Source organism: Pituophis catenifer, unplaced genomic scaffold, assembly GCF_029215685.1.
Source record: "Pituophis catenifer annectens isolate HBS135680 unplaced genomic scaffold, rPitCat1.0.hap2 SCAF_2, whole genome shotgun sequence".
Lineage (NCBI taxonomy): Eukaryota > Metazoa > Chordata > Lepidosauria > Squamata > Colubridae > Pituophis > Pituophis catenifer.
The window spans coordinates 134,537,477-134,598,424 of NW_027256882.1; the positions used below are offsets into that span (position 1 = coordinate 134,537,477).

Consider the following 60,948-nt stretch of genomic DNA (forward strand, 5'->3'; position numbering starts at 1 on the left):
GCCCTTTGAAGCCCCGGGCAAGAGTTTAAACAGTTTTTTTTTCTTCTAGCCATCAGCTGGGGCTCAAGAAAAATCGGGACTTTTTTGAAACGCCGCGGGACGCGGGACAAATTGCTCAAAAGCGGGACTGTCCCGCCAAAAGCGGTACGTCTGGTCACCTTACACTTGAACTACTATGTACTTCCAATTTTCAGTGACCACTTTAGGTACCCTACCTACAGTTGTTCAGAATTCAGAAGTTTACAGAAAGTTTACAGAATAACAGAGTTGGAAATGACCTTGTAGGTCATCTAGTCCAACCTCCTGCTCCAACAGGAGAGCCTGTGCCATTTCTGACAAGTGGCTGTCCAGTCTCTTCTTGAAGCTTCCAGTGATGAAGTACCCACAATTTCTGAAGGCAAGCTGTTCCATTGGTTGATTGCTCTCACTGTCAGGAAATTCCTCCTTATTTCTAGGTCGAATCTCCCCTTGATCAGTTTCCATCCATTGTTCCTTGTCTGGCCTTCGGGTGCTTTGGAAAATAGGTTGTCCCCCCTACTCTCTGTGACAGCCACCTCAAATATTGGAACTCTGCTATCATGTCTCCCCTGGTCCTTCTCTTCACTGGACTAGCCATTCCCAGTTCTTCAGCATAGCATAAGCTTATTCACATCCCAAAGAGCAGAGGCTAGCTGGAATGGTATCTCAGCAGGGTCTATGACAATTCACTGTGTCCACCTCACTACAGCCAACTTTCCATGGCCAACTCACTGCAGGACAAGAGTTATACTGATATCAAAGAAATGGTGGAATAGAATCATTAAAGAAAAGAGGGGAAAAGGAGGGACAAAATTAAAACAATTTTTAAATTTATTTTAAATAATTAAATTGAATTGATAAATTGTCCTGTGACAAGTTGTCCATGGAGAGGTGGCCACAGTGAATTGGCTCTGGCAAGTTGTCCCATTCTGACCTCCAGCATTGGTCTCTTTTTCCACAAAGACTGCAAACCACCTCCAATGACAAGAAAATGAGACCGGTTTTGCTAGCATTTAATCATAGCTGCTCATACCTTAGCCTTTAGTTTCATCTCAAGATACAGGACTAATGACAAACATGTCTCAGGGCCTAATGCATTGATCTTAAAAATGCAGCCTGAACACCTTCTAGGGATTTGACATTCGAGAAGGATCCTAATTCCCCTTAGAGCATCCATGCCAATATGTTGACTTGAAATAGCCCAAGAGCTGGTAGGAGATAATTGCTACCTTTTGATCTTTGAAATGGAAGGATAGTATTTGTAGGGAGAGTAGTTGCTTGTGCCTTCCTGCCACCGGAAGAATGATATATCCTCTGCTTGCAATACTTGAAGCATGTTATCTATCTATATGAGCTGGTAAAGTTCATACTTTTGTTTTTACATATAATTAATATCCAACTTCTCATTGTAGAACAGCACCAGGGTTCTCAAGGTTCTTCTAAATCCAATAGAGATTCTGGAAAAAATAACTGCTTCATCTGCGTACAGCAAGATGTCTAAATTATTTAAATAATTAATAACATTATGTGTATGTGTGTGTATATAGATAGATAGATAGATACATAGATAGATATAGATATAGATACAGATATATAGATATATATATAGATATAGATATAGATATAGATATTTTCTTTTCTTTTCATAGGCCTTTATGTGTATTTCTCTTTAGCCAGGTTCTTCCTACGTAAACCAAGATTTTTATGCAGCCCTATTTCATTGGGATTGGGATTTCACTGAACTAGGGTGCATAAAAATCTTGGTTTACATAGGAAGAACCTGGCTAAAGAGAAATACACACACACACACACACACACACACACACACACACACACACACACACACATATATATATATATATATATATATATATATATATATCCATAAAATAACACTCCTTCTGTATTTTTTTTATCTTTTATCCTTGCTTTTATCTGCTTGTCATTTGGTTTTAATTCTGTGTTAACTATATCTTTTATACAATTGTATTACTTTTTATCTATAAACCACCCAGAGTCACTTAGATCACTGGTTTCCAACCTTTGCAGCTTTAAGACTTGTGGACTTCAACTCCCAGAATTCCTCAACCAGCTGGCTGAGGAATTCTGGGAGTTGGAGTCCACAAGTCTTAAAGTTGCCAAGGTCGGAGATCCCTGATTTAGTGAGATGGGTGGTGTCTAAATTTGATAAATAAATGAAATAAAACAGTTAAATAATAATTGAGCCAGAATGCAGCCCTGGTTCACTCTCTTTGAGGTGCTAACAGCAATTGTTAAGTGTCCCTGAGAGTTGTTTCTATACCTTCAATAAGATATCTGCATATAAAGTTCAGGAATAGCAGGTGTCAGTTAAGCTCAAACCTTATTGCAATATATAGAATTCAATGCTGCCTTAAAATATATAAAGGCTGCCTACATAAGATAATATTCCTCTGCCAGGTCCAGTCCTTCAGTTTCCAGAATAGGCGACAAGGAAGGTAATGTGTCAGGTTCCAAGTAATAATCCCATAGCAAATAAAACTCTGAGGCCAGTAGATTCCTCAAAGAATAGTTTTACTGGATATATCATATTGGCACAGTTCTAGTGAAAACCGATTCTGAAGGTTCCTGCGGTTTTCACCTAATGAAAAGTGAAAGTTTTTCCCCTTCCCCAATCAATCAGTCACATCGTTCAATCAGGTTGCTACCCTGTTGCCTGGTAACATCACTTCTCTTCTTTCCATGTGTGAGAATGTCCTTGGTTCCCAGGAGAAAGTATTTTGTTTTGGCTACAAAACCCGTTATCTCTATTCCCCCCCCCCCCCCATCCCTCAGCTCCAGTGTGGCAACACTGAAGCTTCAAAAGGGCTTCGGTCAAGACAGCTTCAGGGTTGACACAATGTTTACTAGTAGACTTAATCATGGTATTAAGAAATTTATATTTAGTAGAATTACTCCTCTATTTTTTTTTAAAGACAGGGATTACAATCCTCCATGACCATACTGATTGACAGTAATTAAGAAAAAAAACAACACCGTACATTTTTCCATAGTTTTCTCAAGGGATATTAAGTCATTTCCTGGAGCTTTTCTCAAACTCAATTGAGCAATTACATTTTTTATCTCTACAATCATTACTAGGACCGGTCTGGAAGCAATTTTTGGAATCCAAGCAGAATACCTTTCAAATTCTTTGTATGCTTAACAAGCATTCCTACATTTTTTTCTCAGATGAGCCATTTCATACAAGAGTCTTCAACTTATGACCACAGGTGAGCCCCAAATTCCATTGCTAAGCAAGACAGTTGTTTAAGTGAATTTTGCTCCATTTTACAACCTTTCTTGCCACAGCTGTTAAGTGAATCACTGCAGTTAGTAACACAGTTAAGTTAGTAACACGGTTGCTATGTGAATCTGACTTCCCCATCGACTTTGCTTGTCAGAAGGTCAAAAAAGTTGATCACATAATCTTAGGACACTGGAACCGTCATAAATACATAGCAGTTGCCAAGTGTCTGAATTTTGATGACGTCAACATGGGGATGCTGCAATGGTCGTAAGTATGAAACACAATAACTTTTTTCAGTGCCATTGTAACTTTGAATGGTCACTAAACAAATGGCTGAACGTCGAGGACTACCTGTACTGGATTTAGTTGTATTGCAGATCATATTTCAATATGTTTTTGTAGTATCAATGTACAAAAGGAGTAAAAAAGAGAAGTCTTGGAATGACTTACTGACTATAAAGGGGATCCTGAGTACAAAAATAATATTAAGTTCTCTTGATTGGTGGGCAAAGGGATGGGAAGCAAGAACTCTGAAATGCTCCCTAGAATAGAGAAACTGACAATATTCACATACCATTCACAAAATCTTCTGACATTTTGCATTACCTGTAGCTCAGCTTCATAGATCACCATGTGTGTTGAGAGGCCCTTTCCCATCAGATGTATTGCCTTCCTCAAAAATTCTCTCTTATTTCTCTTTTGAGGAATATATTATAATATGTAAAAATCACAACTTTATGTTTATTACATTTCCACAGGTTTATCCGATTCATAAGGGCCTCTTCTCAATTTCAGATAAACGTATGTTTGATCATATGAATTCGCACACACAAAAACAACAACAAAATAACATCTGGATTTTATATATGTTTGCTCATTTTTGCTCTTTATAGACTATTGCACTGTACAAATGGAACAAGGATAGAGGTGTTTTGTGGGGGGTTTTTTGTTGTTTTTGTTTTTGTTTCCTTCTGTAATCTTGATTGTAACATTGTAGAAATCTGGTGTTTACAAGCCTGAAAACCTAGAGAAGTTTGTAATTGGATATGCCTGACAATTTTCTAAGTGTGGTTTAGTCTTCACTAAGACATGAGGCTGGACAATTCATGGCTCCAGTTATGAGTTTAACAGCAGATAACCTCAGCAGAAAAACTTCCTCCCTCCCTTCCTCTTGTACCTTGCTAAGGACAAGAAAATAACTTTTTTTCTGTGCTCTAAGTGAGAACAGCATCACAGCCAGGATGGCGCTTTGGGAAAGGGCCTCTATCTGAGCCTTGGAAGATTAGATAAAAGGCCTCCTGGGTTTTATTCCGCCTCCACATCCCTGCTTTAAGTGAAATTTGTGTATGTGTGTGTGCATGTGCATGCATGGATGTATAGATCACACATACACACATATTTGTATTAGTAGCCAGATATGGCAAAGCCATATTTTGAGGACTGTTTCTATTATAATACAGTTGTCAAATTTCCTTCTGCCACAACCATGCTTGAGGATTAAAAATGATGTCCAGCTATGAAAAATGGAGTACAACATTCCCTAAAACCACTTTATATCTGAGATTAATTTTAAAGAAGAGCATAGAGAACAAGGACGTCCTGACCCTGAAGAAGAGGAAGCCATCAAAATCTCTTTGTTTGTCAAAAAAAAAAATAGAAGAGAGGCTCACGTCGTCTTATCGTTTGTCATCTTTAAGATAGCTGCCACTATTCCTTGCTGCAGTGAGATGTTCACTTAAATCTGATAATAATGTGGGATGTAGATGTTAAAATTCAGTACAGTATAGGACTGTATCCTCTACAGCAGTTATGAGTTATGTGCGCCTCTCTTGTTAGTTTGACAGCAGCATTCCAGAAGAATAGATTCCAAATTGAAAACTGCACAGAAAACCTACTGACAATACAAGTTACAGGAAGGCAATTTAATATATACTAAGTACGCATTGCATTTAAATTTGCTGGAGGCAAACACTATACTCACAACTACTTGCCAGTAAAAAAAATCATGATGTACAGCTGGACACAGGAAGTTGTTTTTAAGAGAAGTGGAAGTATCCTTCTATGAGGATGAACATAAGGACATAACAGAAGTAGTTCTCCTTCCTTCAAGCCACCTTTCAATCCTCTAGATGTCCTGGGCTAAGGTGAGTATCTGTCTCCAGCCAGCCTGACTACTGATGCTCCTGATACATGGCACCTAATAATAGTCTGGCCACCCATTGTTCACATGCATCTGATGCTAGTGTCAGCAGTTGACAAAGAACTGGAACAATGGAGCCTGTTTTAATAAGGGATGAATGATTTAAAGGAACAGTTGCCTTCTAGAGTTGGTGTACAATCTAGGCCAACCTTCTTCAACCAGGATGCTTCTTGATGTGGTTGACTCCAGCCTTACATTTTCAGGCACATTTCCCATTTTCTCACACATTTCAAGGGCAGCAATTTGAGGAAAGTTTCTTGATGCTCAAACCCAGCCAACCGATTTACAATGAGCAAGATGATGAGGATGTATGTATTTTAAGCCTGAATCATATCATGGCAATTATAATTTAAAACATCTGGAGGGTATATTGTTGAAAAACATAAATCTAGGCCTTTTTCATAAAACAACAGAGAAAGAATTCACTCTATGTTTTCCTTGCTATTCTGTGCAACTGGATCATGGCCTCCAATCTTCTTGATGATTATCACTTGTATTGTGCTGCGAATCTTTGAAGCAATTTTGTAATCTTGCAATAATGTTGTAAGTAGGTCCACATTAGACAAAGCATGTAACTTACTCTATGATTTTATGTTATTTATCTGGAAAAAAGTCAGTGCATTCAGATAATTTATGACAGATAACAACACTGAATTACAGATTTCCTGATTCAGATCTTAGTATCATTATCTCTTCCATCTCTACAGTATTTGCAGCTAGTGTTTTATTCCTAAATTCTTCCTCTGTGACGTGAAATTTTGGTTAAAAAAAAGATTGTAAAGAATCTGTATCCAAATCATGGCAAATCCTAGATTACAACTGAATTACCATCAAAACACTGAACTCAACAGAACATTTCAACATTGCTGGTCAAAAGTGAGCACTCATTTCCTCAGAGAGTTCTTAAAGGCTTCAGATCATTCCCTCTGAAAACCTTAGTGAACTGTGACTGACATTAAGAAACCTTGTTAATTCATAATCCACAGTTCATTAATTCATAATGTGTAATTAATTAATTATTGACTTCTCAATTCATAATGTGTCATTTGTAAGAAGACTTACAATTTGCACATTTATGGCATTTATTTAACAAGACACAGTTCAAGATGAGGTATTTCTTACCCAGTCCACCAAGTACATCCATTTGGTCTGCAATTTTACAAACCTCTTCAAATGTATAGAGTCTATTCTTGTGACATGTGGAGCTTGTGTCTGTAACAGATACCTTTAATCTGCAAGACAAGGCTGATGTGATTGAATGTTGTTCCATTAAAGAAAGGCTGCATTTCTATGAAATTTGATGGGAAAGTTTTAATTTATTTTTTCTCCCTGACAAATACCCATTTGTGTACACAAGTTTGTGCGAGGAATATAGTGGGTTGGTCAGTATAGAGGAGCAATTCAGTAATGTGAGCCTCTATCTGGCATCTGAAGTGGTAAACTTCAAATATGCATTTACAGCTTGATTAGGCCACCATCAGTATCCAACATCATATGATACATATCAACTGATACCTACCTGCATCTTAGACTTGTAGTTTATTCAGCAGCTATTTCTGAGAGTTACTTCTCCTGGAATCCCTTACAGACAAACCGGTTTCCTTCAGCAGTGCTATTACAATAGTAGGAAAATCAAGAAGGAATCCAGTTTAACTTTGTCAGAGGAAAATTTAAAGCCCAAAGAAGATTTGCACATAATGTTACCCTTGTTCAAGGGTACAGCAAAGCCATTCTAAGAAAAGAAAAGTCTGTCACAGCAAGCATGTGGGAGCTCTAGGATCTCATTTGGTAGCCAAATACACGAAGCCATGAAGCTCTTGGAATCTTGTGGTCAGAACTTTTTGGATTTTCAGATCCTTTTTCTTTCCTATCCTGTAGCTTGCTGGCCCTTTTGAAAAGAGAGTGAGAAATGCAAATGAGAAAATCAAAGGACTATCATTCTTCTTGCTGGAAGCCCCAGAAATAATTTATTATTCTCCCAAAGCAGGAAGTCCAATAAAACTAAATTAGAGGAACATAACTAGCATCTTCTTGTGTTTGAAGAAATAGATAACCAGTCAATCCAAGAATTTGTGTTAGGGTGTTTTTTTTTTATCTCCTCCGTGTTGCTAAATTAACTTCATCTTGGGGAAAGTTTGAGGGACCATTTAAGTGGGGAGGGAAGAGTAAGCCTTTAAGGAGAAACTAGGACAAGAGATACTGTAACACAGAGATAGAAGAAAATGTGAGAAAGATAAAATCAAAATAACCTCATATTGACTTTGTTTAGTATAAGATGGGACAGAGAGAAACTTTGACAGGCTTTCAAGGTTATATGATTGTATCCTACGACGATCAAGTACCATTGCTGAAATCCCCGCACTGTCTGTTTTTTGACCTAGCTTATCTGAAGGACTGACAGAAAAGAGAGATGAGAAGTCTGGTGAAAAAATGTAATGTATGAATTGGTGGAAATAAATATGGTTTGCAAAATTTGGAAGACATAGAAAAGCATGGTATTCATGCAAACTAGCGTAAGCTGTCTCTTCTTTTCCTTATTTCCGGTAATTAACTTTTTTCTTACTCCTTTTCTGTTCTCTCTACCACATTGCAAACTCCAAAAATAAATAGCACAATGGGTATGCATGTAACTGGTTAAGGATGGTTGGCATAAATTATGCTTCTATTGCAATATATCATGAAGTTCTAGCAAACACTTCTGCATGATAAACTTAATACATATCTTTTATTTTATGTACACTGAGAGCATATGCACCAAGACAAATTCCTTGTGTGTCCAATCACACTTGGCCAATAAAAATTCTATTCTATTCTATATAATCAGGAATTAATCATCTGAGTTTAGAAAAAAAAAAGAGGATTAGAACCTAGATCCGTGATGGCGAACCTATGGCACGTGTCAGTGGTAGGTTTCTATCGGTTTGCCCCGGTTCGGGTGAACCAGTAGTAGCGGCAGCAGGAAGCTCTGCCCACCCACCCGGACATCATCCAAACATGCTCTGTGCATATTTGCATGCGCAGAAGTGGCGCGTGTGAGTGAAGCAAGCGCGTGCGCACGAGCGAACCAGTAGCAAAGGTAAGTGAAACCCACAGGTGGCACGCAGAGCCCTCTCTGTGGGCACGCAAGCAGTCATCCCAGTTCAGCTCTGCTACGCATGCACATGTGCCTCCCACCAGCCAGCTGGTCATCGGGTCTCTGCTGCGTATGCGCGGAGGGATGCATGCGGGGGGTGCATATGCATGCATGGGGGACGGTGCATATGCGGGGCGGCCACACCAACATGTGTAGGAGGGCACGTGCAGGGGGATACACACATGTGCGGGAAGGCAGGGGGCATGAGGGGGGCATGCACGCTTTGGGCACTCAGTCCAGAAAAGGTTAGCCATCACTGACCTAGATCATTACACAGCATTATACAAACATTTATACAAACATGTTTTATCATCTCCCAAATAAAAAATGTTCAAACAAGGCAAAGGAAGCCCTTCCTCCTTTACACCTAACCATGAGACAAGCATTCCCTGGTAACATTTCTTTTCTACCATGGACACCTGATGTTGCCTTCATCTTGACCCCAGCCAATGGGTAAGACAATCTCAAGTCATCCTTAGTGTACTGGCACTAAAGTACATGTAATCCTTGATTTATGACTGGCTGCTCAGTGACTGTCAGAAGCTATGATGGACTCAAAACAAAATACTTAGAACCCCCACTCACAGTCACGTGATCGCATTTCAAGTCCTTGGCAACTGGTCTGCATTTGCATCTGTTTGTAGTGTCCCACAGTCATGCAACTGAAATTTATGATGCTTTTTGCTGGAAACTAATATTTACTTCTGCTTTCCAAAAAAAAAAAAAAAATCCATTGTGGATTATGGATTTGTTTAACGATTGCAGATTTGCTTAATGACCACCATTGAAAAGTTGTAAAATCAGGTTGGTCATGTGATGACCCATTTTTTTTTTAAATTTGATTTATATGCCACCCTTCTCCGGAGACTCAGGGCGGCTTACAATGCGTTAAGCAATAGCCTTCATACTTTTGTATATTTATACAAAGTCAGCTTATTGCCCCCACAAACTGGGTCCTCATTTAACCTACCTTAGAAAGGATGGAAGGCTGAGTCAACCTTGAGCCTTGGAGAGATTCGAACCAGCAGTAAATTGCAGGCAGCTGTGTTAATAACAGGGTGCTTAGACCACTGTACTATCAAGGCTCTTTAATAACTGGCATGATTTACAACTGTAATTCTGGGCTCAATTACAGTAATACGTGGAGGACTATCCATAGTAGTTTCCCTCTTATTCAGACATAGTCCAAAGGTAGCCCCAACATACATAAAATCTATTATAATGGGACCTGGTATCTTGGAGGAAAATGAAGAGACAATCAGTGACTAAGAACAAAGACGACAGAGGTCAGCTCCCAGGAAGTCTGGCATGAGGGGCATGTTGTGGGTTCCATCAATCCTTTGTTTGGCTGGATCCAGGAGAGGAACCTTCTCTGCAGTGGCACTTGCCCTCTGCGACATCATCCCCCACAAAGTGAGATTCCATTAGCCTTCCGAGCAGGGGTGAAATCCAGCAGGTTCTAACAGGTTCTGAAGAACCAGTAGTGGAAATTTTGAGTAGTTCGGAGAACTGGCAAATACCATCTCTGGCTGGCCCCAAAGTGGGGTGGGAATGGAGATTTTGCAATATCCTTCCCCTGCCACGCCCACCAAGCCACGCCCACAGAACTGGTAGTGAAAAATTTTGAATTTTACCTCTGCTTCCGAGAAGTTTGTAATACTTAGTTCTGCCATCAGGCCTAGGGATCCCATCGAAGTATGGAGTCTGTTACATGGCTGTATTGAGCTGAGAATGGACTCTCTCCCCTGTCTTTTTGTTATTGTAGTTTTTAACTGTTTAAACTGTTTATGGACTTAATTATCTTATTTGGCTTTGCTTTTAATTGTGTGAGATCCAATAAAATCATTGGAGGGAAAAGAATCAGATGGAAACGGTTCACATGTAATAATTAAATAAAAATCAATATGTTGATAAGAAATTATTTATGACGCTACTAGAAACAAAGTGCAAAAATGTGGCCTGCCAGGTTTCCTGTTATGGCCCCATAGTAATTTTGGAGTTTGGGGAAATTTTACAAGGCAAGAGGAGTGTCTTAACTCTTGCCAATGACTAGAGTCAATTGGATTGAGATGAGCAGCTATAGAAATGGAATATATAAATAAAAATGCATCAGTTTCACCAGGATGGATCCTACATGTTAAATGTTAAATTTAATTGATGACTTTTTCCTCTTTTTTTGTACACTATTTTTTCTTTTGTTGTTGTTAGGGTTGAATGTTTGCTTTTGTTTTAATTTTGTTTGTTTCACTGTTTTGTATTTTATTTTCTATGATAAAACAATAAATACATAAAAATGCACCAATTTCACCCTAGGAAACTTCTGAAATTCTTTCCCTAAAGGGCCTGGTCCCTGTCATTTTTGGAATAAGGCCCTTCATAGACCACACAAAAACTTGTGGGGACCCTGACACTCCTAATTTGAATCCTGCCTCTAGGATGCAAAGCAGTTGACATGCTGTTTGCCCTGTCACCATTTTCTTCCTTCTAGTTTCGTTTTTACAATTAAAACAAAGATACATGGACTTTGTAGGAGACTGGTGGCAAATCTAAGGTGGCAAAAAATAAAATAAAAAGAAATCTAGTGGCTGCAGGTAGGTTTGAGTGACTGATACAAAGTTCCAATGGAAGAGAATATCTATAGCTCAGGGTTTAACTGTGGGGTCCTTGATGTTTTCTGAGCATTGTTATTGGCTTGTAGATGTTTCATTACCTAATTAGGTAATAACATCAGTGCAAGCTGAGTGTGGGGTTTGCTCCCTGTTTATATACAGTAGCTTGCCCATAGAGTAGCATACCCTGAGTGGGGGGGTATGGTTTTCTCCTTGATAGTTTCTTGGTTAGGATATAGTTTTCTGCTTTGTTGTTTGCCTGGTGTTAATCCCTGTTTATCTGGTTGTTGGCTGCTGGAAATGTGTTCTGCTCTTTTTCTTATCTTTTGTATTGTCTCTTTTGAATGGTGTGTAAATATGATTTATTTCTATGTGGCTATTGATGACTGATTTGTCTAAATGCCAAGCTTCCAGGAATTGGAACAGGGAGCAAACTCCACACTCACTCATACCGAAGACAATCCAAAATTATTGAGGGAGATTGTTGTCTAAGTAGATATTTAAACCTACATTTTTTTTCAGTGCATGTTCAGTGTGTTCTTTTATACACCCAACAAAAATAAATTGCAAGAGGGTGGATAAACCCACATTGCAAAGCTCTGGAATACAAAGAACCACCTTGTAACAATGGTTAGAGAACATTAAATTTTAATCTTACAGCAGCAGATCTCCGAATCACGCCATACAGACATTTCCACAAACGTGAATATCAGAACTCTTGTACCTATTCTACTCACGTAGTGCGTGTGTGTGTGTGAGCAGTTGAGAACTGGTATTGTCAAAACAACAACAAAAGAGAAAATATATTGGTCCAAACAGCTTTACAACTAAAAAAAAAAACAAAAAAGCTCACGCGTTTAAAAAAGTGACCCCTTCCTTTAATATTATCCTATTCCCATTCTTCTTTTTTCTTCAAAAGATGTCAGAACGGCATGTTGCAAACCATTCGTGTAGATTTTAAGTCGTGAAAAGAGTTCCCGCCAAGGTCACCCAGTGGCTTCTCTCGCCCCGATTCGGCCGGAACAAAAGTTACTCGCTACTCATAAACTACTACAAATGCCCGTTTCCTAGTTTTCATCCTGCCTCCAATGCTGTCCCCGTCGCTGATTCCTTTTGAATCCCACCTCACGTATAGAAGAAAAAAAGGCTGCTGCGGGATGTGGGCGACCTACCGCCGGCACGAAGCGCCAAGCGAGGGGAGGGGGCGGGGAAAAAAACAAAACCTTCTTTGCAAATTAAAGGGGAGAAGGGCAAGAGCTCTCCCCCCCCCACACACACACCTCATGCAAACCCTCTTGTAAAAAGCTTTGAGCAGCCCTATTGGCAAGGATAAAAGGGGAGGAGGAGGAAGAGGGGGCAGGAGCTCGTCAGACATTCAAGCAACGAGTTCTTTTCTTCTCCAGGCTGCATAGGACCCCTCCGTCTCCCTTCCTCTATTTTTCCCCAATCCTGGGATTTTACAAAGCTGGCCGAAAAGAAGACGCCCGCCTCGCCTCGCCTCGCCTCCTCGCAACTTGTTCGCAGCCAGCCGGGGTGGCCATAGCCGGGCCCCGCCCCTTCTCTCTCTCCCCCCCCCACCCCACTCTCTCGCCCCGCGCGTGCTCGCCAGCGTCCGCGCCGTGCGTGCTCGCGCCCGCGGGTCTTGCAGGGTTCTCAACTCTGCCGCCCTCTTCCAGCGGGCTCTTTCCTTCGCTCTCCCTCCCACGCCCTCCCCTCCCTCCCTCCCTCTCTCTCTCTTTGCCCGCCGCCTGGAATGAAGATGGTGGCGAGCGTCCGAGTGCAGAAGCTGGTTCGCCGGTACAAGCTGGCGATCGCCACGGCTCTGGCTATTCTGCTCATCCAGGGCCTGGTGGTGTGGAGTTTCAGCAGCCTGGAGGAGGACGATCAGGGAGAGGTAAGGAAAGCGGGGAAAGGCAAAAAAGGGAACCTGCATCGCGCGGGAGAGCTGCTATCCCCCGGCGGAGGACGGAGGGGGTGGGGGGGGAGAGGAAGAGGCTGGCGCCCCCCGGGAAAGTGGGGGCGCTGGAGGGTCGGGGTGGGATCGGTGCCAAGAGCAACCTGGATGGACTTTCCAATTCTCTGGGGCTGGGTGAGCTGGATTTAGTGGCGGTGCATCGGGTCAGCCAGCCAGTCTTTTTGTACGGGGGTAATGGTGCTCTCCGGATTGGAAAGGCGTCGGTCCGCTCTTTGGAGGCGTGAGAGTGTTGATGCCTTCGGGGTCAGGCGGTCGCTAGTGCGTGAAGAACTGAACAGGGTAGAGGTGATGGACGGGAGCGGACTACTTTGCCACTGGAGAATCGCACTGGGGAATTTGGGAGAGTGACCGAAAAGCAAGGGACCGCCTGGACGATCGAGTTATGGGGTGGGTGGGTGGGAGATATGGATGGCCGGGGGGACAATCTATGTAGTTTTGGGAGTGTGGTAAAAGCAGGGCTGAATCTTGGCATTGCATTGGCCTTTGGGAAAAGAACAAAAAGAAAAAAAAAACAAGGATGGTCATACAGCGAACGAAACGGCGAGGATTCGCGTACTGTCGCTGTTTCTCCGAAGGACGACCGGGAGCTGTTTCCCAAAAACCTCGGAGTCTTGTTGGTGAAGTTAACTGCAAATTGGAGCCTGGAATTGGAATGCAAACGGAGACGTTGGCTTGGTCTTGCGGATGGGAGACCGCGCTTCTTTGTGCTCCCTCCGAGAAAACTTGGCTGTAGCGATCTAGACTAGAGGCACGTTTAATACCGAGCAGTTTGGCAGATTTCCCTACGGATCCTTCTGCAATTAAAGAACGTGGGGATTTGAAGTCCGGCTTCATTTTAATAAGAGTGCCCATAGGAAGAGCTCCCCGGGTTTCTTTCCGAACTAGAGATCTGAAGATTTGCATGTGTTTGCTAAACCAAATGAAATGCAGGAGCGTGGAATGTGAGATGGTGTTGCATCAGGAGGGAATAAAAGGGATGCTAAGTGGTGTTAAATGAGCATTAAATACAGTACAGGAAAAAAATGGAAAATATCTGGAAAATTGACAGCCTCTTCTAATTTCAAGGCTGGGTTGCATTTCAAAATTGCTCTGTGATGCTACTATATTGTGAGTTATGTCTTTATATGGATTTTATTTTTGTCACCCTGTAGGATACAAAGAATCTCTTTTGGCTTGGTTATATCCACTGGGCATGGCAAAAATAATCTCACCCCAGGAGGTGAGCTGCTGCTAGATCTAGGCAGTAATCAAGCTACTGAGAGAGAGCAGGGCCTGCGTGGGGGAGGGTGGGAGTATCCTGAGCTTCAGGACAGACACTAACAACTTAGCTCTACTATTCACCATGTAGAATTATAGTAGTCTAGGGGAAATATCTCAAGCAGGAGGAAAGTAAAATGGAATGCAATTCATGCTAGGCCCTGGATAAAAGATTGTGGCTTGTTCTATCTACATTATACCATGTTTATTGTTCTTCACTAAGTTTTAAGGCTAAAGTTGGTTTGGCATTTTTCTTTCAATCGCACTCAGGATATATGTACTCATGGTGAGTCCTGAACGTACATTGAAAAATTCACAGCAAAGGTCAACATAGCCACCTCAAGTTTACAGAAGTAAAAACAAAAATAGTAATAATGTATGCCAATTTCTTTTTTGTTTCATTCATGATTTAATAAATGTTTATGAGGGAAAAACATCCTTGGACGTGAATTGAGAAGCATCAACTTGGATTAATATAGAAATGTTCATTTTGTTACATACCAGAATTTGGAAATTTGGCCGCGCTAAATCATTTCACGATTTTCAACATGCCTTAATCTGAACAGATGTGTGCCTGTATGTATGTGCATATGTGTGCCTGTATAATTAAAATAGAGTAATTATGGTTGGAGTTTAATCCTTGTAAAGACATTCAAGCACCTGAAAAATTTGAACTACTTGGTGCTGTGAAGTTCTCTATTATTCGTTCATAATTTGTGTTCTTCAGAATTTGCACTTTCCCCCTGATTTTCTTACTATAGTTGGGCTTAACATAGTATAGCTTTTTCAAAACCATATTGGTTACGGACTATCCAAGTTATATATTGAGATACATGTATTGTTTTTTTGCAGACATATAAAATAGCCTGGTTGTTTGAGATGGACTTGATCCTTCTTATGCCTACCACAAAAATCGTTAACATGCCTCTGACATCACATGTAGCACCCTAATTATAAAGAGATATATGTTTTGCTTTTCTGTTTGGGAAGTCAAAGGTTATGGGTGTCTTAAAAATGCATCCTCTAAAAGCCAAGGGAAAAGTCTCCAAACCTTCTTATCTGCTTTCCTGCTGGAGGTAGTCCTTGACTTACGACCATAACTGAAACTAGAATTTCTGTTGATAAGCAAGTCACACCTGATTTTATGACTTTTTCACCCATTGACTTCACTTGTTGGAAGCCGGCTGGGAAGGTTGCAAATACCATCACGTGACCCCAGGATGCTGCAACAGTTTTAAATACATGACAGTTGCCAAGCACCTGAATTTTGTTCACATGACAGCGGGGATGCTGCCATGGTCGTAAGTGCGAGGACCAGTTATAAGCCACTTTTTTTTCACTGCCTTTGTAACTTGGAATAGTCGCTAAAGGAATGGTTGTACATTGAGGACTACCTATACTTGTCTTCAGATTCTGTGACCTTCAGAAGCACAATGTTTACCCAAAGTATTGCTTGGTAGTTAAATTATAACTGTCGTATAAAAAGAAGGAACAAGTATTGTTTCTTAATTAAATACAACCGAACAAGGCATAGAAAATCAAACTTCTTGACATGAATTTCTGCCATTGTGACAGCCACCATCTCTATGGATGCAATCCCGTAGCAATCAACAAAACTCTTGCCTTTTGCTGCATTGGCAGCTTTGCCCTCCCTGGCACTTTTCATATGTTTTTACTACAAATTGCATGTCAACGGGCCAATCGCTGGGGATTGGCGTTGAAGTCTAGCACAACTGGAGAGCAAAAGCTGGACAAGGATCTTCCAATTAGAGAACATGTTAAGTAGATTATGCAAAAGATAAATCAGTCATATTGGTCGGGGCCTGAAAAAGCAGTCTTGGGGAATATATGCTTCACGCTCTGGGTTTAATTAATTGACTTCGGACTAAATAATCATACAGTAAAGCTCCCCTAAGACTGTTATTGAAGAAGAACACGATAAAAAGGGACATTAAGCCTGGAAACCTTTGGGCTAAAGTTTCATCAAAGCTAGCAAGTGTGGGTAAGAGCTATATCCGTAATATGCTAGCTTTCTCAATTCAATTCATCTAGTCTGCCTGAACCTTGGTGCTACCCAAATATTAGAGAGCTTTTTTAGAAGTCCAATTTGATGTCTTGCCATCTGCTGCGCTAGAGGGCACTTTCAGTGTTCTACCAAATAAGGAACACCTTTGCCCTATGGAACTGTTAAAATGGATTGGACAAATCCCTCTGTGGGAATCTTTTTATGGAACTTCTTTCACGGCTGCTACCTCTCCTTCTTAGATGCTCAGGAGCTTTCTGAGTTTTTTTTTTTTTTTAGTGGACCCTAATATCAACAACAAAATTACTTACTGTTGTGATTCATCTTGTAGAACCCTTCAGAATATTCTAAAGCAGCATTTCTCAGACTTGGTAACTAAAAGTTCTGTGGACTTAAAAGTGCTGGCTTAGATACCGGGAGATTGTGAGTTCTAGTGCCACCTTAGGTCTGAAAGCTCGCTGGATGACTGGCCTATGAGGAGGCCAGCCTACCTCACATGGTTGTTGTGGAAAAATAGGAGGAGGAAGAAGTATTGTGTGTGTGTTCACTGCCTTAAGTTACTTATAAAGGCAGGAAACACATAAATAAAAAGTAAATAAACATTTACATAAACAAGCGCTCCATGGCATAGGGCCTAGCTATCTTCGAGACCGCCTGCTGCTACCAACGACCTCCCATCGACCCGTGCGCTCCCACAGAGAGGGCCTCCTCAGGGTGCCATCAGCCAAACAATGTAGGCTGGTGGCCCCCAGGGGGAGGGCTTTCTCTGTGGGGGCTCCCACCCTCTGGAATCAGTTGCCCCCGGAGATAAGAAGAATCCAGGACCTCAATGCCTTCCGTCGTTCCCTGAAAACCTATCTTTTTCAGCAAGCCGGGCTGGCTTAAGATGAAATTTTTAACTGTTTTTTAAATGTTTTAAACGTTTTAAATTGGTAAATGAGTTTTAATTGGGCCAAATTTATATATCTTTTAATTGTTTTTAATATTTGTTCTGCATGTTTTTTAATCTGGCTGTACACCGCCCTGAGTCCTCAGGGAGAAGGGCGGTATAGAAATGCAATATAAAATAAAAAAATAAAATAAAATAAAATTTTAGATTGTGAAATAGTTTATTTTAGTATAAATGAGGACCCAAATTGTTGGGGGCCATATGCTGACTTTGTAAACAGCATAAAGAGGGCTGTAAAGCACTGTAAAGCGGTATATAAGTCTAAGTGCTATTGTTATTGCTATTTTTGTTATCTGAATGGGTGTCTTCTAAGTCAAGTGAAGACATAGAAGCCATTCTTCCTAAGATTTCTATTTAGTCTCTGATCACTTCATTGACCAGCCCAGTATTTTTTTTTTTTTTTGAAAAATGCAGTAGCTACATTATCATGCAGATTAAAACAGGCTAAAAAAAGAAAAGTCAGTATAGATTTAATCAAGCCAATATAGAACTGTGATTCACAGTGCATATGACATAATTAATGCAAAATAATTGTACGTTTCTTTGCGGTGGGGAGCTGGGGTTATGTGAATAAATTAGAGGTATATCTTTTATCTGCTTGCATTTTTATCAGGTTTGGATTGGATGGTTCCTTAAGGGACTTCTGTCCCAAAATAAATTCCCAGCGTTGAGTTACTGCTTCTCTGAAAAATACCCATTAAGCCAATTACACGTCTAAGATGTAATTTTAGTCAATTGCAAGCAAGATAACCTATTGATTTTGGGGCTGTTGGATAGTAGTCGGGGAACTGATACTACAGTCCTAAGTGCGTCTGCTCTTGAACTTAATGGAGTTTAGTGTTGTACTTGACAGAGGAGCGCAGCTTGAATTAACAGTGAAGCATTCAAAGGCTCTCCTAGTCATGCTCCAAACACCAGTTGCCAGTTGAAACTGAACTCCAATTCATGGTTCCTTTATTTCAGGAGAAATCCCACTGATAGGTATTATGAAGATTCTGGAGCGGTAGCCTTTGTGCATTTCGATATTGAAATATAAAAAAAGAAAGTAGCCTTTCCCAACACACCTTTTATCTCTTCATGATATATGAAAGCACCAGTGGTTGCCTGCAGCTCTTATGTGACTTCCCTAAAGAGACAATTAGTTGCAAAGTGGGTTGTTTTAAATCACGCCATTAAAGCAACAGTTTGGGATTTTCTGTTTTCTGAAAACTCTTACTGCCCTTCCTGATTTCTTCCAAGTTCTGTTGGAAGACAAAGGCTTTCGCTAAGTATAGCGTTTGTGTGACATAGTTTAAGAGAAAAAATGGATGCCGTTGTGGGCTGTGTGGTTCAGGAAGAGAATTGGGAGTTCTGGAAGAGGAAAAAAGACGAACTTTTTAAAACAATCCTTTAAAGCAGTGGAAGGCCCGAGGCTGTACCTTGGGTGGGACCTCATCAATGTCATGGGTGGGGCTGAGTTTCTAGAAGTTTTCTCTATTTTTATTTTAAAGCTCTTGTGCTCTTGCTTTCATGTTTTCCCATTTCAATATACATATAATTATATATGTATAATTATGTATACAATATAAATTCTGTTGCTAAGCGAGATACTTGCTAAGTGAATTTCGCCCCGTTTTCCGACCTTTCTTGCCACAGTTATTAAGTGAATCACTGCAGTTTTTAAATTAATGACAGGGTTGTTAGGTAAACCTGGCTTCCCCGTTGACTTTGCTTGTCAGAAGGGCGCAAAGGTTGACCGCATGACCCCAGGAGACTGCAACCGTCATAAATATGAGTCAGTTGCCAAGTGTCTGAATTTTGATCATGTGACCATGGAGATGCTGCCAATGGTCCTAAGAGTGAAAAATAGTCATGTCACTTTTTTCAATGCCATTGTAACTTCGAATTAAACAAATTGTTGTAAGTTGAGGACTACCTGTAGCAGGAAACTACGGCCAGCGTTCAGCAAAGCAGCAGGGGTAGCTAGCAGTCATGATGGAGGGGGCACGGAGGTTTAGTAGCGGGGAGGGGGCCTCTCACGTTTCCCATTCCTGCTCCAGAATGTTGCATTTAACACATATGTAAGAATCCAAATTTCATCATGGTGGGTTGGGGGTGGGATGGTAAGGGATGGGATGATAAGAAGTGTCCTTCTCCTAGATTAGGGCTGTCAAACTCATGGCCCGCGGGTCAGATACATCATGCGCTGGCCACGGCCACGCTCAGTTTAGCGAAGGGGGGAAAGCTGCAATGCGTCACATGATGATGCCATGAGTTTGACACCCCTGTCCTAGATTGTACAAGTTTGCAGCATTAAAATAAGACATTGTTCATATAAAGGAACTACTAGGAGGTGTATTATCTACAAAAAAACATAACTTCTAAGTCACTAATACAGCATATCTGTGTATGCTCCATTGTTGAAACAAGAGGATGTTCTTTAAAAAGCAAAATGAAATAGAATGTAAACAGGCTTCATTCTAAACTAAAGCATACATCCAGGAAATAAAGTCCTTTAAATTCATGTGGCACTTCAAAGTAAACATGGTTGCATTCCAGCTGTGGGGTCCTCAGATGCTTGCAGTATCTCTTGGTTGCACCATTTGTTTTATTTAAAACATCCACTGAGAATTCAAATCAGAGAGAGAAGAAAAACCTCTATGAATACTTTATGCTAATTTTATTTATATATACGATGTCTCCTAAAAGAAAATTAGAAAATTGCATTGACTTTACAACTTGAAATGTTGAACAGAGAGCATTCCAAAAAGGAGGGAGGAGCAATCCAATCTTAACAAAATATCTCAACACCTCTACATTGGTTGCATAAAAAACCAAATAAATGCTAATACAGGTAGTCCTCGACTTACAACAGTTCACTGAGTGACTGTTCAAAATTACAACGGCACTGAAAAAAAGACTTATGACAGTTTTCCACACAAGTGTTGCGGCATCCCCATGGTCATGTGATCAAAATTCAGAACGCTTGGCAACTGACTCATATTTACGATGGTGGCAGTGTCTCAAGGTCATGTGATCACCTTTTGCAACCTTTTGGCAAGCAACTACTGTGGTTCTCTTAACAACTGTGGCAAGAAAGATCGTAAAATTGGGGCAAAACTCACTTAACAAATGTCTCACAGCAACAGAATTTTGGGTTCAGTTGTGGTCGTAAGTCAAGGACTATCTGTACTTTGTTAAGTTACTTTGGTTTATATATTCGAGGCAGACCTGGAATATTTGCTCCAGACTAAAGCACAGAAGGCAGCAGGAAGGAATTTTCCAAAGTGCTAAATTTACTAAGTATCCAAATTCTTCTTAGATTTGTGAGTGTTTGACATAATGTGCAGAGATAATCATGTAATGGTGAAGAGTGTTACTCTTCATTCTATACAATTTGAGTAAAAACTGTTTTCCCCCCAGAAAAGGATTTTTTTTTTAGACCCTTACATTTCGACTTAGAATTTGGATAACTTCTCATCCACTCTGTAACTCAACAAAAGCAGCTTATGTGATGTTTCAGAACATAATCTGTGACTCAGAGAAGTCTATAGCCTTCATGGCTGAGGATAATAATTGCTAATGCTTCAGAAATCAGAAGCGAAGGATCTTTAGGTTTTGGGGTAGCCAGGGTGTGGAACAGTCACAATTTGTACTCTTTATTTGTTTTTCTCAGTATTTTGTAGTTGGGGCGGGGAGGGGAAATTGAAGCTTCAGAGAGACATGTGATGGCTAGGGTGAGAATTGACTTAATTATCTAAAGTGGAGTCTGTAGGTTGAAACTTGTTTCAGGCCCAGAAAGGAATAACCAGAGAAGGGATTAACAGTCCTTTGATTGTTAGGTAGTGTGACATCTCTGTGGAAAGAAATATAAATTCTAGAAGTCAGGTTTTCTGCATTTTTTTTTTTTTTTTTGGTAAACTTTAGGTTCCAGTTGATATATGGTAGCAGCTGATTTCAGGATCCCTGTTTCAGGACTGGATTGACCTGTGCTTCTTTTGTGCACAAAAACCTACTTTTGTCCATGCTTTAGTTTCTCTTCTAGCAAACCCAAGTACATTTTATGTAGAATCCAGAAAGAAAACCCAAAATAATATCTGAATGAATCTGTTGGTAGTTGCATTGGTTTTTCAAAGTATCCTTAAAGCCCAATCTCCTAAAAATTGTGGGTATGGTAGAAGAGCCTGTACCCATATTTGGTGGTATATGACTGTTCTTAGATCCCAGTTAACAGTTCATTTAAAATAAAATGTGACGTGGATCAAAAGACCATGGAATATATGTCCCAATGTTGGCTTCTGCATGATAGAACTTAATTTTCAGCTTCTTCTTTTTTTATACAAATAGGTCAACATGAGACTAGGGACAGAGGCAGGAGCATGGAAAGCCATGTTCGCAGCAAGGGGATTGGGACAACGAATGAACTGGGTAGAACATAACAGAGCAAAAATAATTGCTACAAAAAGTATTGCTTACTGGATCAGTCTGGAAGGCTTATGATATGGAGTTTAAAGCCTCAGACTCTATACCTTGCATACCTCAAGTTCCTAGTTGTGCAAACAAAAGATAAAAGGGGTGTGTGTATGCCTTTATGAAGCCAAAGAATGAAACAATAAAACGTTGATTTTCTTAGGAATAAGCCATATTTTATTGGTTATATTTTAAATTACCAGTATTCTCCTTGTCTCAGATACTAAACCCTCTTAGTCCCATCCCCTGCCCGAAGTCAAGTGAGTTATGTATTTTAAAAAGTATCGCCTTGTGTTATTGTATGCAAAAAGCTGTAAAACAACGAAATATGGGGCCTACAGTGGAAGACTAGATTATAAACTTACTTGAACTTGCACAAATCAAGACGCTGACCAGTTTGGTCAAAGGAAAAATGATAAAAGGCTTTTCGGAAACACTAGAAACCTTATGTGGACTTTTGGTTGAAAGAAGAATAATCGAATTAATGATTTGGGGATTTAAAAGGACAAAGAGGTTGGGGAAAAGTTTAAGATAATATTTACTTGATAGACATGAGGACAAAAAGCATAATTGCATGGTTTTTTTTTTCTTATTTCTTATGTTCTTTGTTTTGATTGTTCTATATATATTTTACTGTGTAGAAAATTTCTAAATTAATTTAAACAATCCCATTTGGATGGCAGATATCTTCTACAATCTCAAGTCTTCTACCAGAGGCCTAGGAGTTTGAGGATTGTGCGCATTATCTTAGCTGTTCCTAGCACTCTTCTGGACAGATAGCAGCGTCATTCCTGGAATCTGTTGGCGCTACTCCCCCAGCTTAGGAGTCACAGTCTCTAGTACTCCTACTATCACTGGGATCACTTTGATCTTTAATTTCAGATGCTGGTACTTCTCCAGTTTCTCATGCTCCTTCCTGCTGTAGTCACTTGGAACAGTTACATCTATCACCGTTGCTGTTTCTGGTCCTTGACTACTATCATAATATCTGGTTGATGGTCAGGATCTGCCTGTCAGGATCTTAGTTCTGTTATTCTCCATGACCTTCTGTGGAATCTTCCCTCTAAACATGCCCATACATTGTTCATATGTGCCTATATGTAATTCCAGCTCAGTTGGATTGTGCCGCTTAGCGTATGCTGTTTCTGCCTGTATCTTACACCCCGCCACTATGTGTTGGACGGTCTCAGAGGCCTCACTGCATAATCTGCACTTCGGGTCCTATCTAGTGTGGTAGACCCCACTACTTTAATGGATCTGGCGTTAGTGCCTTTTCTTGTGCTGCTATGATCAGTGCCTCAGTGCTGTCTTTTAGTCCGGCCCTTTCCAGCCACTGGTAGAATTCCCCAATATCTGCCACCATAGCTACCTGTCAATGGTGCCTCCCATGCAGAGTTTTGTTTTGCCATGGCACTTCCTCTGCCCCTGCTTGATCTTCTGCTTGATCTTCTTCCCATGTCTGCTGCTGCCTCCTCAGGCATTCTCTTGGCAGCTCATCTTTCGGTGCCATTTTACTGATCTGCACCTGGATGCTCTGGATTTCATTCAGGACAATGGCTTTGATACTCACTAGACCCCACCTGCTCTCTTTCCTGCTGGTGTATAGTCTCTGGGCGTTGGACTTGGGGTGAAAATCTCTGTACATTGTGAGGAGCCCCCAGATCTTCACATCAGCAGGCCTCCTTTGGCCAGTTTACTATACTGGTAATCTGTCTGATGATTGACAGGGCACGTGTGTTGATGGCATGGATCTTCTTCCCACTGAGATGGCTCTCCAGGACCTGTGATATTTTGGATGTTGTTATCTTTCTTGCCTCTTCCTCATGGTTTCCATGTCTGTTGTGTGGCCTGCTGGTAGTTCCATTTTATTATATAACTACTAACTATTTTATTATCATCCAGCCACATCTGTAATCTGAATGACGGTGTCTACACCATAGATTCATGTTAGGTGGATCAGCAAGTCAATGCTTAGCATACAGCTCACTATCATTTATCTAGAGGAGGTGCTGATGGTAGTTCTACTCATGAACTCGTATCCATATCTGGTCCTTGTGCTTATGTGAGTGAGGGGGGCCTATGCAGAACAGCAGTGGGAACAGTGCATCATCTTGGTATATGCTGCATTTGGTGGCTATTTATGCAAGCTGTTTGGAGTTGACTTCTGGTGTTGTCTTCCACAAGCCCATTGAGTTCTTGAGGAAGGTCCTTAGTGTCCTGCTGACTTTGTCTGGTGCCGGGTATTCACAGATCCACGTGTACGGCATTGAGCCATAGGCTTTCCTATAGTCTATCCAGGTTTTGCTCAGATTGATTTGACTAGACCTTGAATCTTGGGCAACTGCTGAATCTGTGAGCAACTGATGTTTGAGCCTCTGGTGTTTCCTTGTGGGAGTTTTTCATGATCAGCACTGTCCTTCCTTGTTTTAGAGCCTGCTGCTAGCAACTGGTTTGTCTGTGCTGCTTTTTTTTTTTTTTTTTGGGTTTGTCTGTGCTGTATTCATGACTGCTGTTAGTTTCTTTAGCTCACGGATGTCAAACTTGTGGCGTCACGTTGCCGTCACGTGATGTTTCATGACGTTTTCCCCATTCCCGGAGCTGGAGTGGGTGTAGCCTGCGCATAACGCATCCGGCCTGCGGGCTGCCAGTTTGACACCCCTGCCAGTCATTGTGGATGATGTCCAGGCCAGGTGCTGTCCATCTCTTCATGTTCCTGACTCATGTTAGAGGTCTACAAATGTGATGGTGACTTGTTCCTGTTTTGGAGGATATGTATATAAGCATGTAAGTATCGCCTTATGTTTTACCAAGAAATCTATCCTTTAACAAATGGCCAAGTAAATCCGCAGTCCACCTGTTCTTCAGGTATAGGAATTTGAGCTGTGACAGATGGTAAAGCAAAGCCATGAGAACCACCTGGGTAGAGGTAATAGCATTTTTCATGCTGCCTGCCAAGATTGGAGGCTCTGGATGCCTTGAGGTTGTATGAGATACTCTGTTCCTTTTGCTTTTGAAGAATGTGTGGCTATTGCCCCTTTGGTGTACTGGGTGTAGGGGAAGCAAAAAAAGCAAGCAGGGGATTTAGAGGTGGGGGTGGGCATTTAATCTGGATTCCGGACACAGGCAGCCTCAGACCCAGAAGTCTGCAGCACTGTATTTTCTTTCCTTTATGATTCAAGCAGAAGAGATTGCTTTGGCATTACTGCATCTAGCAATTAGGAGCCACAGAATTCCTTAACTGGCAGCCGGTAGCAGGTGTAAAACCTGGACGGATGTGCTTTTGCCAGTCATGGTTCACATGAAGAGCTTCTGGGAAAAACAATCAGCATACAGCTGTGTTTGAAGGCACTATTTAGAAGGGGCAGCTTTAATGCTTTGCAGGGCACATGTGCAAGAGGAACAAGGAAGAACAGGAAACAGGTGTTTTTACAGCTGCTCTTTCCTTGTCTTGCCTGTTGTTGCCTTGCATTGAAGGCTGCTGTTGGAGAGCACTTTTCTTTGAAAAGAAGATGCCGTGGATGGGCTTGATCACAGGAAGGCAGAGGAGAATAACAGGAAAGCTTTTAGCACAGATCCTACCGGGAATTCAAATATTGAAATAAAACAGTTTTGTTTTAGAAAGGAATTAAGGTGAATTCATTCTGTGGTGTTAGGGTCCTTGCTCGCCCCAGGCTGAAAAAGGGAAGCTGAGTTCCTTACTTTCCAAAAGGATGGAAGGGTTTCCTTCCCAGCAAGGATGCCTGTCAGGATGTGTGGATTTGAAAGGGGAGCAAGACTTCCGTTGTTTGCCTGCCTCCTTCTTTGGCTTTCACCTCCTGAGTGGAGAGAAAACGCTTGCAAATCCCTGAACAGATGGCTCCGGCTGGTGACTAATGAACTGTTATCTCTGCCTGTTCTAGCATCTCTCTGGGATGCACGTTTGAAGTAGAAACCTGAGGAAGTTTTTGATCTTTGTTTGTGTTAAGCTTGTTTAGAAAACAGAACTGCTGATTTTTTTTTAAAAAAATCTTCTGTAGGACAAAGTTGATCGGTTTGATCACTGAAATGTTAAAAATATGGCCAGGTGTAAAAATCAGAAAGGTGGAAACACTGTGGGCTAGTCTGGCTTTTAGTGCATTGTTTTCAATAGATCAGAAGCGCCACTTTGCAGGTGTGCGTCTCATTCGGTTAGCATTTATTTTCATCCTTCCATATTTTATCTTGGTTAGAATATGCTTTTCTGGAATCCACAACCACTCTTATTCAACAGTTGTAGAAATTAACCCATGAGCAACAGTGAGCATCTATCTATCTGTCTACCCGTGTTTCCCTGAAAATACCCTGACCGGGTTTTATTTTCTTTTGGGCACCAAAATAAGCACTAGGACTTATTTTGGGGGCGAGGGTGTGTCTTATTTTTTTCCATGTATGGGAGGCCCACTACTTCTGCTTGCTTGCAGCAGGGCAGGCGGCCATGGGGTGCGCCAGGGGGATGGACCTGCCCCACACACCCCACATTGGCTTACTTCAGGGCCCCTTCAGCCAGGCCATCCATGTCCCCACACCTTGCTTTGCCTCGTGGCGGCAGCACTGACACGCTGCTCAGCCTCCTGCTCTTTTGCAGCCACGAGCAAGCAGAAGAAGTGGGCCGGTGGCCACATGGGCTCCTGCGGCACATGGGTGTTGGTGCTGCCGCTGCAAGGCATGCGTTGAGGCGTGGATGGCCTGCTGTGGGGACCCTGAGGTAAGCCAGTGTGGGGTGCGTGTGGCAGTTCCACCACCTCCACGCCTCATTTTGTGGCTGTATCACTGCGAGCAACCAGACAGAATGGGTGGGCAATCATCTGCGCAGGCTCTTAAGTAGGGCTTATTGGGGGGGTAGGGGGGGGCTTATATTAGGCACACATGTAAAAACATGCTAGGTCTTATTTTCGGGGAAACAGGGTATCTACAATTTAATTTAATTAACTTAATTTAATCTGCCACCCATTTCAACCACAAGGTGACTCTAGGCAGTTTACAATGTTAAAAAAATAAAACAACAATATGAATATAATAAGAATAAAATACTATAAAATACAAATTATCAGCAATAAATTAAGCTAAAAGTTGGGAGAGAGGGAATAGGCTGAGCATGGGAGGGGGGTGGGGGGATCTGTTATTAATCTATCAACTGTTTCAAGCATGAGATTCCCCCATTGGAGCCCCAGGCTAACTGGCAGAGCCAGATCTTCAAGCTCCTGTGGAAGGTGAGGAAGATCGAAGCTGATCTCACTCCTGGAGGTAAGAAGTTCCAAAGGATGGGAGCAATGGCAGAGAAAGCTCTTCTCTTGGACCCTGCCAGCTGGAATTCCCTGGCTGACAGGGCCTGTAGCATGCCTTCTGTGCCAGCCTGGGTGGGCCAACCTCAGTGGGATGAGATGGTTCCTCAAGTAACATGGACACAGGCCATGAAGGGATTTAAAAGTAGTTTTCCACACATCTGGCATCTGTAAGAGCAGCTGGCTGCCCCTGAGTGCAGCAGAATGTCTGTAGTAGGGAAGGTTTCACATATACTCTTATACATGTGAAGACTTCAGTGTAAGTCCAAATTATCAGGGTTCAGATTTATTGTGTGATTGTTTTCTTGCACTATACAGGTAGTCCTCTACTTACAACAGTTCATTTAGTGACCGCTCAAAGTTACAACGGCACTGAAAAAAGTGACTTAAGACCATTTTTCACAGTTACGACTTTTGTAGTATCCCCACGGTCACACGATCAAAATTCAGACACGTGGCAACAGGTTCATACTGTTACTATGTCCCAAGGTCATGTGATCTGTTTTTTGCGACCTTCTGACAAGCAAAGTCTGTGGGGAAACCCAGATTCACTTAAGCTACTAACTTATCAACTGCAGTGATTCACTTAACAACTGAGGCAAGAAAGGTCATAAAATGGGGCAAGACTCACTTAACAAATGTCTCACTTAACAACAGAAATTTTGGGCTCAATTGTGGTCATAAATCGAGGACCACCTGTAATACCAAGAGCCTTGGTAGTACAATGGTCTAAAGCACCCTGTTATTAAGACCAGCTGCCTGCAATTACTGCAGGTTCGAATCTCGCCAAGGTTCAAGGTTGACTCAGCCTTCCATCCTTTCTAAGGTAGGTAAATTGAGGACCCAGTTGTGGGGGCAATAAGCTGACTTTGTATAAATATACAAAAGAATGAAGGCTATTGCTTAGCGCATTGTAAGCCGCCCTGAGTCTCCGGAGAAGGGCAGCATATAAATCAAATTAAAAAAAAAAATACAGAAGTTCAACTAAAAGACTTAATTCCCTGACTATGCTTCTTATAGACTCTGCTTCTATAGTATCACTTAGTAGATACGAATATCACAGTTAGAGAACCTATTAAGCCATAGATGTAGAGTGACTGGCTTGAGTCGGTATCAATGGGGATAGTGAAGCCTTGACCAATTTTCATGTCCTCCAGATTAATAGACTTTCCTTGCTTTATCTGAAGAACCCCACATCCAGAATTCCACATTCAGATTGAGGAAAATTGGTTTTTCATGCTTAATGAGAAGATAATACCGTATAACTTTTTAATTTTCAGATTGTGTGGGTTTCTCTAACATTCTTATGACCAGAGTTTATCCAGATTTAAGATTTAATTATTTTCCTTCCCTTTTACTAGGGTGATTTTTTTTTTAAACAAAATCAGTTTAGCTTGAATCAGAGGTAATCCTTTGGATATTTTTTGAAATGGGGACTGTAAATTTAAAGCTAAACCTAGGGTTGCCACAAAAGTATAACAGAGAAGTCATATTCCAGGAGGCAGAAGTATGTATAGAAGGAGTTTGTCATATCAATGGTGTGTGCTGGGACAAGAGACAATAAAGCATTTTCTTCCAGGTGGACAAGCATGTAGTTAAAATGATATTTTAGGAAATGATTTTCCAAATATGCATTCTCCTTTCAGCTGTCCACTTAGAAGGGGCAGCTTCAAAATTGTTTATATGTGAACTGGCCTAGTTTTCCATTAGTTTGTGTATGGTGGTAGATCAAAAATGGTCACTTCTGACCATTATACCGTGTTTCTCCGAAAATAAGAGCCAGTCTTATATTTTTTGAACCCTGAAATAAGCACATGGCCTTATTTTCGGGGAGGTCTTATTATTTTGGGGCGCATGGAGCAAGATGGGGTTCCTCTGGCTGTCTTACCTGGTTTCCAGTTCTGACCCCCTAACCAGAGGAAATGGCGGGGACCAGCTGAGCATGCGTTTAACCATTTTCGGGGAGGGCTTATTTTCAAGGCAGGGTTTATTTTCGGGGGGTGTTTTATTTTCGGGGAAACACAGTATCATTGTGTGTATATGGATGTTGATTTTTAAGCTTGTAATTCAAAAATATTTAGAGCTAACCTATATCCAACCATCCATGGTGACTCAAAATAGAAAAGTTAGAATGTGAATTCTCTTTTTGACTTCTTGAGCAGTCTAATTTGTTTGGAGGTACCTTCTTCCTTGGTACTTACCTGTACACTGGGTAATAGCCTTAGCTTATAGTAATAACAAGCTCCAGCATAATTTTATGATACCCATATTTAAGTAATTGGCTTGAAAAGGAGCAAAGAGTGGGAGAGGTTAGAAGCCCACAATAGTAGAGGGAGTAGATATACTTTCTTCAACAGTCTTTCTTAAGTAAAGCACTTTCCCTTGAGGGACATCAGGCAAGATAATGATGGCTTTTAATTATAAAGGTGTATAATAAAGGAGATTATATTTCAAATCCCATATAAGTGTGGGTGCCAATGTTTGTACAAGAATGTGTCAACTGAGCAGATTCTTTTTGACACATTCACTTTATATTTAAACTTATTCCAGGGTGCTCTCATTTCTCAAAACTATGGTTAAACCAGTTGGGTAACTTTGCCCTTTCAATTACATACAAGTCTGGTCTTGTGAATCAAACTGAGCAAAACGAGGGAAACGATAGAGTAGCTTTCCCCTCTCTGTGGTGTCTTCTAGGCATGTTGAGATCAGGAGTCTCTTGGACATTAATAGTTGGCAAATCTGGGAGCTGCATCCATACATCCCTAGAGGAACACCAAGGTGAGGGAAGATGCAGAACTGTTTCTTAACGTCTGACTGAAACGGGAATAATGTATTTGTAGGAAGCTGTTCAGATGATAGAAATCATTACTATCAAACAAAGAAAATTTGTCTTCACACACACACCCCTTACATTATGCTAGCTTAGTGTACAAATACTAATGCTTAGCATACAAAAATAGTGCAGAGAAGATTGACATGGGGATTGGAAAGCCTTTTTTTTTCCTAGTACAATTTCATAACTGCCTCTGTATCATTAATGGAGTAGTGCAGGGGTGTCAGCTATCAATTTCATTGAAGGCTGCATCAGGGTTGTATTTGACCTCGGGTGTATTTGACCTCGGGTGGGTGTGACCAGCTCAACGTCACTCATGTCGGGGCGAATGTGGTGGCCCAAGCGCTCTGTCAGTGAAAACGGGCTCCCGAGCTCCGTTTTTGGCTGTGACAGCAGCCTGCAACCCTCTGCTAGCGAAAATGGAGCTCGGGAGGTGTGCCTGTGGTCCTCGCAAGCTCTATTTTTGGCTGTGACTGCCTTCTGCAACCCTCTGCCAGCAAAAATGGAGCTCGTGAGGGTCACAAGTGGCCCTCACGAGCTCCATTTTTGCTGGCAGAGGCACCACAGGCTGGTCCTTTGCTGTTTCCCTGTGAGCCAGATCTAAGCACCGGCCCCCGTGCCTTGAGTTTGACACCCCTAGAGTAGTGCATTTGGTTATAGATCAGCCTTCCAACTGTTTCAGATTCCGTCATTTTCAATGTTAGGCATGTACTCTTGTGGTTGAAGAATGTTCTGTCTGAACAGCCTGATCCTTCCCCCCTCCCTTCTTCCAATTGCTGCATAAGGAGAACTGCATGCAACCCAAATTAAAAACAAATTGTGAAAAATAGGAATAGAAATGGCGGAACGTTGCTTTTGGGGAGCAGCAGCACACTTTTCGCCTTTGTACAAGCTATCAGCATTGTAAGGCTAAGTAACCATCTTCCCACACACTTAAAAAAACATCGAGTGGGAGGGACTGTATGAAAAGCTTTGCAGTCAGTTGTTATTTAAAATGAATTCAAATCTAATCATCTTTCTTTCTAATAGCAAAGTCAGCTGATGAGCACCAACAAGATTGTAGCCAGAATGGGGCCACTGAGAAATAAGAGGAATATATCACCGTGCTCCGGGGAACCTTTGATGATTGCAAAAGTAGGGGAAAATATTTGCAGGATAGGAAAGGAGGAAAAATAAACCCAGCAATCTAAGGATGGCTGTGTAGCTACAACAGGATGGGAATGAGAAGCAGAAAAGGGGAGAAAAGAAAATAAAGACTTTGAATAGGTTCACTCTTTTTTTTTTTTTTGGTATATTCCAATTTGTCAATTATCAATAAAGCTGACAATAAAAACAATTGTCCCAAACTGTTAGGAATAAGGGTAGTGATGGTAGGAGGATTTTTGGGATGGACATTATAACAATAGCACTTAGATTTATATACCACATCATAGTGCTTTACAGCACTCTCTGGGTGGTTTACAATGTCAGTATATTTCCCCCTTCAATCCTGGACCTCATTTTACCAACCTAGGAAGGATGGAGAGCTGAGTCAATCTCGAGTCCCCATCAGAATTGAACTCCAGGCGGTGGACAGAGTTTGCCTGCAATATTGCATTATAACCACTGCGCCATCGGGGCTCAGTATCCAATAATGGTACTAAATCTTGAGAGACCTATCTTTTTTCAGAAGTACTGGTTAAGACTGCAAATTATTCAGAGGGTTGCACAGAAGATATTTGAGATAAGATTACCACTAGCAAGTGCCTTGCTAAATGCTTTGTGGAGCCCTAGAGCTAGTTTGAGAACCTCTTTGGTGTAGTAGTTAAAGTCACTGGGCTAGATACTGGGAGACCATGGTTCTAGATCTGCCTTCGGCAACAAGACAACTGGGTGACATTCAGTCAGTTGTTCTTTCTCAGCCTTAGGAAAGAGGCAGTCGTAATCCACTTCTAAAATTCTACCATGAACACTGCATGAATTTGTCCAGGCAGTCATCATGGGTCAAGGTTGATTTGAAGGAATATACATCCTAAAAATTAATTGAGCGTTTTGGGGGCTACCCTTTGACTTTTTGTTATAAGGCAGAAAGAAGAACACGAGTATAAGATCAGGTAGAAGATTACACTGGAGCAATTTAAAATTATATGAGAATTGAATATCTAACCAAAAGAAGCAATATATTGACAGACTGTTAGCTCTTCAAAGTAGTCCATAAAAGAAGCCCAACTGATTATTGGCTCTATCTTTCTTGTAAGGTTGCATTAACAGAATCTTCCAAGGAATGAAATGAAAATATCCCTCTTTCTTTTACTTTTACTCTCCTGAAAACTAGAGAAAAATTCCTTCTGAAACATTGTCAGCATTTCTCCTTCTTTGGACTCTATTGTCTAGACTGTAGCTTTTCCTCCTTTCTCCCAAAATTATTCCCACATACTATTACATAAGTCAGAGAAGACAGCCTTCCGTAATCTGGTACTTTCCACTTATGTAGAGCCTATAAATCTCATCAAATCAGCAATTGCTGAGAGAGAGAGAAAGAGAGGGTGAGAGAGAGAGAGAGAGAGAGAGAGAGAGAGAGAGAGAGAGAGAGAGAGAGAGAGAGAGAGAGGTGAGTTGGTGTGGTGGATAAATACACTGGACAAGGAGCAGGGAAACCTGACTTCTAATCCTGCATTAAACAGTGACTTTGGACCACTCGCTGTCTCTCAACCTGGGAAGAAGATACAGTGCCAAGAAACCACTTCCAAAATGTTGGCAAGAAAACAGCATAAACCTTCCATATAGTCGTCGCAAATCAGAGTAAATTTGAAGGACCATCACAATAACAAGAAAGCCAATTGCACCTCGTTGGAAAAGGCAGATCTATGTTATGAATCAGTGTCAATTCCCAGTTAAACTGAATGGTATTCATTGGACCTATAAATTGATAAACCCATCCATTTATTTCATGAATGTACTTTTGAGAGTCAGCACACTTTTATAAGAGGATATTTAAAAAGAGAAAGAGAAATAGTTTGTCTAGAGATTCTAGTAAAGCAAAGCCCGGAAAACAAGCACTGCACAAAACTGGGGCTCGATGCTTTGAGCCTCTGAAAAACCTTTGATGAAAATTGTCAGGACACATAATTTTGAACAGATGTATCATTGGAAAATGATGTGTTCTGTTTGTCATCCGTAGTCCATCTCATCCGTACAGCCTTTTTGCTCTGATGCTCCTCTTATTGTTCACTGAGAAGGTATCCTCACAACACAGCCTCCATCTTGGTGCCAACCAACTGTTGAGGCAGGCTGAAGCTGGATCAAGGTGACCCAACAGAGAAATGTTATTTTCTATGGAAAGTTGGGGGGGAGGGGAAATACTCGTATGTTAACCTTCTGGAGTACATGAGGAGTAGTGATCAGAAGCTCCAATTGGACCACTGAAGGACTGCCTCCTCCTATTTAATTGGAGGACACTGAATAGTTATATTGTGGTTGCCTGATGGGCTGACACTTTGTCAGTGCAGCCTGTTTCTGGCTTTGTTAGGTCTTTTGTTTCAGTCGTGGGAATTCCCTTCTTATGGAAGACAATCCCATGTCTACCTAGAGGTCAAGATTCCCATCAGCACCCAAATCAATGGCTTTGCAGGACCTGGATGGGAGGAGGAAGAAAGGAGAGCTGGACAATGAAGGGAGGTGGAGAGAAGCTACCTAGCAAAGGGAAAGGGTTGGATTCTAGCCAAGACGTTTTATCACTTTGCCAATGACTTCACCTTTCCCTTATTTGGAAAGAGATGCAAAGATTTTGAAGCTCTTATGGTAGAAGCCTTTTAATGGGAATTGGTAAGTTGAAAGATGGCAGTGAAGATGGAAGATAACCAGCAGAGAATGTGTTCACATGGGCAGAAACAATTTCCACTCCTGCTGTGCAAGTGAGGAATTTAAAGGGGGGAGGGGGGCTCCATACAGAAGAATTAATTGCTCCCCGTTACTTTCTAGGCAGGCAGCAATGCTACTTGAGTCATCCTTGAAGACAACCATTTTTAAAGCCACATACTTTTCAACCTCTCTCAATGTTTTTTTGTATGCAGATGAGCCCTTCCGTTCTGAAATATCAAAACTGATATGGTTCAGCAGATAAGCACTTAAGCTTGATGGCTTTTATTCAGGTTTTGGACTGATAGCTATCTTCTCAGGGCTATGTAGTTCAGGAAGATAGAACACATTTATAAATCATATGTTCTAGAATCAGAATGTAATCCTTTGTGTGGCATCAGTGCTATTGCTTTATTCCACTGAATGGAGCTTGTTTTGGAGGGACCGCGCAAAGCATCTGGTTGTAGCCCATAAATCTCTCATTCATTCATTCATTCTAAATCTGAATAAAATTGTGATTGGTTTACATCAAAATGCTCTGCATTTTTAACTTTTTCGCTACAAACCCACTTTTGTCCTTCATATCTTCCTTTATCTGCATAGCCCAGGGCCACACAGTCTTTCTGCCTCATTTTACTCTATGTAAAATGGGGATAACAGTCACCTACCTTAGAGAGCAATTCCAGACCTGGAATGCCAGTTGTGAGCTGTCTGTTCATGTCCTGAATAGCTAAGTATGCATTTATTCATGGCTGAAGGGGGGATTTTAAAGTGGGCTTCTCTAGCCTCACTCCGCCGTGACTGAAAATAGATGGGAATGCTATATTTTTTAATCCTGGGTGGTTCTACAGACACGATTAACAAATGCATATTGGTGCCCATTGCTATTATTTTTCCTGTTCCGTTGTCTTTACTAAACAGGATGCATTATACATGAGGTTTGTGAAACTTTCCAAAGGAATATTTATCTAGAAAAATAAAATGTTGCTTGAAAACACACAGCAGAGTAGCTAAGTGAGCAGTCTTCAAGCTAATTCTTTCTCCATCCTGTCTGTTTTGTGTTTCTCTCTCTCCCTCTCCCTCTCCCCCCCCTCCCTCCCCCCCCCCCACCTCTCTAACTGGAGCAGATTCAGCAAAGGAAGCCCCAGCTTCTTGAAAACAGTGATGGGTCAAAGGATTCGGACAGTTCTGCAGGCCGGCGAGGCAGTTTAAACAGGAAGCACGAAAGGTGGAAGAATCCTGCTATGCTGGTTGCCAAAGTGGTGAGGGCCGTCACGGTGAAGCATCAACCGAGTCTCAAGCTGCCAGTCTATTCGGATACTTCCAGTCGAAAGAACTGGACGCAGCTTAGAAAGGATGCCCAACTGGCCATGTTCCAGCACGGAGACACTGGCAGTGTGGAAGGGGCCCCACAGCCTACCGAGAACAACTTCACTCCCAAGTGTGAAATCACAGGCAAAGATGCGCTGTCTGCGTTAGCCAGAGCTAGCAGTAAGCAGTGTCAGCAGGAGATTGCCAATGTGGTATGCCTGCACCAAGCTGGAAACCTGATGCCACGGTCAGTACCCCGGCAGTGCCAGCTCTCAGGTGAGAAGGGAATAACCTTGGGGAATTGTCCCCCATGAACTGAGTGATACTGTTGAGAGTGTGTGACCCTTGAATCAGGACAAGGATGATTGTCCTTTGCATGTGCACAATTTAGGAGCGCAGCTGTTTCTTGGCTTAGGCCCATTTACCGACACCTGAAGTCATTCCTCTTGAGATGCGAACCCACAGTCCTGTCCTGGCCTTGCTGATTGGGAACCTTCACCTCCTCCTGCCCAGGCCTTCCCTCTTGCATTCAGAACATCTGCTGTGCCACAGAGCTGTGGCCACCAACATAATAACCTGTGACAGACTCCTTGATTAAAGGAGGCACAGACAGCCCAATTAAGGCTGCTCTGTTGACTAAATGAATCTTACTTGTAATGAGGTTCACTGATATTACTTCAACATCTGAGAGGTTGCCAATTAGCCAAGTGGAGAGAAAAGGAATAAGGGGTAATCTGGATGTTGCAAGATTTTTAATCAGGAAAGCTTATATTTCTAGGGAAAGTACAGATAGTCCTCGACTTACATTCAGTGACTGTTCAAAGTTACAACAGCACTGAAAAAAAGTGATTTATGATTGTTTTTCACGCTTAGAACCACTGCAGCATCCCCATGGTCACATGATCAAAATTCAGACACTAGGCAACTGGCTCGTATTTACAATATGACGGTTGCAATATCCCAGGGTCATGTGATCATCTGTGGCAACCTTCTGATGAGCAAAGTCAATGGAGAAGCTAGATTCACTCAACAACTGTGTTAGTAATTTAACAACTGTGGTGACTCACTTAACAACTGTGGTAAAAAAGGTAAAATGGGGCAAAACTCACTTAACAACTACCTTGCTTAACAACAGAAATGTTGGGCTCAATTGTGGTCATAAGTCGAGGGCTACATGTGGTATGTGGGGAAAAGGCAGTGATGAGATGGCTTATGACAATTACATTCTCGCTCTCTCTCACACAAACACACACACACACACACACACACACACACACACACACACACACTTGCTGCTGCTGTTTCTGCCACCTCATCTAGCATCCTTCTGAAAAAAGGGGCAGACAGCTCCTAAGGAATTGCTTGCAGAGGAATTTGAAATTAGGTTTGAGATTTTCCATCTCTACTAGGAACAGTTGAGATGTCAGTAATCCCCAAGATGTGTGACCAAGACAAATCAAAATGGCTTTGTGCAACATGATTTCCTTTCTCCTTTTCCTGCTTTTTTCCAGTGAGTGGTAATTGCTGTGAGACATCCTGTTCTCAGACCTCTTGCTGAATTTAAGAGTGAACATTCCTGTTCCTTAAGCCCCGATATCTGCAGTGAGATAAGGGCCCAACTCCCCAAATTCTATCATTAAAAATTGAAGGCAGAACTCTCTGAACTTTATATTTGGCCAAAAAAAATTAAAATTGTAGCAAAGTGACAACCTCTGAGCCCAAAAAATTGACTCTTGGATATCTCTGGACAATCATTCTTTCCTCATCCTGGGTTCTGAATTTCATGAGGCCCATACATTTTTGAACCCATGTTTGCAAATGTGTGTGGGCTAGGGTAGCAGCAGAGATGAATCTGAAGGGTGAGAGAGGGGAGTTCTTAAACCCAGAAATCTGCCCTGCCCTGCCCTAGAACAGAATAGGACTAGACTACACTACACTACACTACACTACACTACACTACACTACAATACAATACAATACAATACAATACAATACAATACAATACAATACAATACAATACAATACAATTCTTTATTGACCAAGTGTGATAGGACACACAAGGAATTTGTCTCTGGTGCATAAGCTCACAGTGTACATATGAAGAGCAAGTAATAGGCCTACCAAGGCTGTTCCAGATCGCACAAGGTCTTAGTTGTTGAAGTGGTTTCAGGGAATGCTGTACAACCTCTACAGCCTCTGAAAACTACACCAAAACACACCCCATTCTCACATGATTTTTGGAGGCTCCAGAGTTATGCAAGAACAGATCCTTTTATCCACCTTCTGAAGAGTCCAAAGGTTGCACAAGAGCACACTACATTCTGGCACAGCTTCCGAAAATTGCAGAAGAACAAGACATGCTTTCAAGAGTAGTTACTGTCAGGTGTTGGTGGAGGCTTGTGTGTCATCCAAAACATCTTGGCATGTCACTTTTGACACACGATTTATAAATTCACCATCACTGGCCTAGGTGTGTGACTGGCAAACACAAATGTAAAAAGATGGGAGACAAGGAATGAAATAGGTTAAATGAATTATGTGGCTACCTTCTGGTAAATGTCTGACTGAGGAAATCACTTCTCCTATGACAGTTGGATCAAAAGTACAAAGTATAATTAAAAAAAAAACTATATGAAGAACAAAGGAAATGTAAGCCTCTCTTTTTAACTTTATGCAGTTAAACATTCTGTGGCCAAAGAGATAAAAATAGAGAGCTGCTAAAAATAAAGATGGGAATCGCCCATAAAAGCTGTCACAGCAGATATAAAAATTGGGAGAGATCCAAGGTGTAAAGGGCTCTGCTGCTCAGAGAGCCCAGGGTATAATAACTGCCTTGCACGGATAGAGTAATCCTCAGAGACAGGACAGTAGTTATCATAGGCGAAGACTGTAACAAGCATACACTTTACAGTAAATCAAAGATTCAATCCCAGATTCTTGGCAAAAACATTTATCTGTACTACCTTAGAGACAAATTGAGTTCCTGAACTGAAGGATTATTCTTTGCTTCCCTGGAGTTCCCCAGTTGGAACATTTAATCAGGGTCTCAGGAGCGTTCTTTCCATTTAGCTCCTTCCTTCTGGCCTTGCTATGCTCCTCCTTTCACCTTTTATTTTCCCATATCTATTTTTTTTAAAAGGGCCTTGTTAACCCAAATAGGGTGGTATTAGAAGGAATGTTTTCTGGACTTTGTGAGCAAGAGCATGTCACCCTCAGGAAGATGCTGCTTGGCCACCTGCGGTGATGGGGATTTCCTCCTACCAGCTAGATAGAGAAGAGTAATGGTGCATTGAGAATATAGCCTTTGCTCACCTCTCTTGGGGTTTCAAGCACAGCACAAGCTTTCCAGCAGCTGCAAGTTGGATCAAAATTAGGAAGTTGCCATTTGTGTTGTGTTGTTCCTTATTGCGTGTGTGGATCAGGAGAAGCTTGGCTTGAATTCTAAAGGTCACTTAGCCTAAGGAGCTTGTTCAGTGGCTCCTCTCTTTTTTTCTGTTCAGACCATACTGATTCTAGATTTGATCCTTTTTTTTTTAAATCTCTGCAGGGAAGGTTAGTCCTGTGATCCAATGGGATGAGAGCAAAATGGTCCAGGCCTCCGTGGACAAGCCAGTTCGAATTGCATACATGCTTGTGGTTCATGGGAGAGCCATCCGCCAGCTGAAGCGCCTCATTAAGGCTGTGTATCACCAGCAGCATTTCTTTTACATACATGTGGACAAGGTAAGGCATGTGGCATTTTAAGAGGGGAGTGATGGCATGAAATGAACCTTGGTCCACAGATCTCTGGACTACACTACCCAAAGCAGGGGTGAAATCCAGCAGGTTCTAACAGGTTATGGAGAACCGGTAGTGGAAATTTTGAGTAGTTCGGAGAACTGGCAAATACCACTTCTGGCTGCCCCAGAGTGGGGTGGGAATGGAGATTTTGCAGTATCCTTCCCCTGCCACACCCACCAAGCCACACCACACCCACCAAGCCACGCCCACAGAACCGGTAGTAAAAAAAATTGAATTTCACCACTGACCCAATGCATCTATCTGTCAGCTTCTATCCTCTGCTGTACTGGCTATGGAGATCTCATTTCCCGTGTACAGTGCAAAAGAAGAGGGGATATTTGCTTACCCACATCCTTCCTACATGAACAGTCAAGATTTTATTATGAATAAATGAATGGTTGGATAAAGCAGACCTCATGATTCTGTTCTCTTCTGGAAAGACAGACACAAAGTCCCAAGCTATCTGCCACAAGCAGGGTGGGTTGGTACCAATCAGGGGCAGCTGATGTCCACTTTTGTCCCTTAGTGTCTTCTTGCAACTAGCCCAAACCAGACTGAAAATTTTGATATTGCCTATTTCACTGGGTGTCCTATTGCACTGGCAAGAACCTCTGAGGTCCTTGCAGACCCCTTTTAAAAGAGAAAACCGAATGGACCCTGGTTCCAACAGGAAAACTTTCCTTTATAATGAATGCATCCTGAAGAGGGGCCTTGAATCATTCCTTGTTATTTTTCTTTATTCAATATTTGATTAAAACCAGAAGTTACAGTCTTCATTTTGAGTCCCTGAGAGAGTTAGTAAAATTCCTCAATGGTAGATACCGGTAGTCCTTCTGCACATGGATGAAACCAACTTTTATGATCAGTGTTAAGTTTTGCCTTCATCTTCACTTTATTCCCTGTGTTGTCTTGAAACCCCCAGAATTCTGTGGCAAAAGTCAATGGGAAAATGCTCATTTAGTGAACAAAATCATTTATCTCTGGGGTGCTGAGCATGTTTATTTCAAGGCATCCCAAAGGATGGTTTTTTTTTTAAATCCTAACCTGTTCTCATGTATATATTTTTGCATTGATCCCCTAGAGTTTTTCATCCGTCTTGCTCAGAACACACAAGATTGAGTCTCAAGTGGAAATGTAGAGCTCCTTCCTTTTAATATTATGAAATACTGTCAAGAGGAAATGTCAGAGAATTTAGGGAAGTGGAAGACTTTGTGGCCCTTACGGAAATCCACAAACACTAACTGGCTAGTAAGTTCAGTCAACGTTGGTAGGCCTCTGAGGGTGAGAATAGAATTGAGGGCTCCTCATACAAGCAACACCAGAGAAGTACATCTGTTTGGTCTGCAGGACATCACGTAGCCCCCTTCATAGGAGGAAAAGGATCCCTAGACAGAGAAAACTGAACGTTGGATGTAGGTGCTCTACCTGTCATCTAGGTCGATGTTTCTCCACCTCAGCAATCATCATGCTGGTTGGGGAATTCTGGGAGTTGAAGTCCACACATCTTTAAAATTGCTGAGAGGTTAAAAATAGTGATCTAGATAATTGTATGCATGGGTTTCTCTTTTCTAAAGGAAAATAATGGAAGCCTCGGCCTGCTGTCTTACTACTACTCTCTGTAATAGTACGACAGTTCAAACACTTTGGCAAAAACTTCCAAGACACATCTTGTGGTGCATGTTGATATAAAACACTAGTTTAAATATACAAGTTTAGAACAAGGCATGCATTAAAATATCAAGGCCCAGAGTTTTGGATAAATACAGTTTCCTGATTTGCTTCCTGGTAATCACTGTTTGGTTTGGACGCAGAGAAAACCTTTGGGGAAAGCAAGACAAATCCTAAGATTTAATGCATAATCAGTGGGAGTCTTGCGCTTCAGATGGTTTAGAGTACCAGTATTAACCATGCTGTTCAAGTTAATTAGGTTAATTAACCTAATTAATTAGGTTAATTACAGTGGAAGGACTGCAGAACTTGAAAGGGTAAAGCAGAGATGAGGGCAGTGCAGGAAGTAGCTATTTGCATAGTTAGCAGAACACCTTTGAAGCAAAGGATAAATATAAAGTCTTGTGTAAATTATCAGAAATTCTATTTTGCTCTAGTAGATGTGGGATTTTGTTTTGGAGTTCTTTTTTTATATATAAAATATAGGTATTGTCAATGTATTGCTAACTTTATTTTTAATGTGAAAGCCAAACATCTGAGGGTCAACCTGTTCTCCAAAGCACTTGAAGACAGGACAAGAAGCAATGGATGGAAACTAATAAAGGCAAGAACCAACCTAGAACTACGGAGAATTTTCCTGACAGTTAGAACCATTAATCAATGGAACGATTTGCCTCAAGACGTTGTGGGTGCTCCATCACTGGAGGCTTTCAAGAAGAGATTGGACAGCCATTTGTCTTGAATGGTATAGGGTTTCCTGCTTGAACAGGGGGTTGGACTAGAAGACCTCTAAGGTCCCTTCCAACTCTGTTATTCTGTATCTTGCAAATGTGAAATTTCTGCCAAAGCCAGCATTTCTATATTTATTTCTACCCATCCATCCATTTGTGGCTTCAATCACTCAGGTAACTCTAGGCAACTTACATAAACATAATTAAAACAACTATCGGAATAAGAAAAAGATAAGAAGCAAAAACTCCAGATTTTATACATATTATACATCTAGAGGAATAATAAGCGCTATGGTTAAAACAATAAAACAAACTACAATACCAGGGAGGTAAGTCTCAGGACTTGCTGGAGCTTCCTTACACGTTTGCACTACCACTACTGTCACCTGACTCTTCCTGGGAAAGAAGGGGCCAAAGGGTGATCCTCAAGGTATCCTAAACTCTGGCATTCAGTTTCCTCTCCCTGTTCCCATCTCTCCTGCAGCGTTCTACGTACCTGCACCGTGAAGTGAAGGATCTGGCCCAGCATTACCCTAACATCTTGGTTACCCCCTGGCGCATGGTCACAATCTGGGGTGGGGCCAGCTTGCTGAAGATGTACCTGCGCAGCATGAAGGACCTGCTGGAGGTGACAGATTGGGCCTGGGACTATTTCATCAATTTGAGTGCCACCGACTATCCCACCAGGTCAGTCTTGAAAAGGAAAAGGCCCAGCAGGCAGCAGAGGGTTCTGCTGCTGGTCTATGAACATTGAGATCATATGAGAGAAGCTGGGATGGTTTGAATGGAAGGGATCAGGGGGTTCTCTTTCTTCCCACCCACCCCAGTTTAATGCAGAAATGAAAGTAGGAAAATAAGAGGGAACTTCAGAGTTCCAAGAGGCCATAGCATATCAGAAGTTTTGGTGTTGAGTGGCTTGAGTTAGAACTGAAGAGCCTTGGATGAGAAGTGAAATGTTTTCAAAGAAAAAAAATCAAGAAAATCTAGTTGCCTTTTTGGAAAAGGACCTTTGGGACAATCATGACTTGGAAATGAAGAATCTCGATAGACACGAGTGGTTTGGTTCTGTTTTTTTGCCAAAGCCAATCAATAATTAGATAGCTGCTGTTTGGAAGATACAAAGACAAGGAAAATGACTACTAAGAGGAAAGTTGGGAAACACATTGGATGTGGTTAACTGGAAATCTGCATAGATGATTCTGCTGTTTGCATCTGTTCTCTGCCTGCTCTTCCTTGTTTCTTCTCTTCTCCCATCCCTCTTTTCCTTTTGCTTTCTTGTCCTCAAGATCACCCTTAATCTGATTCTTCTCAGAGTAGGACAGTCCTGCAGAAACTCTTGTTCAGTAGAAGCAATTGGAGATAGAAGCACTGCCATCATACTAGGAAGGTTTCACACATTTGGAGGACACCCAAATTAGAAAGAATTGCCATAAAGGTTTAGGCTTGTTTACTATGCATTTGATAGGTGCAAATTCTCCTTTTCCAAAGAACTCTTTTAATGTCTAAACAATTTCCTCTTTAAGTAAATTTGTTCTAGCATTTGTCTATTCAGGAACCATGATAAAGTCCCTGATAAAGTGTTCGGAGCGGCATTTCCTCTTCTATTGTTGAAAACATTAGTAATGATTTCCTTAATTGAATGATTTCTTATCTGTGTGCAATTGTATAAACAAGATTCTTGGTACAATGACAATCCTGACAAAATATAATTTCCAATAATATGGGTACAGTTTTATATCTGGTCTTCTTCAGCGCTTCAAAAATGTGTATAGATTGGAATTCCATTCTTCCTGTCTCCTGATCATGATTAAAGTTTGAAGATGTGTTGGACTATCACATGTCCCATCGGGCCAAAGTATTGGCGAAGGATGGTGGGTTTTGTAATCTAAAATATTTGGAGGTACATCAGGTTTCCTTTCTCAGAAAGCTTACAAATCTCCTGTCAGTTTTCTGCTTTTTCTAATTCTTCCTTTTGATTTGCTGCCCCCTGCAGGACCAATGAGGAGCTGGTGACATTCCTATCAAAATATCGGGACAAGAATTTTTTGAAGTCTCATGGACGAGATAATGCTAGGTAATTTGGAGAGCTTTGGCATTGGGGAACAGATTAAAAATGACAAAAAAGCCCACAATCTCAGATAAATTGCTGTTGGGACAGAGGGCATTCTTGGCTGTGCTGCCCAGTTGTAAATACCCTGCCTAGACCATCTGGCAACTTCTGTTTTATCTCTTCAGAGCCAGATAGACTTTCTACTCTGTTTCCCCACAAAATAAGATATCCCCTGATAATAACCCCAATTGGGCTTTTGAGCACATGGCAATAAGGCCAAGTGCTTATTTCAGGGTTCAAAAAAATAAGACAGGGTCTTATTTACAGGGAAACACGGTAATATTCATTATACTATCTTTTAATTGTCTATTGCTCTTTGAAGTTCATGGAAATTGAATAGATTATGTTCTTTTTTTCATCTGAAACTGAATATAATTGAAACCTATATCTGAATTCTATCTACAAATAATAGCATTTTTTTTGCTGTCTTTTTGTTTTTTATCAAACCGTGTCTCCAAAAAGAGCTCCAACTTTCATAATTGAAAAAAAGAAAAACATTCAAAAATAATAATAATAATTATTATTATTATATAATAATAATAATAATAATAATAATAATAATAATAATAATAATAATAATAATAATAATAATAATAATAATAATAATTTAATTTGTATACCGCCCTTCTCCAACAGGACTCAGGGCGGTGAACAGCCACAGTAAAACACAACATTTAAAATTTAAAAGCAGTTTAAAAGACATTAAATAATTTTGGCCATCAATTTAAAACAACCCAGTTAAAACCAATTACAAATTAAAACCGCAAGGATGGGATCAAGCCAGCCCGGCTAGATGAAATAGATGTATTTTCAGGGCCCAACGAAAAGTCTGGAGGTCTGGTATCGTGCGTATCTCTGAGGGTAGGTTCTCTGGGGGTAGGCGGCACCTTCCAGAGGGCAGGTGCGCCACAGAGAAAGCTCTCCCCCTGGGGGTTGCCAGCTGACATTGTCTGGCCGACGGCACCCTGAGGAGGCCCTCTGTGCGAGCGAACTGGCCGGTGGGAGGCTATTGGCGGCAGAAGGCGGACTCGTAGATACCCCGGCCCTAAGCCATGGAGTGCTTTAAAGGTGGTCACCAAAATGTGGAAAGCTTTGGAGCTATTTTTAATTAAAGGCTCTGATTTATAGGAGTCTGTTGTTGTTGGGCCAAAAATCATAGGTTCACCGTGTAATTTCTTCTCCCAGTAATTATTTTTTTTAAAAAAAAAAATCTTTCAGCATCTTCCACAACTGGCTTCATTTGCTCTTTAAAAGCTGTCAAAAGAAACTCTTATAACTTGTAGTGTTGGCAGCTTTTGAAGCCTCCAAAGGTTAATCAGACCAAGCTGAATTCTTTGCAAACAATCCAGTTTCCAAAATTTAAGCTGAAAGACTGAAAGGCTGTGAACCAAAATGATTATGCCAATTTCCTGGAACTCTCAGGCTATAGAATCCAAAGTTTTCAAAGTGCAGTGTTCTAGAACTCTCCTTGTTCAAAACGTGATCCCTAAAATTCCATGTTGCTTCCTAGTGAATCTGAGGCATTCATCTCCACATAGGTTCATCAAGAAGCAGGGTCTAGACAGACTTTTCCATGAATGCGACACACATATGTGGCGACTGGGTGAACGGCAGATCCCAGAGGGTATCGTGGTGGATGGTGGCTCAGATTGGTTTGCCCTAACGCGCAGTTTTGTGGAATATGTGGTGTACACCAGCGATCAATTGGTCTCCCAGCTGCAACAATTCTACACATACACACTTCTCCCAGCAGAGGTAGGTCCATCAGTTGTAGAGGCTTCAGAGTAACTCTGATGAATGGGTTAGTATTTTTGTATAGGATGGAAACTTTGTTTCTACTACAACCAATAACAGTCTGAGTACTAGGTTGCCATGTAAGTGTTATTATCCCAACTAATGAAAGTAAGGAAATAAATCAGGTTTCTAATAGCATTCCTTCCCTGCTTCTCAAGTCTTACTATGCTTAACTGAGATAAATGCATATACTCCTGCTGCCTCTATTTGCTTTCATAATGATTCTTTATTGTACCTCTCTTTGGGCTTGGACCTAGCCTCTTATATTTTGCAAACTCTGATGCTACTTAAGTAATAATCCTTTATAAGAAAGAATTTATTGCTTAGCTACAAGAAACGGAACAGTTTGGTATGAAAAGCAGAACCAAATATTGCACACTCCATGTTGATACCGTGAGGGAGTTAATAATAATAAAAATCCCTAAGAGGTGTTTGGAGGATGGAAAGCAGATTTTTTAAAAAAGATATTGACTTTCATACGTACAGTTGAGAAAATAAGTTGGGTTTTTATATGCTTGCACATGCTTCTAATTTAACTTTTCTAATGAGTGAAGAAACTATCCGTGGATTCCTACACCAGACTTTATAACTGCAGAAGGTGAGGCATGAGATCCAGGTAGATCCTTCTTTGAGGAGATTGCTGATCGTCCTGTTATTTTGGCCACTCTCTTGATAGCTTTCAACCTCTTGCAAAGTGAATAGAGTAAAAAGTCAAGGCAAACATCTGCTAACTGATTAAGAGATTAGGCTAAGCAGCAGCTGGCTGGCTCGCTGGCTGACTCATTTGTTTCAGCAAAATAATAATAATAATTATTATTATTATTATTATTATTATTATTATTATTATTATTATTATTATTATTATTATTATTATTATTTTGATACCTAGGACGCTGGCACCAACCCGTATCAACTATTAGCACCAGTCAATGGTATTTGTGATGCATTTTTGAATGTTCAGTTGACTGAGTTTCATGTTTAGTGAATAAAAGAGATAATAATAGTAACAATTTGATCCCCTCCATTTGAGGTTCCTTCTGCAGCATGTGGCTTTTCTTCCAGAGTGAGGAAGCGTTTTTCAGAATGCAAAGTCCTCTTGGACTTGCCCTTTAAATAAAATTCCAAGTTTAGAATGACTGTCTTGTAGGCATGTGGGCCGTGGTAATTTCTTCCTGGGTAGAGCCGTATTTCTCACGATGCTTCTCCTCTCCTCCTACAGTCCTTTTTCCACACTGTCTTGGAGAACAGCCATGCCTGTGACACCTTGGTAGACAACAACCTCCGGGTGACAAACTGGAACCGCAAGCTGGGCTGCAAGTGTCAATATAAGCACATAGTTGATTGGTGCGGATGTTCCCCAAATGACTTCAAACCACAGGACTTCTTGAGACTGCAGGTACACCATACATTTCCATTTTTGGTATAATGTAACTTTATTTCTGCTCTCAGGAAGTTATTCGTCCTTCTTCATTTCATTTGCACAAACCATAGTAACTCAGTGATGTCAAAATAGTGTAACAATAACACGAACATGCTCTTAAGTCAAACTCAACTCCTGTGGACCTTTATCAATTCATCCACACAGATTTCATGGCAGCAGTATTGAAATTGTTTGCCGTTGCTTCTTTCAGGATGTGTTTTTCTGACTTTCCAATTTAGCTCAAACCCCGGAATACCTCGATATTCTCTCATCATCAAAATACCAGCCAGCTTCAACTCTACTTTATTTCGAACCTCAGGCAAGGTCAGCCAGGTTGGGTCCACCCACCTCCTCTTTGCTGAGCAGCAGTAGCTCCTCAGGTCCACCCCAACTGTAACATGGAATAAGATGTTGCCTTTTAGCCTTTTATTTCATTTTTACATATCTAGCATTCGGCAATGAACTCTTTTGCACTGGGATGAAATCAAGAGATTGTTTTCATTCCTCTGCTGGTGGTCTTTTTCCCTCTCTCCTCCTTAAAAGGAAATAAAATGCAATAAGTATCAAGAACACGAGGGCATTACCTCAAACTGGCAAGAGGGAAATTCAAAAGTAATTTTAGAACATATTACTTTACCGAAAGAAGTGGAAGCTTGGAACCAAGTGGGCCAGTGATCAATAACTGAATTTAAATATGCATGAGATACACATATGTCCATCATCTGAATTAAAATTAAAAATAAAGATTAATTAATTAATTAAAAAGAAAACAAAAAAACTTAAAGGGCAGACTCGAAAAAGACAATTTTCTATGATTCTAAGTTAAGACTAAAGAACAGACTAAAGATCATAATATGGATTTCATCCATGTATACTTTTTCTTATCCTGAAGTTTTATATACCAAATAGTTTATAATTAATAACTATGTTTATTATTAACAAAGATCTATTGGCAAAAATAAGCTAATTTTCAAAGTGGTGCTTATTCATTTTCATATGCCAGTATGTTTGGGAGCGATAGCTAATTTCCAGGATTTTGCAAGAGATATAATTATTATATTGGAAAATGTTAGATTCCAAGTGCACACTGCTTTTTGGTTAAATTTATGTTTTAGTTCTACAGATTTATCATTGAATCATGTTATGAAACTCTTCCCTCTGCTTCTCTCTCTGTCCCATTTTCCAAATGTCTTTTTCTTTTCAGCAACTCTCCAGACCTACATTTTTTGCCAGGAAGTTTGAGTCCACCATCAACCAGGAGGTGCTGGAAATCTTGGACACTCATCTCTATGGTAACTACCCACCTAACACGCCAGCCCTCAAGGCCTATTGGGAGAGTGTCTATGACCGTGTGGATGGGCTGAGTGGGTTCAGCGACGTCACCCTGACTGTGTACACATCCTTCTCCAGGCTGGGGCTACAGAAAATGACCTCTGCGCCAACCCAGAAAAAAGACAGGCCATGCAGGTAGTGCAAGCGTGTGACAGGGCCTGGGGTTGCTTTGAGGTGGGAAAGCTTGGTCTGGATTTCTGGGCCATCGATCATTTGGCTTGAGGGGAAAAGACATGTCCTATCCTGCTTGAGAGTTCACTACCTGATCCTTCAGATCACTCTTCTTGACAGAGGGACAGGGTGCTTTATTTACCTTTGGAGAAAGACCAAATCTCCCGGGATGTAGGTTTTACAAACTGGCAATCCAAGTTCTGCTTCTTTTCATTTCATTTTTTTCATTTTATTAAATTTGTATACCGCCCTACTCCCGAAGGACTCAGGGCGGTGAACAGGCACAAAATAAAACACATAAATACAAAAGTTAAAACATGATTAAAACCCAATTAAATAATATTTGCCCGAGACAATTTAAAACTCCCAATAATTTAATGGTCTCTGCATGTAGAGATTGCTGTCATTTGGGATATCTATTATATTGATATTGTTTCCTACTTGCTTATTTGTACCCTATGACTATCATTAAGTGTTGTACCTTATGATTCTTGATGAACATATCTTTTCTTTTATGTACACTGAGAGCATATGCACCAAGACAAATTCCTTGTGTGTCCAATCACACTTGGCCAATAAAAAATTCTATTCTATTCTATTCTATTCTATTCTATTCTATTCTATTCTATTCTATTCTATTCTATTCTATTCTATTCTATTCTATTCTATTCTAAGATGGGATGGTGGACTTACTGACATAAAATAACTTCAATTTTTCAGTGGCATTAGATGCTTAAAGTAAATAATAGTCAGAATTTTGAACTAGGATCAGGACAACTCAAATTCAAATATACCTTTAGCTGTGGAAACTCACTGATTTTGGTTGAGTTATTCACTATGCATCTTACTTAGGAGGTGAATTGTTGTGGGGAATAACCTTGGAAGAGGAAGGAACCATTATGGATACCACCTTTAGCTAATGGAAAAAGACAAGATCAAATAAATAAAACCGTGTTATTCTGATAGGTCTCCTTGAACTTGAAATAGTCTATAGATGGCTCATAGATGTAGATGTGTCTGAATGTGTCTTTGATGTTAAGAACTATCATGTCGGTTTGGAGAACTGATCTTTTAGACTGGCTAAAAGACTAAAACCTCAGTGGAGAATAAACCCATTAAACTGATTGGGACTCAGAACACATAAGATATTGTTGTGAGTTTCAAATCTGGAAGTTGGTTGGTTGGATCTCTACTGTTCAGGTGGGCCAAAGCAAGCAATTTTTCTGCCTGTCTCAGCTTTCCCATCTGCAGTATGAAGGATAACAATAATGAACTTTTATAAGCTGTTCCTAATTATGCATATGAAATGTTCTGACCATTTGGAAGTGCTATTCAGGGCTGTTATTACTATTGCTACTATTACTACTATGATTAATATTATTGTAATTGTTATCATATTTTTCCAGGTTTGAACCACAGGGTTTTCCATCCAGTGTCCACTTGTATTTTTATGACGACCATTTCCAGGGCTATTTGGTGACTCAAGAAGTTCAGAACTCTGCAACTCAACAGGTGGAGTTTCTAGAAATATGGATGATGCCCCATGGGACTCTCAAATTAGCGGCTAGTGGCAAATCAGCCAACCGTTTGCAGAATCTTGAGGTGGGATTCCTGTTTAACTATTCTCTTGTTCTCTCCTGGCTTTAAATTAATCAAAATGCTCTCTGTGCTTCAATCAATGTATCCTCCTTCCCCCACCCCCCACATTTTATCAATATGCAGCTGACATCCAGAAGATGCAATAATTAATTCAGCTTCTTGAAGGAAATCATGGTAGTCGGTGACTCTGCATGGACTTCATATTGCTGAGCAAGCACTGTCTCAACAATATGTAACAGTTTCACTTGATCTGCATTTCTATTGTATGAGGAGTCCTTTCTTCAGTATTTTGCAGCTTCCTCAAACAATTCTGTCTATTCCTGACTGTGACATCCAGTAGACCAGCAAGTGGAGACAGAGATTAGTCTTTACTCCCTGAGCTATATGCAGCTTATGAAAGGTATGAGGCAAAAGAAAAGATGACCTCCTCCATTCAAAATAAGGTCATTCAGGAATACTTGGGCAAGAAAAGAATTATGTGGTTGAGAATGTGATCTGTGAAGAAAAACCCAAAAGCAAGACTGTAGGAAGACTGAAATAGCCTTCTCTGCAACTGCAAAACTTCACTTTTGGGGGGGGGGGGAATTCTGTTCTATGTGGCTGTGAGCTGTTGTAATATAATTAATAGGGCGGTATGATGTGTGAAGGGGTGCAGTAGTGTAGTGGTTAAAGACACCGAGCTTGTCTGCTGGAAAGCTGACAGCCTGGGTTCAAGGCCCAAGTACTGCACAATGAGCCGAGCTCCTGTTTCTTGCCCCAGCTCCTGCCCAGCTAGCAGTTCGAAAGCATGGGAGTAGATAAATACTTCAGTAGGAAGGTAACGCTATTCCATGTGCCTCAGCGTATAGTCATGCTGGCCACATGACCACAGAAATGTCTTCAGACAATGTTGGCTCCCTCGGCTAAGATAGAGAGATGAGCACTGTCCCCTAAAGTCAAACACAAGTAGAAAGAGGACACTTTTATCTTTATGATGTGTGAATCTTTCCATCCAGATGGGTCATCTTAAAAAGGATGGTGTCAACCCAGATTGAATGTCCTTATTAGTGCCCATGTGGAGTATTTCCAGATAAATGTGAGCCCTCTTGTGGATTGCTGAATGAAGAAAGTCTTTGGCAAGGCAGATTCTAAATCTTTTTCTGCAGGGACATGCTGGCAGAAGAAAGGATTTTTTTCTAACAGAATTTGGAATAGAAATGCATATGGCAATGCAGTCTACCTTTGTGTAGGAGTACAAGTAGTCTTCAATTTACAACTGTTTGTTTAGTTGCCATTCAAAGTTACAACAGCACTAAAAAAAAGTGACTTATGAACTTTTTTCATACTTAAACAACTGTTGCAGCATTTCCATGATCATATGATCAAAATTCAGACACTTGGCAACTGACTCATAGTTATGACAGTTGCAGTGTCCCAGGGTTGTCATTATAATCACCTTTTGGAACTTTCTAACAAGTGAAGTCAATGTGGAAGACAAATTCAATTAACAATTGTTAGATTAACTGCAGTGACTCACTTAATAACTGTGGCAAGAAAGGTCGTAAAATGGACAAAACTAACAAGTTGTCTCGCTTAGCAACAGAAATTTTGGGCTCAATTGTGGTCGTAACTCAAAGACTACCTGTATTTTTCCCAAGTGCTTACTCAATGAAACGTTATAAATGTTCTAACTCAGGGGTGGGCAACTATGGCCCTTTTATGACTTGTGGACTTCAACTCCCAGAATTCCTGAGTCAGCCATGTTAGTTCAGGAATTCTGGGAATTGAAGTCCACAAGTCATAAAAGGGCCATAGTTGCCCACCTCTGTTCTAATTGTTTCTTGCCTATTGAAGAGCACGTTTCCCATGCTGTGGGTGGATGTTCTTCCCCATTGCAAACGCCTCTTTTCTGTCCACTCTTACAGGTAGGTACTGAGTGGGACCCCAAAGAGAGGATCTTCCGCAATTTTGGTGGCCTGATCGGGCCTTTCGACGAACCAGTGGCTATGCAGAAATGGGCACGGGGACCCAACCTCACGGCCACCATAGTTTGGATTGACCCCACCTATATCATTGCTACGTCCTATGATATTACAGTAGATGCAGACGCAGAATACACACAGTACAAACCGCCTCTCAATCGGCCCCTCCGCCCAGGTGCCTGGACCATCCGCCTTTTCCATTTCTGGGAGCCCTTGGGTGAGAGCCAGTTCCTAGTGGTTCCTCAGACCTTCAATCACAAGCAGCCTCTCCGGAAAGGTAAGTGGCCTAAAGCAGTGGAGAAATGTAAAATTTGTTAGTACCGGCTCTGTGGGCGTGGCTTGGTGGGGTGGTGGTAATGTGACTGGGTGGTTGTGGCTAACTTTTTTTTTTTACTTTCACTTTCAAAAGCATTTTTTCTACAACCTCTTCGGCCGAAGAGGTTGTAGAAAAAAATGCTTTTAAAAGGCTCTGATGATCCCATCCGAGCCACACGATCATCAGAGGCTTTTTTTTTACTTTACTTTTAAAAGCATTTTTTCGGCTGAAGAAAAAATGCTTTTAAAAATAAAAAAAAGCCTCTGATGATCACACAGCTCAGCTGGGCATGGGGGGGGCAGGGATTTTTGCTACTGGTTCTCCAAACCACCGCCTGCCATCGCTACCGGATCGGGCGATCCAGTCCGAACTAGGAGCATTTCACCACTGGCTTAAAGTGAGAATGCCTGGAAACAGATAAGGAGGGCGAACTCAGGAGAAAGTTTCAGATAACAAAAGGGATCTCTACTATCTGTGTGTGTTTCTCTACATCCATGTATGTACTAGAGGGAGAGATTCCACTTTTCTTATTTCAGAACAGCCAAAAACAGTCACCTTGTCACAAGATGGGCAGCAAACAAATTTAATAAATAAAAAATAAACAACGATTAAGGCTTATGAATAATTGAAAAGAAAAGGTGGGCAAGCAGAAGTTACAAAAAAGGCAGGTACAATAGTTAAATGTATCAAGGGATATGTACTCTGCCTGGGGAACAAGCATTTTCCAAAATAACTAGACACAAGAACAGTTCTTTCCCGAACGCCATCACTCTGCTAAACAAATAATTCCCTCAGCACTGTCAAATTATTTATTAAATCTGCATTACTATTAATCTTCTCATCGTTCCTATCCTATCCTTTAAAAAAAAATTGATTTATATGCCGCCCTTCTCCAGAGACTCAGGGCGGCTTACAATGCGTTAAGCAATAGCCTTCATACTTTTGTATATTTATACAAAGTCAGCTTATTGCCCCTACAAACTGGGTCCTCAATTTACCTACCTTAGAAAGGATGGAAGGCTGAGTCAAACTTGAGCCTGGGGAGATTCGAACTAGCAGTAATTGCAGGCAGCTGAATGATAATAACAGGCTATTAGTCTGCTGCGCCACCAGGCTCATATTATGTATGACTGTAACCTTGTTGCTGGTATCCTTAAGATTTATATTGACTGTTTCCCTATGACTATCATTAAGTGTTGTACCTTATGATTCTTGACGAATGTATCTTTTCTTTTATGTACACCAAGAGAGTATGCACCAAGACAAATTCCTTGTGTGTCCACACTTGGCCAATAAAGAATTCTGTTCTGTTCTGTTCTGTTCTGTTCTATTCTATTCTATTCTATTCTATTCTATTCTATTCTATTCTATTCTATTCTATTCTATTCTATTCTATTCTATTCTATTCTATTCTATTCTAATAAGAAGGCCTTGAACAGACAATGACCCAAGAAGGTACCAATTCTGTGAGACACAGTTCCATAGTTAATGTGAGGTCAGTCAGAAGGCCCTTCTTGTTCCACTAATCACACTTCCATTACTGGACACAGAGAAGGGCTTCTCCATCAGAGGACACTTATGGAGAACCTATTATGGGACAAGGCATTTCCAAAGGTAATCCTGCTCTAGGCCTGCAGTTCTAATGGGCCATCAGCAAGACTTTGATGTGTATAAGAATTCTACACCAATGATCTGTTCACAAAGCTTATTTAGAAGGAAACCCCAAGTAGAATGTGTTACAATAATCCAATCTTGATATAATTAAGATGTATATCAGTATGGCCTTCTCTGATGTCATTAGAAGTGGTCATATATGAGCACCCAAGTTGAGCAGAAGCATTGCTGGTTGCAGCTGTCTTCTGAATTTCCACATGGAAGCCATCCAAAGTCGCTTTGAAATGATATGGGTGGCAAATAAATTTAATAAATAAGTAAAATAAAAAGTTGAATCCAGAAGAACCTCCAGATTAGCTACTTGATTCCTCAACATCCAAGGCAGGCTGAAATCAGTTTCCTGATTACATCTGCTTCCTGACTAAGAGCACCCGTCCCTCTCTGGATTAATGCAGAATTTATTAGCCCATATCCAATATCCATTATTGGTACTAATTCAACATATTAGCAGTTTATTGGTAGTAATGAAGAGGTATGGAGCTGTGCATGTGTGTATGTGAGAGAGAGAAAGAGAGAGAGTGTGTGTATGTACATGCATGCATGTATGATGTGTTCTTAAGGGCCCTCGATGTATATACATATTACATTTATGATTTAGCCTTTTGTGATTCCTTGAAACATAACTGTAATTTCCATCAGCTTCTTTGTCTGCAAATGTCCTGTGGTGTTGTCAGAGTTTTGCATTAAAATCCTCTTTCAGGAGGAAGAGGATATTATGTAAATATCACCCCAGTCAAACAGCAACAATGCAGTCCTATGCATGAATATTTGGAACTCTGATTATGTACAGCAACCCCAGAAGTTTAATGGCCCAAATACTATTCTCTAGAATTTGCTTTTGAAGCCACAGCAGCCATGATCTCTCTCTACTTCTCATATTAGGGTGCACATCATACCTTTGAAAATGTACAGGCAATGGTGAAATTCCATTTTTTAAACTACCAGTTCTGTGGGCGTGGCTTGGTGGGTGTGGTGTGGCTTGGTGTGCATGGCAGGGGAAGGATATTGCAAAATCTCCATTCCCACCCTACTCTGGGGCCAGTCAGAGGTGGTATTTGCCAGTTCTCCGAATTACTCAAAATTTCCACTGCCGGTTCTCCAGAACCTACTGGATTTCATCCCTGTGTACAGAGCTTGATTTAGAGGAACATTTAATTCCAGATCACTAGGCAAGACAAAATGCAAATGTTTGTGTTGCCAATCTCCTGCCTTTCAAAAAGGCTGAGAAACTATAATTATAAAATTAATCTTTAAAGCCCTACATAATTTGATTCCAAAATATTTCAGGAACTATTTTATGCAAGTAGAACGTGCCCAATTCACATGTACACATGTGGAGGGAAGGCTTATGGTCCTATTCCTGCAAACTCCTTCTTATTGGCCCCCAGGATTTGGATACCCTACTTCTGGAGCTATACTTGCTCCCTTCCAACTAATATTTCTCAGGCAATGAAGACTGCATCATTTAATTGGGGTTATTGGCTGGGTGACTTTTATGGTTTTAGTTGACTCATTATAGACGGGATACCAAGTTTTTCTCATTCATATTTATTGTCAGGTTTTTCATTGAAATGGTTGATTCCTGTATTTTTAACTTTACTACTATAAATCTCCTGGAATTTATATACCAGAGATACGAGTGATCTCAGACCTCCGGACTTTTCGTCGGGCCCTAAAAACTTACTTTTTTCAGCTAGCTGGGCTGGCCTGATTCCATGTTGGTTTTAACGTTTGATATTGATTTTAATTGATATGTTTTAAATTATGGGCCAAATTCTATTTAATTAGTTTTAAATAATTATTTTAACTTTTGTACAAATGTTTTTATTTTGGCTGTTCACCGCCCTGAGTCCGAAAGGAGAAGGGCGGTATACAAATTTAATAAATAATAATAATACGGTTTTGAAACTGTTACAAAACGCTTGGTAATGGCAATTGGAGAGAGGAGGCATCTCAGTTCACTGAGCCATTTGCATTAGCAGGATGCTATTTTACATGCCTGGTTTCCTAATGCAGGTGTCCAGATCCTGGATATCTCATCTGTGATAGGGGGGGAAATATCCTTAGTCTCAAAAAAGCAGTGCAAGTTTAAATTCAGAATGTTGGGTGAAGTAGATATGGGTAGAAAGTAAAGAAGATGATCTTGAGAGAGAAAAGCCTAATGATCTATTATAGGCCAGGTCTATTACATTATCAAAGTAACAGGGAGGAGGGGCACCTGGTTTAGGTTCAAAGCAAGAAGGTATGTGCAAGTGACTTGGGCAGATGTGCCCCTAATTCATATGAGTACAAGATGGGGGGAGGAATCAAGCAGAGTCAGACTTGCAAGATTTGGTTATTGTAGCCAATATTAGTAAAAGTGAGTTTTAACTTTCTTGTGGAGTTAATTTCTTGTTTGGCCTACTCAGTATGGTTTATTTATTTATTTATTTATTTATTTATTTATTTATTTATTTATTTATTTATTTATTAAATTTGTATACCGCCCCCTCTCCCGAAGGACTCGGGGCGGTGAACAGCCAAAATTAAAAACACACAATACAAATATTAAAATGCATTAAAACAAAATTAAATTATCTTAGGCTTCTCCAATTTAAAACCCCGTTACCCATAAAATTCACCAATTAAAAATTTTTTAACCCAGCCCGGCTTGCTGAAATAAAAAAGTCTTCAGGGCCCGGCGGAAGGTCCGGAGATCCGGGATTAGTCGTATCCCTGGGGGCAGCTCATTCCAGAGGGCGGGTGCCCCCACAGAGAAGGCTCTTCCCCGGGGGGTCGCCAGCCGACATTGCCTGACAGACGGCACCCTGAGGAGACCCTCTCTGTGGGAGCGTGTTGGCCGGTGGGAGGTTATCGGAGGCAGAAGGTGGTCTCGTAAATAACTGGGTCCTAAGCCATGGAGCGCTTTGAAGATGAGAACCAACACCTTGAAGCGCACTCGGAAGACCACTGGAAGCCAATGCAGCTCGCGCAGGAGAGGTGTCACGTGGGAGCGCCATGCCGCCCCCATAAGTACCCGCGCGGCCGCATTCTGCACCAGTTGGAGCCTCCGAGTGCTCCTCAAGGGGAGCCCCATGTAGAGAGCATTACAGTAGTCAAGGCGGGAAGTAACGAGGGCATGAGTGACCGTGCATAGGGAGTCCCGATCCAGAAAGGGGCGCAACTGGCGTATCAGGCGAACCTGATAGAAAGCCCCCCTGGCCACGGCCATCAAATGCTCTTCTAAGGACAGCCGTGCGTCCAGGAGGACACCCAAGTTACGCACCCTCTCCGTGGGGGCCAATGTCTCGCCCCCAATAGTCAGCGATGGCACCAGCTGACTATATCGGGACGCCGGCAGCCACAGCCACTCAGTCTTGGAGGGATTGAGTCGGAGCCTGTTCCTCCCCATCCAGACCCGCACCGCCTCCAGGCACCGGGACATCACTTCAAGGGCATCGTTGGGGTGGTCTGGGGTGGAGATGTACAGCTGGGTGTCATCAGCGTACAGATGGCACTGCACCCCAAAACCACGGATGATCTCGCCCAGCGGCTTCACATAAATGTTGAACAGGAGAGGCGAGAGGACCGACCCTTGTGGCACCCCACAAACCAAGTGCCTTGAGGTCGACCTCTGCCCTCCAGCCAACACAGACTGCGACCTGTCGGAGAGATAGGAGGAGAACCACCGTAAAACAGTGCCTCCCACTCCCAACCCCTCCAACCGGCGCAGCATGATACCATGGTCGATGGTATCAAAAGCCGCTGAGAGATCTAATAGGACCAGAACAGAGGAGCAACCTCTGTCCCGAGCCCTCCAGAGATCATCAACCAACGCGACCAATGCCGTTTCCGTGCTGTACCCGGGCCTGAAGCCGGACTGGAACGGATCTAGATAGACGGTTTCCTCCAGGTACTGCGGGAGCTGTCGCGCAACCACACTCTCAACAACCTTCGCCAGGAAGCGAAGGTTGGAAACTGGACGATAGTTTGCTAAAACAGCTGGGTCCAGAGAGGGCTTCTTGAGGAGGGGCCTCACCACCGCCTCTTTCAAGGCGGGAGGCAAGAACCCCTCACTCAAGGAAGCATTTATAATCCTCTGGAGCCAGCCTCGTGTAACCTCCCGGGTAGCCAGCACCAACCAGGAGGGACACGGGTCCAATAAACATGTGGTTGCGTTCAACCTCCCCAGCATCCTGTCCACGTCCTCGGGAGTCACAGGGTCAAACTCATCCCAGATAACCGTCTCAAGACAGACCTCGGACAACCCGCCTGTACCTACCCAGTCGGAGTCTAAGCCGTCCCGAATTTGAGCGACTTTATCGTGCAAATAATGCGCAAAATCCTCAGCACGACCTTGCAAGGGGTCTTCCCGCGCTCCCAGATGGAGAAGGGAGCGAGTCACCCTAAACAAGGCAGCTGGGCGATTTTCTGCCGACGCGATAAGAGCGGAAAAGTAATTACACTTCGCCGCCTTTATCGCCACTAAGTAGGTCTTGATATAAGACCTCACTAGTGTACGGTCAGATTCGGAGCGACTGGCCCTCCAACTACTCTCTAGGCGTCTTTTCCGGCGGTTGGTGGTATGCTTCCCCTTCCACAATGACTGTGATAAAATAATGGTGTTAAAGATGGAAGGGAAGGAAGGCTTCTCCCCCCCACCCCCCCAACTTCAGTTCTATCCTCTGGCAGCCAATTATTTTGCCCAAAGGCCACCAGTAATGAGCGCATGTCACGAGAGGGATTCAAGACTCATCACTCGAATTGATTCTAGTAGAATTGTACAAAATGTTCCATCATGGAATCTTCTCAATTGTTCTGAGGTTGAACCATTTGCAGAACAGTCTGAAGTTACTCCAGGTTATTAACTTGCTTCTAGCCTACTACCGATGGTCCTTGACTTGCAGCCATTTATTCAGTGACCATTTGAAGGTACCGGGGGGGGGGGGGAAAGACTTATGACCATTTTCCCACTTAATGACCATTGCAGCATCCCCATGGTCACATGATCAAAATTTGGATGCTTGGTTCGTATTTATGACTGTTGCAGTGTCCCAGTGTCAGGTGATCAGTTTTTGCAACCTTCTGACAAGCAAAGTTAACGGGGAAGCCAAATTCACTTACCAATTGTTTTACTAACTTAACTATTGCAGGGATTCATTTAGTAACTGTAGCAGGAAAGGTAAATTGAGGCAAATTTCACCTAACAGCTGCCTCGCTTAGGAACAGAAAATTTTGGAGTCAACTGGTTGTAAGTCGAGGACTACCTGTATGATTGCGGTACGCTATTTAGGGGTGACATATAAATATATATGTAAATAAACACATGTACCTAAAATATGGGCAGATTTATAGGAGCCCTTTGTCTTGCTTATCTCCTCTCTTTCTGTGTTCTCAGATGATGGCAAGTGGCTCCATGCTGGTCCTCCCCGGAATGAGTACATGGAGCAAAATTTCCAGGGCCTGGCTGGGATCCTGAACCTTCCCCATTTAGATGAAATGGGGCGAGCTTCCCAGCAGCACATGCAGCTCTTTGGCCATGCTCTAGAGAACTGGACAGACAGCAGCATCAGCAGTTTCTGGTCGGTAGCTGGACTCTGTATGGCGAACCCTTCTAGCTGCTCGCCCTTGGAGCTTTGTAACAAAACCTCTTGGAGTTCACTGTCCCCGGACCCCAAATCAGAACTGGGGACTATCAAGCCTGATGGACGGCTGAGGTAGCAGGGGCAGCCGGCAGCACATTCTTGGGATCAAGGAAGCATCACCCCAAGGAGGGCATGGGGTGAGGGGGGTATGAACCCCTCCTCTCTGCAGGGAAAACTCTTTATGACTTCAGCCTGTGAAAATGCACCATTGTCACATGGGACAAACACGAGGACAGAAACTTTTTGTCGTCGTGGCAGGCTCAGTGGTGCAAAATGCGGCAGAGCAGAATTCCCCACCACCATTCTCAGGATTTGCTGGAAAGAAGCAAAGGCAAGGAAGAGGAGCAACATATTTATAAACCAACGGAGCAACGGAAACGTTCTTGACTGACAGATTTGACTCTTAGCTCCCTAGTTCCAGCGCACCTAGGCCAGCGGGACCTCATCAATCATGGAGTACGCTCTGCAAGATCAGGACTCTCTGTTCCCAAATGGTTGCTGGCAAAGCATTCTGGGAAATGACAGGATGGAGTTGAGGAATACAGGAAGCCAGCTGCTTGACAGACCTGTTTTCCATCTTCTTCCTCCTCCATCCTTTTGGTTCTTATTTTTTTTTCTTTTCTTTTTTTATAAAAGTGCATGTGTATATATAAGACAAAAGTGCAATATAGACCACAGTCATCTTACCTCTCTCCCTCTTCTGCTTCAATGTTTCCATTCTCTTCTCCAATCTATTGTCTTGATGTTTTATAGGGTATAAAACAAAATTGAGGGCCCTCCTAGGCGTGCTGGGTGGTTGGATCTTGCTGCTAAGATTTGAAAGTTTTTTTTTCTTCTTCTTGGGGGAGGCAAAATGGAAATGAGCTCCCCTTTCTAGCCTTACAAGCAAAACAGGAGCTGGGCCTTTCTGGCCAATGTGCCAAGCTCCCCTTTTAATGGAACTGCCAGTGGTGCCATATCCAATGTACCCACTAATGCCTGTTGTGAGGTACCTCAAGCCTTGCCGTCTCCGCTGTCTTTCCTCTTTCAGTGTGAATTCTAGCTATGGCTACGTATTGGTAGAGCTAGGCCAGGGGTGGGCAAATGGGGCTCTTTTACAACCTGTGGACTTCAACTCCCAGAATTCCTGAGACAGCCAAGCTTGGCTGTCTCAGGAATTCTGGGAGTTGAAGTCCACAGGTTGTAAAAGAGCCCCATTTGCCCACCCCTGAGCTAGGCTAATGTCCCTGGGTGTTCTTTCTAAAGGGTCTCGATCCATCTGAAGCAAAGCATTCTATATCTTTCCATTTGCCTCTTTTCCATGGGCATCTGCTAACTCCTTTTACCTTCCTTGGATTCCCCTAACCTGTTTGCTCTCATCCTTTCCATGGTTACTTCTGTGTTGTTTCATTTTTCCTTAATTTTCCGTTAACGCTTAAGCTTGTCAGGTTCAGACAATACTGTGTCCTGCACATGTTTACATGTCCTCACCCTGTCCTCTACTGGAAAAACTGTCCCTTTAAGAGCTGTAGCTCCTTCAGCCAAAAACAGATTTCCCATCCTCAGAGAATGATGCTGTTCTGTACTGAATGTTGTCCAATGTCTAAACATATTTCTTGGTCTGATC

The 60,948-nt window shown here is 41.6% G+C and overlaps 1 protein-coding gene across 2 annotated transcripts; it reads left to right on the forward strand.

The window, feature by feature from the left end:
* Positions 1-12,981: 12,981 nt before the first annotated feature.
* XYLT2 (xylosyltransferase 2) lies at positions 12,982-60,426 on the forward strand. 2 transcript variants are annotated; one of them, XM_070934648.1, is made up of 11 exons: positions 12,982-13,122; positions 34,979-35,438; positions 38,710-38,885; positions 41,826-42,028; positions 43,335-43,415; positions 44,990-45,206; positions 46,465-46,641; positions 47,870-48,132; positions 49,575-49,770; positions 51,672-52,005; positions 59,096-60,426. In XM_070934648.1, exons 1-11 carry the CDS (start codon positions 12,982-12,984, stop codon positions 59,416-59,418), a joined length of 2,571 nt encoding a protein of 856 aa, XP_070790749.1. In that variant the 3' UTR covers positions 59,419-60,426. The 2 variants fall into 2 exon arrangements, with proteins under 2 accessions (XP_070790749.1, XP_070790750.1); XM_070934649.1 differs by lacking the exon at positions 12,982-13,122 and adding an exon at positions 27,054-27,143.
* The last annotated feature ends 522 nt before the right edge of the window (positions 60,427-60,948 follow it).

Excerpts from the sequence above, each read along its gene's own strand:
- XYLT2 (XM_070934648.1), top strand. The coding sequence starts at position 12,982 with ATGAAGATGGTGGCGAGCGTCCGAGTGCAGAAGCTGGTTCGCCGGTAC. Across the intron at positions 13,123-34,978 it reads AGGAGGACGATCAGGGAGAG|ATTCAGCAAAGGAAGCCCCA; the intron begins GTAAGGAAAGCG and ends TAACTGGAGCAG. Across the intron at positions 43,416-44,989 it reads CATGGACGAGATAATGCTAG|GTTCATCAAGAAGCAGGGTC; the intron begins GTAATTTGGAGA and ends ATCTCCACATAG.